The sequence below is a fragment of the Leucoraja erinacea genome, chromosome 3 (assembly GCF_028641065.1).
Source record: "Leucoraja erinacea ecotype New England chromosome 3, Leri_hhj_1, whole genome shotgun sequence".
NCBI classification, from domain to species: Eukaryota; Metazoa; Chordata; class Chondrichthyes; order Rajiformes; family Rajidae; genus Leucoraja; species Leucoraja erinaceus.
Window position 1 is genome coordinate 3,653,040 of NC_073379.1, and position 67,950 is coordinate 3,720,989.

The 67,950-nt window shown below is 44.0% G+C and overlaps 1 protein-coding gene across 1 annotated transcript; it reads right to left on the reverse strand.

Annotated features, from left to right (window-relative positions):
* Positions 1 to 45,509: 45,509 nt before the first annotated feature.
* On the reverse strand, positions 45,510 to 56,363 carry otpa (orthopedia homeobox a). Its single transcript, XM_055631543.1, is given in 4 exon segments — positions 45,510 to 48,208; positions 48,210 to 48,305; positions 55,429 to 55,841; positions 56,192 to 56,363. Coding segments are annotated over 4 exon segments (954 nt in total). The 5' UTR covers positions 56,229 to 56,363; the 3' UTR covers positions 45,510 to 47,800.
* Positions 56,364 to 67,950: the final 11,587 nt, after the last annotated feature.

Here is a 67,950-nt window from a genome sequence, read left to right on the forward strand (position 1 = left end):
ATTGTGCCAACCAGGTTATGAGATCAAACCATCCAGCACCACTAACAGTTTTCAAGGTTCAGAAAATGAAAATGCCTTCCCAACTGGGGGTGTGGCACGGTGGCGCAGAAGTAGAGTTGCTGCCTTAAGGGCCTGTCCCACGAGCATGCGACTCCATGCGGCAAGCGCAAACTAACGTGGTCACTTGAGGCGTAAGGCCTCGCGGAGCCGGTCCCACTTTGATCGCCGGAGCCGTATGGAGTTGTGCGGAGCTGGTCCCAACATCGCCCAGGGCTCCGAAAAACTGACCGTGTTCAAAAATTCCGTGTGGTAACAGCCTGCCGGCCCGCAGCCACCTCGACGCTGTACGCACCGCCTCGACCGGCATAAGCAGCGTCTCGACGCCGTACGTCACGCGCGAACTTCCCGCGGACTTCGCTCGAACTTCATGTCACTCACTCGACCTCCGCGCGGCCCCCGCTTCCGGTTTGGTCAGGCTCGCCGCATGCAGGCGCATGCTCGTGGGACAGGCCCTTAACAGCACCAGAGACCCAGGTTCGATCCTGACCACAGGTGCTGACTGTACGGAGTTTGGACGTCCTCCCTGCGACTGCATGAGTTTTCTCTGGTTCCCTCCTACATTCCAAAGACGTTCAGGTTTGTAGGTTAATTGGCTTCGGTAAAAAATGTTAATTGTCCCTAGTGTGCAAGATAGTGCGAGTGTATGAGAGGGATCGCCGGTCGGCACTGACTCAGTGGGCCGAAGGACCTGTTTCTGCGCTGTATCTCTAAACTAAACTAAACTAAAGTCTCTGGGTATTTTTTGTTGTACTTTGATATTTCTCACATAAATTGCAATTGTTCCTTTCCCTGAGAACAAACACCATTACCTAAGCCCTATGGCAACCAAATTGAATGCTTTAGAGCGAAACATGCAGAGATGTATGTTCCTGTAATTACTGCCTAATTATTTCAGTGCTTTCTTAGTCAGGGATAAAACTATATTTACTGCAACCTCCAATACAGCTGCTTTGTTTACAGGTTGAGGTTGCAGTTTGTGCAAGTGCGGTTAATAGACTATTCAGCTCATGTTTTAAGATCCAAACAGAATAGTTACTCATGCTATATTAAAAGGGTATACATATATTTTTAATTAATAATTAGTAATAAATGCAAAGGAAGACAGAGATATGTTAGTCGAGAGGCACAGCTCCATTTGGCTATACCACTGATCGACAAAGATACAGTGTAGGTGATTGCAATAGTGGTCACCAGCACCAGAGAGTATTCAAGAAGGAACTGCAGATGCTGGCTTAAACTGAAGATAGACACAAAAAGCTGGAGTAACTCAGCAGGACAGGAGGCAGCTCTGGAGAGAAGGAATGGGTGACGTTTCGGATCGAAACCCTTCTTCAGACTAGTTAGGGATAAGAGAAACGAGATATATAGATGGTGATGTGGAGAGATAAAGAACAATGAATGGAAGATATGCAAAAAAGTAACGATGATAAAGGAAACAGGAATTTTAAGCTGTTTGTAGGATGAAAATGAGACTTGGGTGGGGGAGGGATAGACAGAGAGGGAATGTCGAGTCTACCGGAAGTGAGAGAAATCAATATTCATACCACTGCCCAAGCGAAATATGAGATGCTGTTCCTGCAATTTGCATTTGGCCTCACTCTGACAATGGAGGAGACCAAGGACAGAAAGGTCTGTGTGGGAATGGGAAGGTGAATTAAAGTGTCCAGCAACCGGGAGATCAGGTTGGTTCACACGGGCTGAGCACACCATACTGTTCCAAGACCAGGTTTCCTCTGCACACCTCATTACATGAAAGGAAAGGTGAAGATTAACATCTTTACACGTACATCTTGTTTACACGTTCTCCCTGTGACCACGTGGATTTCCTCCAGGTGCCCCGGTTTCCTCCCACACCCCAAAGACGTGCGGATTTGTCTGAACGAGTGCAAAAGCGGAATAACGTGGAACTTGTGGTGAACTGGGTGGGCCGAATCTCTGAACTAAACTAAACGGTCTCAGTGGAATTTTAGAATTCTTTGCGTAAACTCTAACCGTAGAATCTGTTGATAACTTCTCTCAGTTTTATTAAAATGTTATGCTTAAAATGGAATGCTATGCTGTAGGAGGTAAGAAAAAATCTTGAGGCAATCTCAGTTAATTACTAAGTTCAAAATATTATGATTATTGGAGGGTCTTAGCAAGAGCAGAATTATATATATTTAATAACAGAGCATAACTACAAAGCAGCATAGAGGAAGCAAAAATCATTTTATTTAGTCTTATGATGAGAAAGTGATTATGCTTACATAATCAAGTCTGTAATTTATTTCATCAGATAAAGTATAAAAAGAAGTTTAATTTGACACCTAATTCACTTTCATATCTTCGGTATTAAAAGGTTATGGCCATTTTCATACTCGGAAATTTGCATCTTGTTCCCTATTGCTTTTCCATTGACTTAACTCAAAAGCTGTGATCGAGGACAGTCAAAAGCCCATAACATTCTTAAAAATTAAGAGAACTGAAAGACATTTTCAGTTATTATAGATTGAAGCATTCTGAAACAAATATGAAACAATCTTACTTAGGTGACTTGAAATTAAAGCATATAATTAGTTAGTTACCTAATTGTAGCTAATTACAAATTTAAATTACTAGATCTAAACATCTATCAATTTCTTACGAATAGATTAACATTATTAAAAAGTGTCCACATAACATTCACATAAGAATTCACAATATAACATAATTTTAAAATCATCTTGGTCGGCAATAATGAGTTGGGCTGAAGGGCCTGTTTTCATTCTGTATAACTCTATAACTCGGGTCACGGAATGATTGTCCTATAAGCAACATCATACTCTACTAAAGTTTCTTATTTTGCTCTTTGAAACTGTGTATTTTGTTGGAATTTGAGGCATTAACCAGGTTCTAGATTCATGACGAGTAGCATGAATTTATCCTCTTGAACTTGAGTCCAGCTCAAGGAGCAAAAGAAATGAACAAATTAGAACAAGATCTTAAGTAGAAAGCAAGCTAATTCAAACATGCAACTTTGTCAACTATGTACAGTCCGTGAATGAACTGTTATTTCAGCTCGGTAAACATTTCGACTCAGTGAGAATTGAGTCAATTTAGACACAAGACTTTCGGCATTAGAGGAACCGCGTGGAAATAGATCCCTCGGACCAGCGAGTCCACGAGTACACTAACACTGCCCGACACACCAAAGATAATTTTATAACGTATCAAAGCCAATTAACCTACAAGCCTGTATGTCTTTGGAGTGTGAGAGGAAACCGGGGCACCTGGAGAAAACCCATGAGGTCACAGGGAGAACGTGCAAACTCTGTGATCAGGGTCGAACCCGGCTCTCTGGCGCTGTGAGGCAGCAACTCTACCTGCCGTGCCACCGTGCTGCTCTTACCGTAACATAAGGAATTGCATTTATATATCACCATCCTGACCCATCCCAAAGTGTTTCGTGTCGGCTAAGTGCCTTTGACGAGCAATCGCTGCTGTAAAAAGAAAACATGAGAGTGGCTTTGTAGAAAGCAATCTGTCTCAAGCAGCATCTCGAAATTGGCCAGTTAATCAGCTCTTATAATGTTGACTGCAGAGACACCAACAATAGCCAATAGTTATCCCTCAATCAACGTAGGAAGGAAGGATTATCTGGCCAAATTACTGCCTGTAACCAAAGAACACCTCTGCTGCCATTCTGCTAGAATGTGCCATGCAGCCTTCTGCATTCGTTGATGAAACAGACAGGGTTTTAGTTGAACATTTCATTCAAAAGGCCAATGCTCAAACGGTGCGGCACCCTTCAATTACTGCATTGAAATGTCAGCCTTGAAGTGTGTTGGAGAGCTGGAGATATATTCAGGGAAAAGCAGCTCTCCAATGAACTACACCTCTGTCCCACTGTACAAGTTCATTCAAAGAGTTCTCCTGAGTTTGCCCTGATTCGAACTCGGAGATTTACGGTAACGGCCACTCGTCGGTACTCGGGGCTCTCGTGAACATTTTTCAACATGTCGAAAAATCTTCACGGGTCTTCCCGTGCTTACCTGCCATTAGCGAGTCTTCCCGAGTACCTGCCGTTAGCGTTACGAGCCGCTAAGAGACGTCCCCAAGCTCCGACGTACCCGCTACGCTCATTCTCCGTGCTTACAATGAGTTTGATTTTTTTTTAAACTCGTGAGAGCTCTTGAATGAATTTGAATCGTGGGACAGGGCCATTAATGGTTCAAATGTTCTTTATTATCACATGTACCGAGATACAGTGAAATTCCTTTTTTGCACAAAATTCAGTAAATTATCAGTGTACATAAGCATCATCCTAGATGATGCACAAGATGATGTACATCATCCTAGATGATGCACAAGGTGTATAGATATAGCCCACTGAGACCATGCACAAGAGTCGCCAGGTTTTGGTGCCATTTCAAAGTCTAAACTGCAGCTGGCCGTAAAGGCCCATTCTCCAGGGGGTGTAGCAGAGTTGGCCTGAACAAGCGGACTTGTTGTAGGCATTCACCACCGCTGCTCCACTGCTCGGCGCCGCTGCAGGTCGCGTCCAGTCCGCGCGATCGTTCTCCGAGAGCGGGCACCTGATCCAGGCGAGACCCAGGCTGCTGCGGCCTTCGCCTTGATCCAGGTTGCCCAGTAAACCATCGTCCCTATCCTCGCCCGGCCACCTTCAGCCTCTGTGCTATCTTCAGCCTCTATGCTTCTATGTTTCTAAGAATAAGGGGTAAGCCATTTAGAACGGAGACGAGGAAACACTTCTTCACACAGAGTGTTGTGAGTTTGTGGAATTCTCTGCCTCAGAGGGCGGTGGAGGCCGGTTCTCTGGATACTTTCAAGAGAGAGTTAAATAGGGCTCTTAAAGATCATGGAGTCAGGGGATATGGGGAGAAGGCAGGAACGGGGTACTGATTGGGAATGATCAGCCATGATCACATTGAATGGCGGTGCAGGCTTGAAGGGTCGAATGGCCTGCTCCTGCACCTATTGTCTATTGTCTATTGTCTATTGTGCTCCAGGGGACAGCTCCCACAGCTGACTTTGAGGATGGGGGAGGTGGAGGGGAAGGTAAGATGCCAGTTCTTCTAACCGGCCCCTTGTCCGTGCATCTGCCGCTGCCGACTCCCTCCACCTCCCTCTCTGGTTCTCCGGTCCCTGGGTAGGGGCAGGAGCAGGGGCCGGGCTCGGCAGCTTCCCTCGTCAGCGGGTTTCACGTTGTCCGTGGCGGGCGGGCCACGCCTGCTGCCGAGGGAGAGGCACAACGCCACGATATTCCGCTGCGCGACACGGTGATGGACGGGCTGCTTTCGGAATTTGCCGTTCATGCCTTGTACTTTGTTTACTCCTTACATGCATTAATGTTTGATTTCTCATTTCTGTAAACCCTTGATCCATTTGCCATGACTGTCTAACTAACACTTCCTCCATTATCAGTGGAGTTACCGGTTGCCATGGTGACGTAGCGGTATAGTTGCTGCCTCACAGCGCCAGAGACGGGGTTCGATCCTGACTACGGGTGCCGTCTGTACGGAGTTTTGTACATTCTCCACTCGACATGCATGGGTATTCTCTGAGATCTTCGGTTTCCCACACTCCAAAGACGTACAGGTTTGTAGGTAAATTGGCTTGGTATAAATGTAATATTGTCCCCAGTGTGTGTAGGACAGTGTAAATGGACAGGGATCGCTGGTCGGTGGGCAGAAGGGCCAGTATCCACGCTGTATCTCTGAACTAAACTAAAATAAGCATACAGGTAGCTGTGAAGTTGAGTGCAGCCTTCAATAGCACAGGGGAAAGGAGAAATGATCATGCCTTGGAAATGATATTACTGCATTTACATTCCATTTTTGGTAACAGGAAAAACATAAATCATGTTATGGCATCCGCCATGTCTAAATCAAAAATACAAATGCGGTAATGAAATCATTGCCTCACTGATTCTGAGAATGTAGCTGCCTACAATAACATTAACTCACAGCGCAATTGCCTTCAGTAGCCTCATATTTAGAAATAGATCTTTAATTTCTACCCACTGTTTTATTTTCAATATAATTTTCCAGTTGTTTAATAGCCTGGCAATGCCTTGTTTAGTTTAGTTTAGTTTAGTTTAGAGATACAGTGTGGAAACAGGCCCTTCGGCCCACCGGGTCCGCGCCAACCATTAACACTATCCTAGGGACAATTTTTACATTTACCAAGCCAATTAACATACAAACCTGTACGTCTTTGGAGCATGGAAGGAAACCAAAGATCTCGGAGAGAACCCAGGCAGGTCACGGGGAGAACGTACAAACTCTGTACAGACAGCACCAGTAGACTCCAGGATGGTATGTTGCCTCCCTGGTGCAAGGGTCAGGGATGTCACTGAACGGCTGCAGAACATTTTGGAGGGGGAGGGTGAACAGCCAGTTGTCGTGGTGCATATTGGCACCAACGATATAGGTAAGAAAAGGGATGAGGTCCTACAAGATGAATTTAGGGAGCTAGGAGATTAACTTAAAAGTAGGACCTCAAAGGTAATAATCTCTGGATTACTACCAGTACCACGGGCCAGTCAGAGTAGAAATAGGAGGATATTGCAGATGAATACGTGGCTTGAAAAATGGTGCAAGGGGGAGAGATTCAAATGTTTAGGGCATTGGAACCAGTTCTGGGGCAGGTGGGACCAGTACAAACAGAACGGTCTGCACCTGGGCTGGAATGGAACCAATGTCCTTGGGGGAGTGTTTGCTAGTGCTGTCGGGGAGGATTTAAACTAATGTGGCAGGGAGTGGGTACAAGAGCAGGGAGGCAGGGGGGTGTAAAATGAGGGTAGAAGCAATAGGTAGCAAGGTGAAAAATAAAAGTGGCAGGCAGACAAAACCAGGGCAAAAATCAAAAAGGGCCACTTTTCAACATAATTGTATAAGGGGTAAGAGCGTTGTAAAAACAAGCTTGAAGGCTTTGTGTCTCAATGCAAGGAGTATTCGTAATAAGGTGGATGAGTTGAACGTGCAGATAGCCATTAATGATTATGATATAGTTGGGATCACGGAGACATGGCTCCAGGGTGACCAAGGCTGGGAGCTGAACATCAAGGGACATTCAATATTCAGGAGCGATAGAGAGAAAGGAAAAGGAGGTGGGGTAGCGTTGCTGGTTAGAGAGGAGATTAATGCAATGGAAAGGAAGGACATTAGTTTGGAGGATGTGGAATCGGTATGGGTAGAGCTGTGAAACACTAAGGGGCAGAAAACGTTGGTGGGTGTTGTGTACAGGCCACCTAACACTACTAGTGAAGTTGGAGATGGTATCAAACAGGAAATTAGAAATGCGTGCGACAAAGGCAAAACATGTATAATGGGTGACTTCAATCTACATATAGATTGGGTGAATCAAATTGGCAGGGGTGCTGAGGAAGAGGATTTCTTGGAATGTATGCGGGATAGTTATCTAAATCAACATGTAGAGGAACCAACGAGAGAGCAGGCTATTTTAGACTGGGTATTGAATAATGAGGAAGGGTTAGTTAGCAGTCTTGTTGTACGTGCCCCCTTGGGCAAGAGTGACCATAATATGGTTGAGTTCTTCATTAGGATGGAGAGTGACATTGTTAATTCAGAAACAATGGTTCTGAACTTAAAGAAAGGTAACTTTGAGGGTATGAGACGTGAATTGGCCAAGATTGACTGGCAATTAATTCTAAAAGGGTTGACGGTGGATATGCAATGGAAGACATTTAAAGACTGCATGGATGAACTACAAAAATTGTTCATCCCAGTTTGGCAAAAGAATAAATCAGGGAAGGTAGTGCATCCGTGGATAACAAAGGAAATCAGGGATAGTATCAAAGCGAAGGATGAATGCGTACAAATTAGCCAGAAAAAGCAGCATACCAGAGGACTGGGAGAAATTCAGAGACCAGCAGAGGAGGACAAAGGGCTTAATTAGGAAAGGAAAAATAGATTATGAAAGAAAACTGGCAGGGAACATAAAAACTGACTGCAATAGTTTTTATAGATATGTGAAAAGAAAGAGATTAGTTAAAACAAATGTAGGTCCCTTGCAGTCAGAAACATGGGGAACAATGATATGGCGGACCAATTGAATAACTACTTTGGTTCCGTCTTGACTAAGGAAGACATAAATAATCTGCCGGAAATAGCAGGGGACCGCGGGTCAAAGGAGTTGGAGGAATTGAGTGAAATCCAGGTTAGTCGGGAAGTGGTGTTGGGTAAATTGAATGGATTAAAGGCCGATAAATCCCCAGGGCCAGATAGGCTGCATCCCAGAGTACTTAAGGAAGTAGCTCCAGAAATAGTGGATGCATTAGTAATAATCTTTCGAAATTCTTTAGATTCTGGAGTAGTTCCAGAGGATTGGCGGGTAGCAAACATAACCCCACTTTTTAAGAAGGGAGGGAGAGAGAAAACGGGGAATTACAGACCAGTTAGTCTAACATCGGTAGTGGGGAAACTGCTACAGTCAGTTATTAAAGATGGGATAGCAGCACATTTGGAAAGTGGTGAAATCATTGGACAAAGTCAGCATGGATTTACAAAAGGTAAATCATGTCTGACGAATCTTATAGAATTTTTCGAGGATGTAACTAGTAGCGTGGATAGGGGAGAACCAGTGGATGTGGTGTATCTGGACTTCCAGAAGGCTTTCGACAAGGTCCCACATAAGAGATTAGTATACAAACTTAAAGCACAAGGCTTTCTGGGTTCAGTATTGATGTGGATAGAGAACTGGCTGGCAAACAGGAAGCAAAGAGTAGGAGTAAACGGGTCCTTTTCACAATGGCGGGCAGTGACTAGTGGGGTACCGCAAGGCTCAGTGCTGGGACCCCAGCTATTTACAATTTATACTAATGATCTGGATGAGGGAATTGAAGGCAATATCTCCAAGTTTGCGGATGACACTAAGCTGGGGGGCAGTGTTAGCTGTGAGGAGGATGCTAGGAGACTGTAAGGTGACTTGGATAGGCTGGGTGAGTGGGCAAATGTTTGGCAGATGCAGTACAATGTGGATAAATGTGAGGTTATCCATTTTGGTGGCAAAAACAGGAAAGCAGATTATTATCTAAATGGTGGCCGATTAGGAAAAGGGGAGATGCAGCGATACCTGGGTCTCATGGTACACCAGTCATTGAAAGTAGGCATGCAGGTGCAGCAGGCAGTGAAGAAAGCGAATGGTATGTTAGCTTTCATAGCAAAAGGATTTGAGTATAGGAGCAGGGAGGTTCTACTGCAGTTGTACAGGGTCTTGGTGAGACCACACCTGGAGTATTGCGTACAGTTTTGGTCTCCAAATCTGAGGAAGGACATTATTGCCATAGAGGGAGTGCAGAGAAGGTTCACCACACTGATTCCTGGGATGTCAGGACTGTCTTATGAAGAAAGACTGGATAGACTTGGTTTATACTCTCTAGCATTTATGAGATTGAGAGGGGATCTTATAGAAACTTACAAAATTCTTAAGGGGTTGGACAGGCTAGATGCAGGAAGATTGTTCCCGATGTTGGGGAAGTCCAGGACAAGGGGTCACAGCTTAAGGATAAGGGGGAAATCCTTTAAAACCGAGAAGAGAAAAACTTTTTTCACACAGAGAGTGGTGAATCTCTGGAACTCTCTGCCACAGAGGGTAGTTGAGGCCAGTTCATTGGCTATATTTAACAGGGAGTTAGATGTGGCCCTTGTGGCTAAAGGGATCAGAGGGTATGGAGAGAAGGCAGGTACGGGATACTGAGTTGGATGATCAGCCATGATCATATTGAATGGCGGTGCAGGCTCGAAGGGCCGATGGCCTACTCCTGCACCTAATTTCTATGTTTCTATGTTTCTATGTAGTTGGGATCGAGCCTGGGTCTCCGGCACTGCATTCGCTGTAAGGCAGCAACTCTACCGCTGCGCCACCGTGACTGCCCTCATGAGTTTATAACGATGGACTGACGGTCAGAACCCTTTTCCCAGAAATAAAAAATCAAATGCAAGAGGACACAGCTTGAAGGCGAGAGAGACATAGTTTAAAAGAGGCGTGCAGGACAAGTTTTTTTTTTGCTCAAAGGGCAGTGAGTGCCTGGAACATGCTGCCGAGCTTGGTGATGGGGGTAGGTACAATAGTGGCATTTAAGAGATTCTTGGATAGGCACATGGATATGCAGGGAATGGAGGGATATGGATTATGAGCGGGTACATAAAAGTTGGTCTTTGCATTATGTACGGCACAGACATTGTGGGCCGAAGGGCCCTTTTCAGTACTGCATTCTAAGCTCTATGAGTTGCCATATTTGTTCAAAATACTTCTCTTCAATGGTATTTAAAATTAATGATGATGGGTTAATTTTTCCACTAATATTATTAAGCTTCAGCTGAGCATATAATAGGGTTCCATTGTAAAAGTTAGATCTGCAGAACGGCTAAAAGAAACTGTATTATTCCATGTCAAAAGTTAAAAGGAACCAAGGAAAGAGAATGCGTTTGCAAAGTGTGAATGGGGAAAAGACCGATAGGATACACCATTAAAATAACAATTTTTAATGTTTTGAAACTGATATGTACGACAGTATAATTGATTTAAAATAAATAAAGATCATAACAAAGCTCATGACCATCCTGGAGAAATCATAAGGTTCATGAGTAAAGGGCCTGTCCCACCAGCGTGCGATTGCGTGCGTCTAGCGCGACCAAACGTGGTGGCTTGAGGCGTACGGCCTCACGGGGCCGGTCCCACTTCCAACCGCGGTGGCGTCTGGAGTTGTGCGGTGCTGGTCCCGACGTCATACTCACCAATCAGCCGGGCAGGAGGCGGGCCGACTGAATTTGAACGCCGCACGGCATCGGGCGGTTACGTCATCATGCAACAGCGCATGGGCGGTGACGTCATTGCGCAATGCCACGCTTTAGGCGTACGGCATGAAGACGCTGCGTACGCCATCGAGACGCTGCGTACGCCCGTCGAGGCGCTGTGTACGGCCTCAATGCGGCTGCGGGCTGACAGGCCGTTGCCGGGCGGAATCTTTGGACAGTGTCAGTTTTTCAGAGCCCCGCTCGATGTCGGGACCAGTCCCGCACAACTCCATACGGCTCTGGCGATCGAAGTGGGACCGGCCCCGCGAGGCCGTACGGCTCAAGCGACCACTTTAGGTCGCGCTTGCCGCATGCAGTCGCATGCTGGTGGGACAGGCCCTTTAGGCGCAGAATTAGGCCATCCGGCCCATCAAGTCTACTGTGCCATTCAATCATGGTTGATCTATCCCTCCCTCCTAACTCTATTCTCCTGCCTTCTCCCCATAGCCATAACCTCTGACACCCATACTAATTAAGAATCTATCTATCTCTGCCTTAACTATATCCATTGACTTGGCCTCCACAGCCATCTGTGGCAATGAATTCCACAAATTCACCACCCTCCAATTAAAGAGATGTCACCTCATCTCCTTCCTAAAAGGACGTCCTTTATTTCTGAATGTATGACATCTAATCTTAGACTCTCCCACTAGTGGAAACATCTTCCCCACATCCACTCTTTCCAAGCCGTTCACTATTCTGTACGTTTCAATGAGATCCCCCTTCATTCCTCTAAACTCCGGCGAGTTCAAGCCCTGTGCCGTCAAACACTCATCATATGTTAACCTACTCATTCCTGGGTCCAAATCTCTAAAGACGTACAGGTTTGTATGTTAATTGGCTTTGTATAAGTGTAAATTGTCCCTAGTGTGTGCAGGCTAGTGGTAATGTGCGGGGGTCGCTGGTGGGTGCAGGCTCGATGGGCCGAAGGGCCTATTTCCGCACTGTATCTCTAAACTTAACAAAACTAAATCTGAAACCTATGACTCAGAACTAACTGATCAATGTGCTGACTGAAGATTCTTTCTATTTCCATTACTGGCATGTGACTTGCATCTACTGGGTCCCAAGATTAATTGCTCTGATGATTTTGAGAGGGATTATTAACTAAACCCATCTGGCTTAAAATGAAATAAGGTGCAACCTGGAATTGGCCATTTGAATCACCCAGCACTGGAGATGACCGCTGGTGAGTTTAAATTGCATGACTGAGCAGTCATCAAAGGCACAGATTAAAAGATGTTGCAATTCTACTTATCATGTCCATGTCAGATTCTGTAGAAAATCCATGGCAAAGATCCCAGGGGAAATTTCAGGCATGTTAAGAGCTACAGCCAAAGTTAAGAAGGTAAGGCAGAGAAATATGGCCCCCATGTCACTCTTCCATTTCTGATATTTCATTAGCTCGGCACCCACCCCTCCACCCTCACCACTTTCCAGTCAACAACAGCTTTCAAATAGCACATATGTATAGGACGCCATGAAGGTTGCGTGCTCTGTCCCTTGCTCTGATACCTGTACCACCATGCACTGTGTGGCCAAGCACTATGACAGCTCGGTATTTAAGGTTATCGATGATACCATCAAAGTTGGCCATAATCAATGGGTCAATGGTGCTTTATTGCAATGGTGCATCATTTGCCAAATATGGGGTGGCACGGTGGCCCAGCGGTAGAGTTGTAGCCTTACAGCACCAGGGACCCGAGTTCAACCCTGACTACGGGTGCTGTCTGTACGGAGTTGGTACGTTCTCCCCGTGACCTGCGTGCGATTTCTCCGAGAAATTCGGTTTCCTCCCGCTCTCCAAAGACGTACAGGTCTGTAGGTTAATTGGCTATGGTATAAATGTAAATTGTCCCTGGTGTGTGTAGGATAGTGCAAGTGTCGATGCGGACTCGGTGGGCCGAAGGGCCTATTTTCGCGTTGCATCTCGAAACTAAACTAAATAAACTGCACAGTGAGAATCTTTTTGCATATATTACACATGCGGGCACCGCCATTCTGTCGGCAACATTATTCAAAGTCCGGTCGGCCGGCGCTCTCGATGTACTGGAGCAGTTCCCGTGAACCAACATCCCTTTCCTCTTCTCTCCTCGCCCGGCCATCTTTGTGTCCTGGGGGCACCTCCTGCAGCCGACCTTGAAGGCGCCGGAGGCTTTACCCTGGTTCACGCTCCCACCAACCGTTACTTCCCGTGTCCGACGGCTCCAGCTCCCTCTGGTCCCACTGACTGACGAGCCTTCGGTGGGGGGGATTAACATCAATGATGAGATGAAGAGAAATTCCTCTGGAGTTAAATGATTTTTTTAATCTTTGTAAGAGATCTTTTCCAGATCCACTCCCATGGGAATAACCGCTTTAAAAACACGCTCAGCTTGAAGCCTTTCATGGGCATATTTTGAAAGAGTGGATGGGAAAGCATAGTTTGGATAGAAACAGCTCAGTTTCCCTTTTTGCATCCACCAACTGTTCCATTCATTCCTGCTTTGGAGGTGTGCACCTTGCACGGCACGGTGGCGCAGGGGTAGAATTGCTGCCTAACAGCGCCAGAGACCCGGGTTCAATTCTGAAAGGACCCGTTCATTCAGATTCAGATTCAATTTTAATTTTAATTAAAAGGAGGCTCACCAGCGTCTCTTCTTCCTGAGGAGACTGAAGAAGGTCCATCTGTCTCCTCAGATCCTGGTGAACTTCTACCGCTGCACCATCGAGAGCATCCTTACCAACTGCATCACAGTATGGTATGGCAACTGCTCTCTCCGACCGGAAGGCATTGCAGAGGGTGGTGAAAATTGCCCAACGCATCACCGGTTCCTCGCTCCCCTCCATTGAGTCTGTCCAAAGCAAGCGCTGTTTGCGGAGGGCGCTCAGCATCGCCAAGGACTGCTCTCACCCCAACCATGAACTGTTTACCCTCCTACCATCCGGGAGGCGCTACAGGTCTCTCCGTTGCCGAACCAGCAGGTCGAGGAACAGCTTCTTTCCAGCAGCTGTCACTCTACTCAACAGCGTACCTCGGTGACTGCCAATCACCACCCCAACCCCCCCCGGGGTACGTTGCTATGTCACTCTTCCAGGGAGATGCTAAATGCATTTCGTTGTCTCTGTACTGTACTGACAATGACAATTAAAATTGAATCTGAATCTGAATCTGAATCTGTACTTGTTACATCCTCAAAAAAGTCCAAAAGATTAATCAAGCATGATTTCCCCTTCATAAATGGAGGCATCATGAAAAGGAGAGGCAAAGCACAGGCAGCGGTAGAGTTGCTGCCTTATAGCGCCAGAGACCCAGGTTCAATCCTGACCACTGGTGCTTGTCTGTACGGAGTTTATACATTTATCCTGTGACCTGCATGGGTTTTCTCCCGGAGTACTGGTTTCCTCCCACACCCCAAAGACATACAGGATTTGTAGGTTAACTGGCTTGGTATTATTGTAAATTGTCCCTAATGTGTGTGTAGAATAGTGTTAGTGTGCGGGGATTGCGTTAGTGTGCGGGGATTGCGTTAGTGTGCGGGGATTGCGTTAGTGTGCGGGGATTGCGTTAGTGTGCGGGGATTACTGGTCGGTGTGGACTCAGTGGGCCAAAGGGCAAAATTTGTGCAGACAGCACCCGTAGTCAGGATCGAACTCCTGTATCTGACGCTGTAAGGCTGCAGCTCTACCGCTGCGCCACCGTGTCACATCCTTCAAGCGTGCTCTTACTACTATTTCATCTGCTTCAAATGGTAGTTCAGACAAAAAAGTAACTGCACCAAGTGCTGGAGTAATTTAGCAGGTCAGGCAGCATCTCTGGAGCACATGGATAGTTGACATTTCAAGTCAACACCCTTCTTCAGACCCCACAAAAGGACACATGCTGGAAGCAGCATCTCTGGGGGACCAAGCTGAAAAGTCATCTATCCATGTTCTCCAGAGATGCTGCCCGACCTGCCGAGTTACTCCAGCACTTTGTATCCTTTTGTGTAAACCAGCATCTGCAGTTTCTTGGAGAAACAAGAAACTGTAGAAACAAGAAACTGCAGAATGCTGGGTTACAAAGTCTGAAGAAGGGTCCGTTTTAAGGACGGCACAATGGTGTAGCGGTAGAGCTGCCACCTTACACCGCCAGAGACCTGGGTTCAATCCTGGCCACGGGTGCTGTCTGTAGGGAGTTTGCACATTCTCCCTGTGACCAAATGGGTTTCCTCCGGGTGCTCTGGTTGTAGGTTAATTGGCTTTGGTAAAATTGTAAATTGTCCCTAGCGTGTGTGGGGGTAAAGTCCAAATCACCCGTTGAGTCTGAAGAAGGGTCCCGACCTGAATCATCACCTATCCACGTCCTCCAGAGATGCTGCCTGACCCATTGCGTTACTCCAGCAATTTGTGTCTTCAGCAGGTAGCTCCAGCGGAGAGCATTCTGCTGCGACCTCAACAGTCTACACGCCCATTAATCAAAAAATATCAATGGGTTTCACATGACCAACCGAGTCTGGAAAAAAATGTCAATTGTTTAATCAAATTTAATAAACATCATAAATCCAGCGATTAGCTGAAAGAGTCTTTATTTCTCTAAGGGAAACTTAAGCAACCTTTTCATCTTTATTTGCAGTGGAATGCTGGATCTTTGGTATTCCGAGTGCTTTGCATGCGTGCCTATTAAGGTGATGAAAAGGAAAGCCATGTAACTGGATAGAGGTGTATTGGCTTCAATGGATTAGCCACAAAATCAGGTGCCCCGAGCTATTTCAATAATGGGCTCCATCTTTGAGCCATGTCACATTATTGTATTTAATTTATTTTTCTTTATCTGTCAACGGCTGTTTGGTAAAATGGTTGCAATGAGAATCAAACGGACACGATTTCGATAAAGATGTTAGTAATCGCATTTGTTTTTTATTTTCCAGCAGTGGTTATGCTGCCTTATGTTGCAGACACAGCATGTCAAATTGCCCCCAAAAAAACAAATTCTACAGCAGTGGAGAGGCATTCACACTTCACTGAGTATTGATTTATTTCATTTATTGACACAAGATGGGCTCGATGCAAGCACTTAGTTCCTCTCTTTCCACTATTCTCCAAGCAGAGGATCTAAGTAATCAGAGCAGTATTCCTAAACACACCAGGTCAAAATTTGCTATGGCTCCCTCATCATTGTGTGAAAAATTCCCTAATGAAGAGTAGGTTACACAGACTAAATTAATTGGTTGGGGCGAGACTGAAACTAATTGCTCGAGTTATATATAATGTAATCTTGCACCTGCAAACCAAGGTAGTCAGCTGTGTGAGCTATGAAGCCAATGGCTCAGACTTAACAGCAAGAATAACAATGTGCTTTATCAGCACACAATCCACCTCAGGAGTATATAGAAACATAGAAGATAGGTGCAGGAGTAGGCCATTCAGCCCTTCGAGCCTGCACCGCCATTTAAAGACAAGTCAAGTGAGTTTATTGTCATGTGTCCCAGATAGGACAATGAAATTCTTGCTTGCTGCAGCACAACAGAATATTTTAAGCATAAATGCAGATAAGATCAGATCACTGTGACCATATACCATAGAATATATATATGCACACATAAATACGCAGATAAAGAGCAATAAGCTGTTATAGTTCATAGGTTACACAAAAAAGCTGGAGAAACTCAGCGGGTGCAGCAGCATCTATGGAGCGAAGGAAATAGGCAACGTTTCGGGCCGAAACCCTTCTTCAGATGTTATAGTTCATAGTTTGTTTGAAGTTGTGTTTAATAGACTGATGGCTGTGGGGAAGGAGCTGTTCCTGAACCTGGATGTTGCAGATTTCAGGCTCCTGTACCTTCTACCTGAAGGCAGCGGTGAGATGAGTGTGTGGCCAGGATGGTGTGGGTTCTTGATGATACTGCCAGCCTTTTTGAGGCAGCGACTGCGATAGATCCCCTCGATGATAGGGAGGTCAGAGCCGATGGACTGGGCAGTGGTCACAACTTTTTGCAGCCTTTTGCACTCCTGGGCACTCAAGTTGCCGAACCAAGCCACGATGCAACCAGTCAGTATGCTCTCTACTGTGCACCTGTAGAAGTTAGAGAGAGTCCTCCTTGACATACCGACTCTCCGTAATCTTCTCAGGAAGTCGAGGCGCTGATGTGCTTTCTCTATGATTGCATCAGTGTTCTTGGACCAGGAGAGATCTTCGGAAATGTGCACGCCCAGGAATTTGAAGTTCTTGACCCTTTACACCTTTGACCCGTTGATATAAACGGGACTGTAGGTCCCCATTCTACCCCTTCCTAAGTCCGCAATCAGTTCCTTGGTTTTGGTTCCTTGGTTCACCAGACTGATTCCTGGGATGTCAGGACTGTCTTATGAAGAAAGACTGGATAGACTTGGTTTATACTCTCTAGAATTTAGGAGATTGAGAGGGGATCTTATAGAAACTTACAAAATTCTTAAGGGGTTGGACAGGCTAGATGCAGGAAGATTGTTCCCGATGTTAGGGAAGTCCAGGACAAGGGGTCACAGCTTAAGGATAAGGGGGAAATCCTTTAAAACTGAGATGAGAAGAACTTTTTTCACACAGAGAGTGGTGAATCTCTGGAACTCTCTGCCACAGAGGGTAGTTGAGGCCAGTTCATTGGCTTTATTTAAGAGGGAGTTAGATGTGGCCCTTGTGGCTAAGGGGATCAGGAGGTATGGATAGAAGGCAGGTACGGGATACTGAGTTGGATGATCAGCCATGATCATATTGAATGGCGGTGCAGGCTCGAAGGGCCGAATGGCCTACTCCTGCATCTAATTTCTATGTTTCTATGTTTGCTGGTGTTGAGAGCCAGGTTATTGTGCTGGCACCATTTGCTCAGTCGGTCGATCTCACTTCTATATTCTGACAGATGTGTACAGCAATTCATTATTCCCCCGCACAATTAAAGCATGGAATAGTCTTCACACTACAATAGTTATCCAACCAGATGCAACTAAATTTAAGGTAGCTCTTTCTTCCCAAAAACCCTTTCTGGCTTAAGTCCTCCCTCCACCACCTCCAGTTTAAATTCCATTTGGAATATTTTGGAGGACCAAGAAACCAAGACCCGTCCCCATCAGTGATACGCCCCACAACAGTGGTGTCGTCGGCGAACTTGATGATGGAGTTCGCACTATGTCCGGCTACGCAGTCATGAGTATAGAGTGAGTACAGCAGGGGGATGAGCTCGCAGCCTTGAGGTGCTCCAGTGCTGTTTGTTTTCGAGGATGACACATTTCCACCAATATGGACAGACTGTGGTCTGTGAATGAGGAAGTCGAGGATCCAATTGCAGAGGGATGCGCAGAGACCCAGTTCTGCGAGTTTGGTAACCAGCTTGGAGGGGATGATTGTGTTAAATGCCGAGCTGGAGTCAATGAATAACAGCCTGACATATGAGTTTTTGTTCTCCAAGTGGTCCAGTGCGGAGTGGAGGGCCAGCGAGATCACATACACAGTTGATCTGTTGTGGCGGTAAGCGAACTGCAGTGGGTCCAGGTTTTTGTCGAGGTAGGAGTTGATTTGCGCCATGATCACCTCTCAAACCACTTCATCACCACAGACGTTAGTGCCACTGGTCGATAGTCATTGAGGCATGTCACCTTGCTCTTCTTGGGCACCGGTATAATTGATGCCCTTTTAAAGCAGGTGGGGACCTCAGACCTCAGAAGTGAGAGGTTGAAAATGTCCGTAAAAACTCCAGCCAGTTGGTCCGCACAGGTTTTTAGAACACGACCGGGTATACCATCAGGACCAGGTGCTTTTCCGGGGTTCACCCCTCTGAAGGATCTTCTGACGTCGGCCTCTGTGACTGAGACTGAAATGCCATCACAGCGAATGGGGGCTCGGGAAGGCACATCAGTGTTCTCCCTATCAAAGCGTGCGTAAAACGCATTGAGCTCGTCAGGGAGTGATGTTTCGCCGACATTCGAGCTGCCTCCTGGTTTCGCCTTGTAGGAGGCGATTGCATTCAGGCCCCGCCACAGCTGCCGAACATCTGTCTCATCCTCCAGCTTGGAGCAGAAGTCCCTTTTGGCCTTTTTGATGGCTTTACCAAGGTCGTATCTGGACTTCTTGTAGTATAATATAATCATGGCTGATCATCCAAAACCAGTACCCCGTTCTGGCTTTTCCCCCATATCCCTTCATTCTCTTCGTCCTAAGAGCTAGATCTAATTCTCTCTTGAAAACATCCAGTGAATTGGCTTCCACTGCCTTCTGTGACAGAGAATTCCACAGATTCACAACTCTCTGGGTGAAAAGTATGTTTCCTCATCTCAGCCCCAAATGGCCTACCCGTTATTCTTAAACTGTGGCCCCTGGTTCTGGACTCCCCCAACACCGGGAACATTTTTCCTGCACCTACCCTGTCCAATCCTCGAAGAATTTTATATGTTTCTATAAGATAGCCTCTCATCCTTCTAAATTCCAGCGAATACAAGCCCAGTCGACCCATTCTTTAACCTGGTGAACTTATACGCTGCACTCCCTCAACAGCAATAATGTCCTTCCTCAAATTAGGAAACCAAAATTGCACACAATACTCCAGGTTCAGTCTCACCAGGGCCTTGTACAACTGCAGTAGGACCTCCTTGCTCCTAAACTCAAATCCTCTCGCAATGAAGTCCAACATACCATTAGCTTTCTTCACTGCCTGCTTTTCCTGCATGCTTTCTTTCAATGACTGATGTACAAGTACACCCAGGTCTCGCTGCACCTCCCCTTTTCTTAATCTGACACCATTCAGATAATAACCTGCCTTCCTGTTCTTGCCACCAAAGTGAATAACCTCACATTTATCCACATTGTACTGCATCTGCCATGCTTCTGCCCACTAACCAAACCTATCTAGCCTCATAGCATCCTCCTCGCAGCACACACTGCCACCCAGCTATGTGTCATCTGCAAACTTAGAGATGTTACATTCAATTCCCTCGCCTAAATCGCAAATATATATTGTAAAAATCTGGAGTCCCAGCACCGAGCCTTGCGGCACCCTACTAGTCACTGCCTGCCATTCTGAAAAGGACCCATTCATTCCTACTCTTTGTTTCTTGTCTGCCAACCAGTTCTCTATCCATATCAATACCCTACCCCCAATACCATATGCTCTAATTTTGCACACTAATCTTGTGTGGGACCTTGTCAAAGTCCAGATACACCACATCCACTGGCTCTCCCTTATCCATTCTACTTGTTACTTTCTCAAAAAAGTCCAAAAGATTAATCAAGCATGATTTCCCCTTCATAAATCCTTGCTGACTTTGACCAACCCCGTCAGTGCTTTCCAAATGCGCTGTTATAACATCTTCAATAATTGACTCAAGCATCTTCCCCACTACCGATGTAAGGCTAACCTGTCTATAATTCCCTGTTTTCTTTCTCCCTCCCTTCTTAAAAAGTGGAGTTGCATTGGCTACCCTCCAGTCCACAGGAACTGATCCAGAGTCGAGAGAACATTGGAAAATGATCACCAATGCATCCACGATTTCTAAGGTCACCTCCTTGAGTACTCTGGGATGCAGACCATCAGGCCCCGGGGATTTATCTGCCTTCAGTCCTAACAGTTTACCGAACACCATTTTCTGACTAATGTGGATTCTCTTCAGTTCCTCCCTCCCACTAGATCCTCGGTCGCCTAGTATTTCCAGGAGATTGTTTTTGTCTTTCTTAGTGAAGACAGAACCAAAGTACTTGTTTAACTGTTCTGTCATTTCCTTGTTTCACATTATAAATTCGCCCGTCTCTGACTGTAAGGGACCTACATTTGTCTTCACTAATCTTTTCCTTTTTACATATATAAAGAAACTTTTACAGTCAATTTTTATATTCCCCGCAAGCTTTCTTTCATGCTCTTTTTTCCCCCTCTTAATTCACCCCAGTCTTCCTCTGTTGAGTTCTAAATTTATTTCAGTCCTCTGGTTTGCCGCTTCTTCTGGCCAATTTATATGCCTCTTCCTTGGATTTAACACGATCCTTGACTTCCCTCATCAGCCACGGTTGAGACGCCTTCCCAGTTTTATTTTTTATGTTTTTGCCAGACAGGGATGAACAATTTCTGGGTCAAATAACAAATCTGGTAACTGCACAGACTCCGTTAGGTGTGTAACTAGGCTTTTATTTGGCTTCTTAGCCATAGAGTCATACAGCATGGAAACAGGCCCTTCGGCCCAACCTGCCCACACCAGTCAACATGTCCCATCTACACTAGTCCCACCTACCTGCATTTGTCCCATATCCCTCCAAACCTGTCCTATCCATGTACCTGTGTAAATGTTTCTTGAACGTTACAATAGTATCTGCCTCAAATAGCTCCTCCGGCAGCATGTTCCATATACTTACCACCCTTTGTATGAAAAAGTGATCCCTCAGGCTCCTATTAAATCTTTCCCCCCTCACCTTGAACCTATGTCCTCTGCTACTCAATTCCCCAACTCTGGGTCATTCCACTAATCTGGGCAAAACTTACTCCTTCACAAACTTCAATAGTACCTGACCCGCTGAGTTACAGGCATTTTATGTCTTTCTTTGATATATATCAGCATCTGCAATCACTTTCTACACATTTTGTCTGCTCCACTGCAAAATCTCCTCCAGGTGTGCCTACTTTGAAGAAGTTCTCCTCCTCTCCTTCAACTTTCAGCCTGAAGAAGGGTCCTGACCCGAAACATCACTTGCCCTTTCTCACCAGAGATGTTGCCTGACCTGCTGAATGACTCCAGCACTTTGTGTCTATCTTCAATACTCTGGTACCTTGTTCAAATACTGAGACCGCATTTGGAGTATTGTGAGCAGTTTTGGGGCCCATATCTGAGGAAGGATGCTCTGGCCTTGGAGAGGGTGCAGAGGAGGTTTACGAGAATGATCCTGGGGATGATTGGGTTACCGTATGACAAGCATTTGTCTGCACTGGGCCTGTACTTGCTGGAGGTTAAAAAGATGAGGGGGGGGACCTCATTGAAACGTGACAAATAGTGATACGCCTGGCTAGAGTGACGTGGAGGGAATGTTTCCACTAGTGGGAGAGTCAAGGACCAGACGGCACAGCCTCAGAATTAAAGGACATACCTTTAGAAAGGAGATGAGGAGCAATTTCTTTCGTCAGAGGGTGATGAATCTGTGGAATTCATTGCCACAGACAGCGGTGGAGGCTAAGTCAATAGATATTTTAAGGCCGAGATTGACAGATTCTTGATTAGTGTGGGTCTCAAAGGTTGCAGGGAGGGCAGGAGAATGGGGTTGAGAGGGAAAGATAAATCTGCCATGATTGAATGGCAGAGTAGACCTGATGGGCCGAATGGCCCAATTCTGCTCCTATCACTTATAATCTTATGATCTTAATAATAGATTTGTTAAGATCTTCAGTCTCTTACAATTCCAAGTATAATCTCAAGAAACTGCATCTCATCTTCCGACCAGGGAATATAATGGCATTCAGAACAGAATGATCTCCTGGACCTCTCTCCAATATCTCACCGTACCCCTGAAAAGTACCTACCTCAGTTCAAAGACGTACACAGGCTTCTCCTGTTTCCCCTCTTGGGTTTATGAGTGATTCTCATCTGGGCAAGTCTTGTGTGGAGATGGACAATGCATCTGCTGGTGGGCTGAGCAGAGTGTGGGCTATAAGATGTCTCCGTGGCCTAGCTCAAGTGTCATCATTCAGCTGTCTGTGCAGAAATGACACCAATCTGTTCTGTTTTCCTTGAAGGATATTATCTCTCAGCTTTGTCTGTGATCCTTGTAAATCTTATTTCGCTACATGGTTGTCAGCGCTCCTGCATTGTTTATATAATAGTGATGCTGTCACTGTGCAAAGTGCTTCACGTACATTAAAAAAACACTGATATAGATTCATAGAGACATACAGCATGAGAACCAGCCCTTCGGCCCAACTTGCCTATTCGCACCAAGATACCCCATCTACACTAGTCCCACCTGCCCTCGTTTGGCCCATCTCCTCTAAATGTTCCCTATCCATGTACCTGCCCAAATGTCTTTGAACTGTACCTGCCTCAATTACCTATTAAATTAATTATTTATGTTTAAGAAGGAACTGCAAATGCTGGAAAATCGAAAGTAGACAAAAATGCTGGAGAAACTCAGCGGGTGAGGCAGCATTTATGGAGCGAAGGAAATAGGCAACGTTTCGGGTCGAGGCCCTTCTTCACCTCTATAAGATCACTCCTCATCCTCCAGCGCTCCAAGGAATAGAGACCCAGCCTCTCCCAATAGCTCTGGCCCTCCAGTCCTGGCGACTTCCTCGTAGATTTTCTCTGCACCGATTCCAGCTTGACAACATCATTCCTATAACATGGTGTCCAGGACGGTACACAACACTAAATGCGGCCTCACCGAGGTTTAATTTAGTTTAGAGATATACCGCGCTGTAACAGGCCCTTTAGACCCACCAAGTCCGCGCCGACCAGCGATCCCCGCACGCTAACACCATCCTACACGCACTAGGAACAATTTACATTTAGCCTGCAAATCTGTACGTCTTTGAAATGTGGGAGGAAACCGGAGCTTCCCGGAGAAAACCCACACGGGGCACGGGGAGAACGTAAAAACAGCACCCGTAGTCAGGATCGCAGCCGGGTCCCTGGCGCTGTAAGGCATCAACTCTACCACTGCGCCACCAGGCCACCCGAACATCTTACATAACTGCAACATGACCTCCCAACCTCTATAGTCCTTTAGGACCAAGATGAGAAAATCATTTTTTACACAGAGAGTGGTGAATTCTCTGCCACAGAAGGTAGTTCAGGCCAGTTCATTGGCTATATTTAAGAGGGAGTTAGATGTGGCCCTTGTGGCTAAAGAGATCAGGGATCCTGAGTTGGATGATCAGCCATGATCATATTGAATGGCGGTGCAGGCTCGAAGGGCCGAATAGCCTACTCCTGCACCTATTTTCTATTGTTTCTATGTTTCTGTACTCACAATTAAATTTATTAAATGAAAATCAACAAAACTGCATACACTGTAAATCTGAAATAAAAACTGGATTTAAAATTGCCGGTCTAGTAACATCTGTGGAAAGAGGTGAGGTTAAGATTTCAGGTTTGGGTCCCTTTATCAGAACTGAGTTAAAGAGAAACAACTTGGAATTTGAATTATCATAGACATCCCACACTGTATTCAAGTTCATGATGGAAATGATAAGAAAACAAATGTATAATATTTCTCATTGACCCTGATATCGGTACATGTACCCCCTAGGCATCTATTTAATCTCGGTTTCTCTAAACATGATCCCCTCCTTTCTGTGTCTGGCTCGTCTAATTGTGCTTCCTTTTCTAAAGTCAAACGATTCTATTATATTTAATCTTTCTCCACCACTTAATTCCTGCCAGCAAGCTCGCTGTGATTCTGACCTCCTCTTCTCTCTCCCAGTTTTTACTTGATATTAAATTCGCCAGCTCGCCTCTTCGCAAGGTTCGTGTAAAAATCCTATTAATTTTTCGAGCGCGCACATGAGGGGAAACATGAGATGTTGTTCGAACACTTGTGATGCGACTGCACAGGGGGAAAAAAAACAAGGTTAAACATAGAGCATGCAACAATGCAGCATAAGAACCACCCTCCAGCCAACACTGATCATCAGGTTAGTTTAGATTAGTTACAGCAGAGAAACAGGCCCTTCAGCCCACTGAGTCTGCACTGACCAGTGATCCCCGCACACTAACACTATGCTACACACACTAGGGACAATTTACATTTATACCAAGTCAATTTACCTGTAAACCTGTACGTTTGTAGTTTGAGCGTGGGGGGGTCACAGGGAGAACGTACAAACTCCAAACAGACAGCACCCATAATCGGGATCAATCCCAGGTCTCTGATGCTGTAAGGCAGCAACTCTACCACTGCGCCACCGTGATGTGTTAAACTAATCTCCCCTGTCTGCAGCGATTCTGATAGAAACTTACAACATTCTTAAGGGGTTGGGCAGGCTAGATGCAGGAAGATTGTTCCCGATGTTGGGGAAGTCCAGAGCAAGGGGTCATAGTTTAAGGATAAAGGGGAAATCTTTTAGGAGATGACGAAAACATTTTTTACACAGAGAGTGGTGAATTTCTGGAATTCTCTGCCACAGAATGTAGTTGAGGCCAGTTCATTGGCTATATTTAAGAGGGAGTTAGATGTGGCCCTTGTGGTTAAAGGGATCAGGGGGTATGGAGAGAAGGCAGGTACAGGATACTGAGTTGGATGATCAGCCATGATCATATTGAATGGCGGTGCAGGCTCGAAGGGCCGAATGGCCTACTCCTGCACCTATTTTCTATGTTTCTATGTTTCTATGATTCATATCCTTTCATTCCTTGCATATTCATGTGCCAATCTAAAAGCCTCTTAAATGCCCCCATAGCATCCTCTGCCCCAACCATGACACCAGGCAGCATGATCCAGGCACCCACCACTCTCTGTGTAAAAATGTGCCCTGCACATCTCCTTTAAACTTTGCCCTTTTTACCTTAAGGCTACCCCCTCGTATCCTTCTCAATTCCATCCTGGGAGAAATATTCTGACTGTCTACCCTATGTATGACTTGGAGATACAGAGAGGAAACCGGCCCTTCAGCCCATCGAGTCCGTACACTAGCACTATCCTACACATCAGGCAGAATAGATAATTTTTTTACAGAAGCTATTTAACCTACATACCTGCACTATCCTACATACACCAGGGACACCGCATTTATACCGTCAATTAGACAACAAACCTGTACATCTTTGGAATGTGGGAGGAAACCGGAGCACCCGAAGAAAACCCACTCGGTCACAGGGGGGACATGGGCGGCACAGTGATGCAGCAGTAGAGTTGCTGCCTTACAGCGCTTGCAGTGCTGGAGACTGGGGTTCGATCCCGACTACGGGTGCTGTCTGTACAGAGTTTGCCCTTCGGCCACTGAGTTTTCTCCGAGATCTTCGGTTTCCTCCCACACTCCAAAGATGTACAGGTATGCAGGTTAATCCGTTTGGTGTGTGTAGGATAGTGTTAATGTGCGGGGATCAGTGGTCGGTGCGGACTCGGTGGGCCGAAGGGCCTGTTTCCATGCTGTATCTCTAAACTAAGCTAAACTAAACATAAAAACTCCGCAAAGACAGCACCCATAGTCAGGATCGAACCCGGGACTCTGGTGCTGTAAGGCAGCAATTCTACCACTGTGCCACTGTGCCACAGACCTGTTATAGGTTTATCGAATGGAGCAGCTGGGCTTGTACACTCTGGAATTTAAAAGGATGAGAGGGGATCTTATTGAAACATATAAGATTATTAAAAGTTTGGACATGCCAGAGGCAGGAAACATGTTCTCGATGTTGGGGAAGTCCAGAACCAGGGGCCACAGTTTAAGAATAAGAGGTAAGCAATTTAGAACGGAGATGAAGAAATACCTTTTCACGCAGAGAGTCGCGAGTCTGTGGAATTCTCTGCCTCAGAGCGCGGTGGAGGCCGGTTCTCTGGATGCTTTCAAGAGAGAGCTAGATAGGGCTCTTAAAGATAGCGGAGTCAAGGGATATGGGGAGAAGGCAGGAACGGGGTACTGATTGTGGATGAACAGCCATGGTCACATTGAATGGTGGTGCTGGCATGACAGGCCGAATGGCCTACTCCTGCACCTATTGTCTATTGTCTATTGTCAATGGATTTCATCCAGAGCGCTCAAGTATAGTCAGAAGGTTTCCATCCTCGAAAAGTGTGCATGGCCCGTACTGTGGATCTGAGGAAACCCAAAGGCAAGCGGTTATCCTTCCCAGGAAGATGAAGGTCGCATTTCTCCCTACAAGTGAAGGCTTGATGAAGCTTGCCACAGAAGGCTGTGGAGGCCTAGTCAGTGGATATTGTTAAGGCAGAGACAGATAGATTCTTGATTAGTACGGGTGTCAGAAGTTATGGGAAGAAGGCAGGAGAATGGGGTTATGAGGGAGAGACTGATCAGCCATGATTGATTGGCGGAGTAGACTTGATGGGCCGAATGGCCTAATTCTGTTCCTATTCCTTATGACCTTATGACAGTATCTCTTTTGCTTCAGCTTCCTACAGGTCTTGGACTCTCTCTTGCCGAGTGGCAGGATATTGATCTGATCACCAAGGTGCCTCTGTTCTGATTAATTTATTGATACTTTATTGTCACATGTGACATGTCACAGTGGGCTGCTTTGCTTTACACACCGTAGGCAAAGAGTCGCCACCTACAGGCCGGCGGCCAAACTACAAGGTGTTCAATGTCATCCCAAACAGTTCCTCTTTGTTATCTCAGCAGCACGCCATTGACTGACCTCTTTCACCCACCGTGGGCCCATCCTCAAACGCCCGCCCGTCCGCCGCCGGCTCCTCTCTTGGACTGTTCCGCAGCGCTTGCTGGGAGCTTCCGGAGGTCCTCCTCGCTCTCCAACAGCATTCCACCGGCATTCCTCACTCCTCGATGACCCACCTCACTGAATTCACTGGATGCTTTCAAGAAAGAGCTAGATTTAGCTCTCGGGGCTAATGGGATCAAGGGATATGTGGAGAAAGCAGGAACGGGGTACTGATTTAGGATGATCAGCCATAATTATATTGAAAGGCGGTGCTGGCTTGAAGGGCCAAATTTTTTTTTAATTTTTTTTAATTTCAAAATAGACTTTATTCAATTGATAAATATATGCAATTCCTGAACCATTCAAACAAACAAAATTCATCCGACATTTTCGGAGACTATCCAAATTTTTCCAGTACAACTTTTTACATTTGTCAAATTTCACCAAACAGTCCCCCACCCATGCCACTCTGTGGCCCCTGTCCAAGTAATAAATATATAAACACAGTGCGAAAATTCCATCTGACATTTTCGTCGGCTATAGAGATTGTTCAATACCGTTTATGTCTTTTAAGTTCCACAAAAATGTCCCCCACCCATGCCACTCATGTGGCCCCCTGGCATGGGATACCTTCCCTTAATTTAATTTGAGGGGCGTCTCCACCATACTGTGTCCCCTATGTCCAGCAGCCGAATGGTCCACTCCTGCACCTATTTTCTATGTTTCTACTGCTCGACGCCCACTTCACTCCTCAATAGCAGAGGAGCAAACACACACTTTAAGTACAGACAGGGGGAAGATTTGGATTGATGCCAATATAGTAAGGGGGGGGGGGGGGGGGGGGGGGGGGAGGGGTCTGCATCCCCTACCCATCACCTTGCAGTTCTTTACGGCATTACTGTTGCTGAAATCTCCCTGTATCAGTCATGTAAATGAATGCATCAGAGAAAGTTGGCTATTTGCCAAGCTAAAGGTGAATTGACACAGTATATATCAATCTTTATGTAGCACTACATTGCCAATGGCAGTGAGTATAATACCGCGCTCAATTTCTCCGCTACTGACTCATTTCACACTCATCTCGGAGACATCACAAGTGTCACTCAGTCTCTCAAATCCGACAATGGCACCAAGGTAACAATTTGGTTAAAAGAACACGTCCTCTTATCCAGGGGCTATAGGTTTCAAATGGAGCTCAGCTTCATGTAGCATTTCAGTGGATATATTGTGGGATCGTTAGCTCCTTGCGTAACATTTCTCATGCGCGGTGGTGCAGCGGTCGAGTTGCTGTCTTACAGCACCGGAGACCCGGGTTCGATCCCGACTACGGGTGCTGTCTGAACGGAGTTTGGACGTTCCCCTCGTGACCTGCGTGAGATTTCTCTGGGAACTCCAGTTTCCTCCCACACTCCAAAGACGTACAGGATTGTAGGTTGGGGTGGGAGATTGCAACCTTCACGTGGTCCGCCCTGTTTCGACGAATGCAATCAACCTGGCGTGCACAATCAAGTGAGATCAAAGCTTAAGGATAAGGGGGAAATCCTTTAAAACCGAGATGAGAAAAACATTTTTCACACAGAGAGTGGTGAATCTCTGGAACTCTCTGCCACAGAGGGTTTAGGCCAGTGTATATTTAAGAGGGAGTTAGATGTGGCCCTTGTGGCTAAAGGGATCAGAGGATATGGAGAGAAGGCAGGTACGGGATACTGAGTTGGATGATCAGCCATGATCATATTGAATGGCGGTGCAGGCTCGAAGGGCCCGAATGGCCTACTCCTGCACCTAATTTCTATGTTTCTATGCTAAATAGAACAAGTCATCCTACAACTTTAGGCTGTGCTCGCCATACGCCAGAAGAAGAAGAAGGTTAATTGGCTCAGTATGATTATAAATTGTCCCTAGTGTGAATAATAGTGCTAGTGTACAGGGATCATTGGTCAAAGTGGACGGTGGGACAAAGGGCCTGTTTCTGCACTGTATCTCTAAACTAAATTAAACTAAACAGTGAAGCAAGGAAAAGGGATTAGTTTTGCACATGTAGAGGTATGTTCTTATGAGGAAAGAACACCCTAGGCACTAACTCTTTGAATCACTTCCCTCTGGAAGGCGACTCCGGACTGTCAAAGCCGCCACAGCCAGACATAAAAACAGTTTTTTTTCCACGAGCAGTAGCTCTACTCAATAACCAAAAGTCTGTAGCCTCCTTTTGCTCTGGTATTTTATTTCATTCACATGTTTAAACTATAATGTTTTACTCTTAATGTTTTAATGTTTTATGGTGTATTCTTAATTGTTTACTGTATGTCGTGTTGTTAATTGCGAGCGGAGCAACAAGGCAAATTCCTTGTATGTGTACATACTTGGCCAACCAACTTATTCATTCATTCATATCTTGACTTTTTTCTTAACTTCTTTGGGATTTTAATGTTACAATATTGACTTCATTAAGTCCTTATATTAAAAGTCTAAACTGGAAACTATTTTTAGTGTCATCCTTTCAGAACAAGTCTGAAGAATGGTCTTGACCTTAAACATCATGTGTCCATTCTCTCCACAGATGCTACCTGACCCGCAGAGTTCCTCAAACACCTTATAGAGTCATAGTCAGAGTCACAGATTTGCAACTGTCCCTTCCCACTCTCTAATCCTGTTAGCTGCGCAGTTCTGCTGTGTATCCCTTGCCTCGCCAGTACCATGGAGTCCCTTGTCCCCAACCAACAGGGAGAAAATCAACTCGACATTGGAAGAGGGGAGCAACAATTTACATTTTAGAAGCCACTTAAGGAAACATTTGCAATTGAATTTCATACTAAACTTTTGAGCTTAATCACTTTTCTCCTTTATTGCTTCAGAGATTATTTGAATTTAATGAAAGGTTAGTTGAAATCTAGAGTCTGAAGAAGGCTCCCGACCTGAAACATTTCCTATCCACATCCTCCAAAAATGCTGCCTGACCTATTGAGTTACTCCAGCACTTTGAGCTTTTTTTTTGTAAACCAGCATCTGCAGTTCCCTTTGTCTATGCAATACACCAAGTGTGACCTGGCCATTCTTTTATAATGTTGTAACATGGTGTCCCAAAAGTAGTATTATACCAGACTAAGTGGGACCCGTTGGGTCCCAGCATCACACGGGAGGGCTGGTCCCCCAACGCAATATTCCACCTCTCCACCAATTTCAATATTGATGGCCAGTGGAGGGGGTGGGGTGGGCTTTATAGAGCGCTAGTATGTGTGTTGTGGGCTGAAGGGACTGGTTTCCAGAGGGCTAGTATGGACATTGTGGGCCGAATGGATTGTTGGGCTGGCAGCTCAGTCACTCAAGCCTATTGTGCTGGCAGCTCACTCACTCACGGCTGGTGGGCTAGCAGTTGACTCACGGCTATTCCTTGAAATACCATTTCAAGCAGGGTGCAAGGCCACCAAATTCAAGTGCAGTTTCTTACCACTTCAAGCAGGAAGGCCACCAAATACAAGTGCAGTTTCATACCATTTCAAGCAGGGTACAAAGCCACTAAAGACAGCGAGTCGTGACCTCTCCCCCCTCCATCTTGCAGAGACTGAGCCACGCCCACACTTCTGGGTTTTATAGAGACTCCCCCCTCCCACCAGAAGGGGTGTGGCCTTCATGGCGTGATTGACAGGAGAGAAAATCTCAACATTTTTTAAACACTAATAACTCTTTTATTTTTCATCAATGGGAAAAATCCTCAGCACCTGATGAGCAGAGGGGGACTCTGAGTACGATGGTCAAAAATCATAGCCGTACGTAGTAGCGTTTTTTCTAAAATCAATATAAAGCACAAACAGGAAGTGGTCAAGATTAGGCTTTTAATTAGATAGAAGGCAAGGCAACTTTAATTAGGCAAGGCAACTTTCATTTGCCAAGGCAAATTTAATTCAGCAAGGCAACTTTAATTAGGCAAGGCAACTTTAATTAGCCAACCCAGTTTTAGCATTTCCAAACCAAAGGCAACACAGCTTTAGCATTTTCAAAATATATTTTCAAACCGCATTAAGTGCACTGACAGATTCAGTAAAACCACTCACAGTTTAGTAGACATGTGATCAGTGTTATTCACAGCTCAGACTGAGAGACGTGACCCTCTCACTCCCCCATCTTGCAGAGACTGACTGAGGCACTCAACACTTCTGGGTTCTATAGTCCCTCCAGAAGGGGCGTGGCCTTCAGAAGAGAGAATCTCAACCTTTTTTAAATGCTAATAACTCTTTTATTTTTCATCGTTGGGAAAAATCCTCTTGTCCTGTGCAGCAGAGGATGACTCTGAGTAAGATGGCCACAATTCACAGCCGTAAATGGCAGCATTTGTTTCTAAAATCAACATACAGAACACCAGGAAGTGGTGAAGATCAGACTTTTAGTAATATAGATGTCACATCCAATGAAGACAACAGCCCATATGCCTTCTTCACAACCTTACCCACCTGTGCTGCTACCAGCAATGGACTTGTACATCAAGTCCCTCTGTTCATTGTCATTCTCTATCATTTACTGTGTTTGTCCTTCTGCTCTTTGTCAACTTTGCAATTGTCAGAATTAGGGGCGGCACGGTGGCGCAATTATCATTAATGTGCCATCTTACAGCTCCAGGGACTTGAGTTCAATCCAGACTATGGGTGCTGTCTGTACGGAGTTTGTACATTCTCCCTGGAACCATGTAGGTTTCCTCTGGCTGCTCAGATTTCTTCCCACAGCTGAAGCAAAGGTGGAGATAAAGAGATGGGAACAGGATGGTGACATGCCACTTGACCTGCTCTCTATGTGGGGGCTAACCACCAATACCACCGTACATATGTTCTAATTCAATGCATTTAAAAGTAGTCCATTGGTTATGATTAGGAAGGAACTGTAGATGTTAGTTTACACTGAAGATAGACACAAAATGCTGGAGAAACACAACAGGCCAGACAGCATCTGTGGAGAAAAGAATAGGTGACGCTTTGGGTCAAAACCCTTCTTCAGACGAGAGTCGGGGGGAGGGTAACTAGAGGTATGGAATGGCTCAGAACAAATCAGAGCCGGCACGGATGACCAAGAAAAGATGGAGCCCATTGGTGGCTGTGGAAGAGGTGATAATGAAGGGGGTGAATAGAAACATAGAAACATAGAAAATAGGTGCAGGAGGAGGCCATTCGGCCCTTCGAGCCAGCACCGCCATTCATTGTGATCATGGCTGATCATCCCCTATCAATAACCCATGCCTGCCTTCTCCCCGTATTCCCTGACTCCACTAGCCCCTAGAGCTCCATCTAACTCTCTCTTAAATCCATCCAGTGACTTGGCCTCCACTGCCCTCTGTGGCAGGGAATTCCATAAATTCACAACTCTCTGGGTGAAAAAGTTTTTTTCTCACCTCAGTCTTAAATGACCTCCCCTTTATTCTAAGACTGTGGCCCCTGGTTCTGGACTCGCCCAACACTGGGAACATTTTTCCTGCATCTATCTAGCTTGTCCAGTCCTTTTATAATTTTATATGTTTTTGTAAGATGCCCCCTCATCCTTCTAAACTCCAGTGAATACAAGCCTGGTCTTTTCAATCTTTCCTCATATGACAGTCCCGCCACCCCAGGGATCAATCTCGTGAACCTACGCTGCACTGCCTCAATCACAAGGATGTCCTTCCTCGAATTAAGGATGTTAGGATGCGAACAGTGGAACTGGCAGGATGATTAGGGTGGGGGAGGGGGTTGGGTGGAGAGAGAGGGAATGAGGTCGTGGTACTATTTGATCTGTAGCAAAGACATGAAGGCAACAAAAGATAATTACGTGGTAACCCCACACTGTTTGAGCAACTCATAGCAGTTAGTCAAGGACAACTTTTCCAGAAGGACATAAAATGTGGGAGTAACTCAGTGGGTCAGGCAGCCTCTCCGGAGAAGTGTGTAGGGAGGAATTGCAGATGCTGGTTTACATCGTAGATAGACACAAAATACTGGAGTCACTCAACGGGACAGGCAGCATCTCTGGAGAGAAGGAACGGATGGGAACCTCCTTCAGATTTTTCCCAATTTTCCCAGAGTAAGTTATGAACCTACTTCTCCCTTCAGGAAGGAGTGAAAGGGACACAGTAAGATGCAAGGTAAGGATAGAATGGAAAACATTCGAAAAATGTTGGCACGTCTGAAGAAGTGTCCCAACCCTAAACGCCACCCATCCTTTTTCTCCAGAGCTGCTGTCTGACCTGCTGAACTACTCCAGCAGTTTGTGTTTATCTTCACTAAATGTTGCCTCCAACTGCAACTCTTCATGTATGCATCCTGTGACTAAGCTCCATAAACTAATTACCCAGCTTGAGCTCTTGTGAACAAACCTGATGAATCCATTTGCATTCGAGAATGTACACATCTATAAATACAAAAGAACCCAAAGGGCGATTAATAACATCTTGAATATTAATGCTGATATTAATATTAATAACATTAATAACAGGGTAGAGTTGCTGCCCTACAGCGTTTGGGACCCGGGTTCGATCCCGACTACGGGTGCTGTCTGTACGGAGTACGTACGATCTCCCCGTGACCTGCGTGGGTTTTCTCCACACTCCAAAGACGTACAGGTTTGTAGGTTCATTGGCTTTGGTAAAATTGTGTCTAGTATGTAGGATAGTGCTAGTGTATGGGGTGATCGCTGGTCGACACACACTTGGTGGGCTGAAGGGACTGACTCCATGCTGTATCTCCAAAGTATAAAGTCTCGAGATTAAATTCCATCTGCCAATCTTTCCAATTGATCCATGTGATGCTATAATCTTAGACAAACTAACAGCTCCAATTTTCATTTCAGAAAAGCCAGAGACCCATGTTCGATCCTGACTACAGGTGCTGTCTGTACGGAGTTTGTACGTTCTCCCTGTGACCACGTGGGTTTTCTTCGGATGCTCCAGTTTCCTCCCACACTCAGCAAAGATATACAGGTTTGTAGGTTAATTGGCTTTGGTAAAATTGTCCCTAGTGTGTAGGTTCGTGCTAGTGTAAGGGGTAATCACTGGTTGGCACAGGCCTGGTGGGCTGAAGGGCCTGTATCCACACTGTATCTCTAAAGTCCAAGGTCAAAATCTAAATAATCAAAGATTAGTACAGATTAGCGCAGAAACAAGGCAAGGAAATCACGATCATCCATGATCTGATTCAGCAGCAGAGATGTGTTTATGTGTCCTTTCATCCTTTCAAAGCACAGCATTCTTCGAGGGGCCGAATGGCCTACTCCTGCACATATTGTCTATTATCTATTGCAACGGAACTGAACGAACGAGAGTGCAAAAGTGTTTTGGTTCATGGTGAGATTTTACACTATCAATCATCGATGCAGGATACCTTGCAGGTCATTCACTCCTATAGCTGCCTCAGAAATCTATATACATTGATCCACCTCTGGCATGTGAAACATTACCAGAGATAGCAAGTGAATACTAATTTATTCCGAATATGCTTCATCTTACTGAACAATAGTGTAGAACAATTGAACCTTAATATTAAGATAGATGCTTCGTTTAATTTAGTTTAGTTTAGTTTAGTTTGGAGATACGGCATGGAAACAGGCCATTCGGCCCACATGCTGGACCAGCAATCCCCGCACACTAATGCTATCCTACACACACACATGGGACAATTTACTTGGGATGATCTGAAGCCATCATAAACCGTAGCATATTCGCTACTTCACCCCCCCCCCCCCCCCCCCCCCCCCCCCCTACCTTCCCTTCCGTAAGAAAGATTTCTCCTGCTTTTTATATTCAGTCTCTTGAACCTTTAGTCTTCCTGCCATGATCCTTCCATCTCTGCTCTGTCTCTGGAACTGATGCGCTACAAACCTGAGAACAATATTTTGCATTCTGTATTGCTCTACCTATTGTATTTGAGTTTGACTGTATTTATATAATAGTATGTGCGACTTCTTGGGATAACATGCAAAACAAAGTTTGTCACTGTAGCTCGGTTCACATGACAACAATAAACTTAAGCCTATATCTCTCAACAGTCCAGAGGGTCGTTTCACTCCAGCACAGGCAGAGAGTGTTTTATTTTTAAGTTAGCTCCATACATACTGACAGACTTCTCTATACACTAGGTCAAGATTGTAGATAATGTTCCAATCCTTTATTATCCTTTTCAGATTAATATGCTGGAGTAACTCAGCAGCATCTCTGGAGAGAAGGTGTGGGTGAAGTTTCCAAGAAACATAGAAATTGGGTGCAGGCGTAGGCCATTTGGCCCTTCGAGCCAGCAGCGCCATTCAATATGATCGTGACTGATCATCCAAAATCAGTACCCCGTTCCTGCTTTTTCCCCATATCCCTTGATTCCATTAACCGCAAGAGCTAAATCTTACTCTCTCTTGACCTTACACAGGTGTAAAAATGCACTCCTCCAGACACCCCCAGCTGTTATCAAGCACCTGAACCATTGGAAATTCTAATGATTTAAACTATTTCCATGGCCTCATCCATTCATAACACCTGTAATTGTCATTATTTCAAAGAAAACAAACCAATGCTAACGTTTTTATGTTTGTATTATTAATGATATGCGCTATTGTAGTGAAATATTGTCATCGTTTTTTAATTACATCATTTTATACACAACAAAGCCCCAAAATAACAATTAGTTTTTGTTTAGCTTATTTTCATAATTATGCTCCTAGGTACAGTAAAAATCTTTTTATTTTGTGCTTTCCATTCAAAGAAACGACTATACATGATTACAATCAAGCCATCCTCAGTGTACAGATAGAGGAGAAAGGGTACAAACTTTAGTGCAAGATAAAGTCTGATGAAGTCCACTTCAAGATAGTTCAAATGCTTTCGATGAGGTAGATAGGAGGTCTAGTCCTGTAAAGTCTGATTGAAGATAGTCTTATGGTCTTCAATGAGGTAGTTGGTGGCTCAGGATTGCTCTCCAGCTGATAGGATGGTTCAGGTGCCTGATAACAGCTGGGAAGAAACTGAATCTGGAGGAGTGCATTTTTACACTTCTGTATTTCTTGCCTAATGGGAGATGGGAGACGAGGGAGCGGCCGGGGTGAGACTTATCCTTGATTATGCTGGTGGCCTTGCCGAGGCTTGAGGTATAAATGGAGTCAATGAAAGGGAGATTAGTTTGTGTGATGGTCTGGGCTGTATCCACCATTCTCTGCAATTTCGGCAATTTGATGTAGCAAATGTTGTTATACTTGTTTGTTCAGATTTAAGTATTACAAAAGGCCTGGCATTACTGAAGTTGCTTTTAGATTTTTGTGCTTTACTAATTGTGACCCTAGCTTAGTTTAGTATAGTTTAGTTTAGTTTAGTTTAGTTTAGTTTAGTTTAGTTTAGTTTAGTTTAGTTTAGTTTAGTTTAGTTTAGTTTAGTTTAGTTAAGTTTAGTTAAGTTTAGTTTAGAGATACAGCGCAGAAACAGGTCCTTCTGCCCACCGAGTCCGCACTGACTAGCGATCCCGGCACACAATAGTGACAATTTACAATTATACCAAGCCAATTAACCTACAGACCTGTACGTCTTTGGAGTGTGGGAGGAAACCGGAGCATTTGGGGGTAAACCCACGCAGGTGTACAACCACCGATAAACTCCATACAGACAGCTGCAATAGTCAGGATCAAACCTGAGTCTCTGCCATTGTAAAGCAGCAACTCTACCGCAGCACCACCGTGCCACACTATCGTTAAAGATTGCAACAATTTGTGACTGAAAATGGTTGAGTCTGGTAACAACTGGAAATCCACCCAGCAGAACACGCTCATGGTAGATCCTTCATGACAAGCAAATGAATGGCAATTTTTTGTGGTTTTATCTGCCCATTTTGATCAATTTTACTGTGAGTTTGGCTCAGTCTGCTGAGCAACACGTTAGAAATTATTGTGATACCAGAACTCTGACTGGTTTTCTACGAAGACAAGAATGCACTGGGGAAATGTGATTCCTCCGGCTGTTTCAGCAATCCCTTGATTAAGCATCGAAGCAATTCCTAAATGACAACAAGCTTCAGTTAAAATCCCATGTGCGTTCTAAATATTCAGCTTGTTAGATCCATCTGTTAATTAATAATGCATCTATTCATATTTTTCACACTGGAGCTGTGAGTATTGTGGCTGTGAACAGAACAAATGAACCCAGTATTGTCACAAGAAATGGGATACATTCTATACTAACGCGATACGATACCAAAGGATAGAACTTTTAAAAATCTTACTTTCCTGACTTTCCTGGAAATTGATCTGCCAACGGTCATAAAAACGCAAAAATACATGAAACATGAAATTAAAGTGAAAGCAGTGGAAAGGATTGGGGATGTGCAAAGATTGGGATGGGGGGGGGGGGGGGGGGGGGGGGGGGGGGGGGGGGGGGGGGAGTCAGTCTCAGTCAATGCTAATAGCCAAAGAAATGAAGCTATTCATATGTAATTCCCACTGTCTGTTTGAACTGTTTTGACTATTTTACTGTTCTTTTACAAACCATGTTAGAAACATAGAAACATAGAAATTAGGTGCAGAAGTAGGCCATTCGGCCCTAAATCTAAATTGCCATTCAGTATGATTTATGTTATGATCATCGGATCAGATCCTGCCTGACCAAAGGCTTGTACTGGCTTATGTGCAATGACTAAATAAATTATATTAGTATTATTATTATTATTATTATTATTATTAAGCTGCATTACCAAATCTTATTATTATTATGTGCAATGACAATTATTATTATTATTATTATTATTATTATTATTATTATTATTATTATATATTATTATTATTATTATTAAACCTCTCTTTACTCCTTTAAAAGATTCATTGAAACCTTTTCCCAGGGTGGAGATGTCAATGACACAGAGGGCATAGCTTTAAGGTGTGAGGGATGAAATTTAAAGGAGATGTGTGGGGCAAGTATTGTACACAGAGAGTGGTGCGTGCCTGGAACGTGCTGCCAGGGGCGGTGAAGGGGACAGATATTATAGTAGTGTTTAAGAGGCTTTTAGGTAGGCACATGGATATCAGGGAATGGAAGGATATAGATCATGCACAGGCAGAGTTTAACTTGACACCGTGTTCAGGACAGACATTATAGGCTGAAGGACCTGTTCCTGCACTGTACTGTTCTATGTTCTACTGTTCTTCCCAGGTTTAAAGTTATCCACCATACCACCGCCTTCAGTGGCTCTGTGCCAGACTTTGTTTAAAATGTGTCTGGGAAGTGGTTTTCGGTACTTTGCAGCATCAATATTTGTATGGATATTTTTAAGGCAGAGATTGACAGATTCATGATTAATACAGGTGTCAGGATTTATGGGGAGGAGGCAGGAGAATGGGGTTGTGAGGGAAAGATAGATCAGCCAAGATTGAATGACGGAGTAGACTTGATGGGCCAAGTGGCTTAATTCTGCTCCTATAACTTATAGCCCTATCAACTTAATGTGCTGTAGAGTCAAGGAATCATACAGCACACAAATTGCCCATTTGGCCCATCTTGTCCATGCCGAACAAAATGCCCCTTCTAAGCTTGCCCCATTTGCCTTAGTCCTGTATCCCTCTAAACTTTTTCTATCCATAAACCCATCCGTGTTTTTTAAATGCTCTCCAAGTATAATTATTACAGCTGGGCTATTATTAAATTGAAATCCAAAAGCCCAAATGCTTCCTTCTAGGTAGTGAAGGTCAATTCACAGCATAGCAATCATACAGGTTAGTCAATGTGATTTAGGTGTGTCTGAATGTGGAAAGAAATGATCACTTTGCAAGTCTTTAGAAGGAACTGCAGATGCAGGAAAATCGAAGGTAGACAAAAATGCTGGAGAAACTCAGCGGGTGAGGCAGCATCTATCGAGCGAAGGAAATAGGCAACGGTTCATGTCGAGACCCTTCTTCAGACTGAAGAAGAAAGGTCTCAACCCAAATCGTCACCTATTTCCTTCACTCTGTAGATGCTGCCTCACCCGCTGAGTTTCTCCAGCATTTTTGTCTACTATGTATTTCTTAGTTAGATCATAAGTTATCTATCTCCTCTGTTTCTCTGTTGTTCTTCTTATGGTCATAAGTGATAGGAGCAGAATTAGGCCATTCGGCCAATGGAGTCTACTCCACCATTCTATCATGGCTGGTCTATCTTTCCCTCCCAACCCCATTCTCAATAGACAATAGACAATAGACTATAGGTGCAGGAGTAGGCCCTTCAGCCCTTTGAGCCAGCACCGCCATTCAATGTGATCATGGCTGATCATCCCCAATCAATACCCTATTCCTGCCTTCTCTCCATATCCCCTGACTCTGCTATTTTTAAGAGCCCTATCTAACTCTCTCTTGAAACATCCAGAGAACCTGCCTCCATCGCCCTCTGAGGCAGAGAATTCCACAGACTCACCACTCTCTGTGTGAAAAAGTGTTTCCTTGTCTCTGTTCTAAATGGCTTACTCCTTATTCTTAAACTGTGGCCCCTGGTTCTGGACTCCCCCAACATCGGGAACATGTTTCCTGCCTCCAGCATGTCCAAACCCTAACAATCTAATATGTCTCAATGAGATCCCCTCTCATCCTTCTTAACTCCAGAGTGTACAAGTCCAGCTGCTCCATTCTCCCAGCATATGACAGTCCTGCCATCCCGGGAATTAATCTTGTAAATCTATGCTGCACTCCCTCAATAGCAAGAATGTCCTTCCTCAAATTAGGGGACCAAAACAGCGCACAATACTCCAGGTGTGGTCTCAATAGGGCTCTATACAACTGCTGAAGGACCTCTTTGCTCCTATATTCGATTCCTCTTGTTATAAAGGCCAACATGCCATTCACTTTCTTCACTGCCTGCTGTACCTGCATGCTTATTTTCATAGACTGATGTACAAGGACCCCCATATGCCGTTGTACTTCCCCTTTTACCAACTTGACACCATTTAGATAATAATCTACCATCCTGTTTTTGCTACCAAAGTGGATAACCTCACATTTATCCACATTAAACAGCATCTGCCATGCATCTGCCCACTCACCCAACCTGTCCAAGTCACACTGCATTCTCATAGCATCCTCCTCACCGTTCACACTGCCACCCAGCTTTGTGTCATCTGCAAATTTGCTAATGTATCCTGCCTTCTCTGTACCTGAGAGCTGGATAGATTCTTGCCAAAGCGAGAAGGAGTCGGTAATATCAGACGTGGGAAAGGCTGGTCAGATCTATGTCTTTTTGCAAAATGAAAGTTTGGAAGAAAAAAAACTTGCATTGGCTGGTGGGACATTATTTTTTCGAACTTGTACAGAGTTGGCATGTGCTTTATCATAAATAGTTGGCTGTTCTTTTAACGAATTAGTAGCAATATAATGATTTGAAATTAATTGCAAATATATATTGTACGCCTCCAATTAATGTATTTCCTACTCTGGTTATTACCCTCAAGGGCTTCTGAAAGCGGTTGCCGCCATCCGTTGTAGCTCAAGCTATTAATGATGCTATAATTCATCATTTTGAAATGAAACATGGAAACTATTCTTCCCTATTTTGATTTCAATTCCCTGTGTACGTTATAAACACAAACTAACAGCAAACGCGGTGAAGCAGGATTAAGTACTCCAAAGCAAAACTATTAATTATACTCCGGTTTTTTTTTTTTTGATGCCTCCAAAACTTGCTATTCCCCAATGCACTGCCGCAGCCATTCTGATAGACCTCGCAAAGTATTTCGAAGTAAACTATCATTTTATGTCTACTTAACTGCGATAAATATATTTCTCGTACAATTACATGGGAGAGTGCCAGAGGAGTTGGTGAATTGAGTGTGTTTGCTCCAACGGTTGTAAACCGTTTTACCAGCCAGGTAAAAGGCATAACAGTTGAAGGAGCGACACTCCAGGGGGATGTTCTCAGCGAAGGGAGCGATACAATAATAATACAGGCCCCATTACATGTAATTCTCAGCATCATCCCACTAAGTCTGAAACACCAGAGTCTGTTTGGTACAGAGCTTCATCAAACTAACTTTCAATAGGATAGACATAAAATGCTGGAGTAACTCAGCGGGTCAGGCAGCATCTCTGGAGAGAAGGAATAGGTGTTGTTACGGGTCGAACCATTCTTGGTCTTGTGGCATACGTGGTACTTTGACTCCTTCGTAAGCTCTTTAGGAACAACTCGCTTATTTTATATCCAAAATCATTCCTTCTCATAAAGACGTACTCCAAAGGCGTACAGGTTTGTAGGTTAATTGGTTAATTGAGAGTAGGGAAGATTCAAACAAGAGGACATGATTTGAGAATTAAGGGACAAAGGTTTAGGGGTAACATGAGAGGGAACTTCTTTACTCAGAGAGTGGTAGCTGTGTGGGATGAGCTTCCAGTGGAAGTGGTGGAGGCAGGTTCGATTTTATCATTTAAAAATAAATTGGATAGGTATATGGACGGGAAAGGAATGGAAGGATATGGTCTGAGTGCAGGTAGATGGGACTAGGGGAGAATAAGTGTTCGGCACGGACTTGTAGGGCCGAGATGGCCTGTTTCCGTGCTGTAATTGTTATATGGTTATATGGTAAAAATGTAAATTGTCCCTCTTGTGTGAGTTGGATAGTGCAAGTAAACGGGATCGTTGGTCAGTGCGGACTCGGTGGGCCGAAGGGCCTGTTTCCGCGCTATATCTCGAAACTAAACTAAACCAGCCCTACGTTGATTATGATTAAAATGATTACAAGCACACGGTCATAAATGTACTATTACTGTAATTACTATAATGTACTGTTTATGCAGTTTATGGTTACACAGGAACTGCAGATGCTGGAATCGTGAATAAAACACAAGGTGCTGGAGTAACTCAGCGGGTCAGGCAGCGTCTGTGGAGGGAATGAGATGCTGCAAGTCACCTGAGCCAAAAGGCGAGAGAAATTCGTTGGCAAATACCTGAATAAGAGTAACATCTCCTGTCGGAAGAAGGGTCTCGACCCGAAGCGTAACCTAGTCCCTTTCTCCGGAGATGCTGCCTGACCCGCAGAGTTACTCCAGCATTTTGTGTCTATCAGCTGCATATGTTATGTTACATTCAGTTAACTTTTAGCCGTTTAATAAAATGCACACTGACTTAAGTTTTTTTAAAGAGTGATTTTGTCGTGATTTTAATAATAAATGCTGCCTGGTTTTATTTGGCCTGCGTCAGTTTTGTAGGAACGTTGACTGCCGAGTGCTATCCTGTGAGATTATGTTTACAAAAATGTCTTCAGAGAACCTCATCCAAATGTAAAATAACTTGAATTTAATACTGGGCTGCATCGTTCTGATGGGAATTACGTTCGATATTTCAGTCACTGGGTTGGCAAAATCGTTCTGCTGAAGGATTAAACATTCAGTGGATATTTTTAGACAATAGATAATAGACAATAGGTGCAGGAGTAGGCCATTCAGCCCTTCGAGCCAGCACAGCCATTCAATTAGATCATGGCTGATCATCCCCAATCAGTACCCCGTTCCTGCCTTCTCCCCACATCCCCTGACTCCGCTATTTTTAAGAGCCCTATCTAGCTCTCTCTTGAAAGCATCCAGAGAACCTGCCTCCACCACCCTCTGAGGCAGAGAATTCCACGGACTCACCACTCTCTGTGAGAAAAAGTGTTTCCTCGTCTCCGTTCTAAATGGCTTACTCCTTATTATTAAACTGTGGCCCCTGGTTCTGGGATCCCCCAACATCTGGAACATGTTTCCTGCCTCTAGCGTGTCCAAGCCCTTAACAATCCTACATGTTTCAATAAGATACCCTCTCATCCTTCTAAACACCAGAGTGTACAAGCCCAGCTGCTCCATTCTCTCAGCAGAGATAGGTAGAGGTAGATTAGTACGGGTGTCAGAGGTTATGGGGCGAAGGCAGGAGAATGGGGTTAGGTGGGAGAGATAGATCAGCCACGATTGAAGGGCGGAATAGACTTGATGGGCCGAACGGCCTGATTCTATTCCTATTCCTTGTGACCTTGTGACCTTATGACCTTAAACATGTGTCTTGCCTTGCTCGTTCGCGCACCTCGTTCACTGTTGTGTTGTGTTGTGCATGCGTGTGGGTGGGGAAGGCAGGACAGGAGAAGTCTGAAGAAGGGTCTCGACCCGAAACGTCACCCATTCCTTCTCTCCAGAGATGCTCCTTGTCCCGCTGAGTTACCCCAGCATTTTGTGTCTATCTTCGGTGTAAACCAGCAACTGCAGTCTCTTCCTGCACAGAACAGAGGAGGCCTGTGGCACGTTTAGCCACAGCGCACACCTCCCTATTCTGTCTCGTCTCGTTCACTCTTCAAGTCCAGAGGGGTAACTCTGCATCTTAATAATGCCTTTTCGAACAACCCCTTTACTTTAAATTCAAAATAATTTGAATGGCTATCTATGTTATTCTGTTGGGAAACGTGTTCGATATTCCAGTTACCTGGTTGTGAAACAGGTCAGTTAAAGGTTTAACTATGTCTTGCGTTGCTTGTTCCTGTTTCCTGTGCATCTCATTCCCCGATCTGCTGCCTCTTTTTAACATTATTTCGAGATACCCCCCCCCCCCCTACACACACACATTTCCCCATTCCATCCTTCTTTCCCCACTCCAAAAATCACGAGTAAATACTCCAGAAATCGTTTGCTTTGTCGCTCTTCAAGGGAGATGCTAAATGCATTTCGTTGTCTCTGTACTGTACACTGACAATGACAATTAAATTGAATCTGAATCTGAATCTGAATCTGAACTCATTTCTTATCATGGCTATCGTATCTTGGTTTGAAGAAGGGTCTCGACCCGAAACATCACCTATTCACGTTCTCCAGCGATGCTGCCGGACCCGCTGGGTTACTCCAGCACTTTTTGTGTCCATCTTTGGTATAAACCAGCATCTGCAGTTCTCTGTTTCTACATTTGGAGTTACTCCAGCACTTTGTGTTCTTTTCTGTGTGTTAATCAGCATCTGCAGTTGGTTGTTTCTACTTCTTATAATTGGTCCCTTACTTCGCGGTTCGATAATTCCTAATATTTACTCTGGAATAAGAAACGCCAGATCATCTTCGCGCACTGCACCCTTGGACAGTGCAGCTGCGGTGAGATGCCTTTGCATCTGAAATGCAGATTTAAAAACCAATTAACCACCGTGCAAGCAGCCCAATGGCGCTGTAAGTTAAACAAAAATCTAACACCGGAGGTAACTGGAAAGAAATCGAATCCGTTATACACCACAAAGGTCAGTTGGTGTGTGTATTAATGGACATAGAACTTGACACATCAGCATTCAGAACTTAGTTGAAGATGGAAGATAGACACAAAAACCTGGAGTAACATCCTTTCGGTTCGTTAGTTGAAAATGATCAGTGCAAAGTATTTAGAAGGCTGCAGATATGCATACGACTATATCGAAAACTAAAAGTGCTAATCAACTAATAGATAGGAAGGAACTGCAGGTGCTGGTTTACACCGAAGATAGACACAAAATGCTGGAGTAACTCAGCTGGACAGGCAGCAGCTCTGGAGAAAAGGAATAGGCAGCGTTTCTGGTCGAGACCCTTCTTCAGACTTTTAATAGACACAACACAGCATCATAAGTTCCAGGAGCAGCATTAGGCCATTCGGCCCATCAAGTCTACTCCGTAATTCAATCATGGCTCTCCCTCTCAACCCCATTCTCCTGCCGTCACCCCATAACCCCTGACGTGTACTAATCAAGTATCACGCAATCACCACCTTAAAAATATCCATTGACTTGGCCTCCATATAGAAAGCAGCGAATACAAAGAGCACGGTAGCTCCTATGTACCACCTAGTTCACCTACTGTGGCAGGTACACAAAAATGCTGGAGAAACTCAGCGGGTGCAGCAGCATCTATGGAGCGAAGGAGATAGGCAACGTTTCGGGCCAAAACCCTTCTTTAGATAGGCCCGAAACGTTGCCTATTTCCCTCGCTCCATAGATGCTGCTGCACCCGCTGAGTTTCTCCAGCATTTTTGTCTACCTTCGATTTTCCAGCATCTGCAGTTCCTTCTTAAACACCTACTGTGGCACTAATTTTCACACACTGTTTCGGTTCCCCATTATTAATGGAATTCACGGATTCACGAAATCCACATGCTATCTATGATCTGGAGAATTACTGAACTTTCTCTCCAGGGGGAAAAAAAAAACTCCGTCTGACAAGGGTCTCGACCCGAAACGTCGCCCATCTCTTCTCTCAAGAGACGCTCCCTGTCCCGCTGAGTTACTCCAGCTTTGTATATCATCTATCTTTGGAACAAAAACTTCTTCAGCAAAAGAAGCGAGGTAAACAAAAATGCTTCTGTTCCTAGTTGTATTCTTGTCAACTGTTGGTGAAACGCACGTGAAACGATTGTGTAAAAAGTCAAAACGTTGTACTGTAGTACATTGTAATTGTTTTTATTCAATTCATGTGCTGAATTTCAACAGATCGAATTTTACTTATTTTTTTAACCGCTTCCGACATTTCTAAATACAAATAACTGTACATTAAATAATAAAGCTTTTTCTTATAAATTCCGTTACAGGTTTTAATACACATTGTGTATTAAAAAAATTGGTAAATGATAAATCACTTTAATTGCTAGATTGGGCAGTGATTAACATAAAAGATTTTTTTTTAATATATATTTCTGTGCCTCTTTAACTGTTCGAGTTTCCAATCTCACGTTGAAATCTTTGACAACACGACGAATTTCTAACAGTAATGAATCGCTATGAGTCTGTGAGCGTTTGCAATAAACATCATTCTGCGATAGTTTTGCTAATCCTAACACCTAATCTAGACAGACGGTACACAAAAATGCTGGAGAAACTCAGCGGGTGCAGCAGCATCTTTGGAGCGAAGGAAATCGCGTAGGTGCAGCAGCATCTATGGAGCGAAGGAAATAGGCAACGTTTCGGGCCGAAACCCAAGGGTTTCGGCCCGAAACGTTGCCTATTTCCTTCGCTCCATAGATGCTGCTGCACCCCACTGAGTTTCTCCACCATTTTTGTGTACCTTCGATTTTCCAGCATCTGCATTTCCTTCTTAAACACCTAATCTAGACTGTTTCGTTGCTTTATGGATTGGGAATTGCAGGCGAACAGTTAGAAAGGCACAGAAGGCATAGCGTGTTCCCAGAGCGGGATTATTAAATCAAGAACAAACACTCCGAAAATGTGAAGATATTGTATATATTACATATTCGAAAAGCAGGGCTTATTTTATTTTTTTTTGTCTTACCATGAATAATTTTAACTCAGCGCAAAATAAAAATTATATTATCCAATAACAGATCAAACATTTATTAGGAAATCTATGTTCGATAAATAAGCACAGACAATAATTTAAAAACATAGCACAAATTGACCAATGTATAACCAGAGTGGTTATTCTACACAGAAAACATCCTATATCACAGCTTTGACCGCTCTGTGAATTTCACTGTAGCTTGCGCCAGGTGGTTGGTTCTGACCAGTTCATGCAGATGAGAGTTTAGGGTTCATGGGTTGGTTATGTCGTTTCAGGGCTTGAAATACTCACGTGCACATCGCATGCTGGAAACCTCCCCCCCATCGACATGCTGTGCAGATGGCAGTTTTGACTGAAGTATTTCTTTATATTTAACCAAAAACAAACAAAACAAAAAAGAGAGAGAAAATCGCCCAAAATCGTGAGCTGCGACCAAGGGGAAGGAAACAAGCCTCCGAAAGGCGTGGACACAGTGCAGTGACAAAATACCGCGAGCCAGCCGGTGTTCTTGCGTTTATCCGCTCGGGGTCCGGTGTCACTCGAGTGCAAGAACAAAGTATGTTTCGCCGTGGCGGAGTTTGAACCCCGCTGTATTGAAGCGTAAAACTGGATCCGTTGAGCCAAGGGCGAAAGGTGTAGAGAGAGGCCAATATCACAAACATATTTGGCATTGACTCTTGCGTGATCAAGGAAAGTGGGTCCGAGACAATATTTATGATTTGTTACAAGAGTTATGGAACCTCGGCGGGTACATGGGGTGGAGAGAAAGATCTCCATGAGTCTATTGGACAGGATCGTGGCGTATTCTATTTTATTCTTGGGCGAGATGAACAGGGAAATAGTGGCTTTTAGATAGACACGTGGATATGCAGGGATTGGAGGGGTATTGATCATTTGCAGGCAGGTGAGTTCAGTTAATCATGGCGTGGTGTTCGGCACAGACATTGTGGGCCGAAGGGCCTGTTCCTGTGCTGTACTTTTCTATGTTCTACGAAATCAAAAGAGAGCACATGTGCCAACTCCGCGAAGTGCATGGAAATGTAACAAGGCGGGGTTTGTGAAGGCTGTCCATGTTAATATTATGTGTATATGAAGAATCAAAATGTGTGGAAATCCAACGGAAATATAAGAGACCCCTCAAGTTGGTCATAGCTCCCTGTATCTTTGTGTGATCTAATATGTTATTGCAATAGGCCATCTTATGATCTGGAAATGATTCGGAAAAGGTGAGGCAGCGAGAGAACCCAGATCACCACCATTGGTCAGAGTTCTTGAAGTTTGAATCCATTGATAACGAGTATTTTTCTCGCCGTCATATTTTAAGAGTTTGACCAATCTCCCTCCCTCCCTCCCTCTCCCTCCCACCTCCCCTTTGCGTGTGGGTTACTGAAGGACGTGTTTCATATCCTGAGTCGGCTCCCTGGTTTTCTGGACGCTGGAGAGAAGGGGGAACGGCTGCATTAGGTGAAACTCATGGACACTGTGTGCTCGAGTGCTTTGCGGCGCAGGGAGGCGATGCTGGTCCCCCGCCACACGTCGCTGTCCGGGGAACTGCAGAGCTGCGGCGAGCCGCCGGTAACGTTGCCGGGGCCGGCCAGCGAGGCGGGCACCATGCCTGGGAAAGTGGGCTGGTACAGATGGGACTGGAGGCCGCCGCCGTTCGCGCCGGCCAGGCTATTGGAGAGGCTCATTGTGTTAGACGGCCCGCCGAGGCTGCATTGGGACAGAGACTGAGCCATGGCCTGTTGCCGGCCCAGGGCCGGGGGCAGCTGCAACTGTGAGACCCCCATGCCCGCCGTGGCCCAACGGGTGTCGTTGGCATGAAAGGAGCACAGGGTGTCGCCCATGCCGGAGCCTGGGAACTGGGGGCAGTCCTGGCGTGGGCAGCAGTGTACCAGGGGCACGGAATACATTGGTCGTCTTCTTCCGCTTCTTCCACTTGGCGCGGCGGTTCTGAAACCAAACCTGGAAGCAGACGAAGAAGGAAACTCAGTCAGCAAGGACATAATCCTATCAATATCAATGCAGGAAGAAGGGACTGCAGATGCTGCTTTAGATAGACACGAAATGCTGGAGTAACTCAGCGGGTCGGGCAGCATCTCTGGAGGGAAGGAATAGGTGACGTTTCGGGTTGGTTGGTGAAAGAAAGGCTGCAGGATTTTGTTTACACGACCCGCAATGTCACCTAACCATGTTTTTCATACCTCTAGTTTCCCTCTCCGCTGACTCTCAGTCTGAAGAAGTGTCTCGACCCGAAACGTTACCTATTCCCCCTTTCCAGAGGCGCTGCCTGGCCAGCTGAGTTACTCCAGCACTTTGTGTCCCTTTGTGTAAACCAGCTCCTGCAGTTCCTTGTTTTTGGTCCCTGGTTTAGGGTTAATATTGTCGCACGCAACGAGGTACAGTGAAAAGCTTTGTTTTGCACGCTACCTGCTCAGATCAGACATACCATAAAATGATAGAATCAGGTCAACATCAAATACAATAGTGTTTAAGAAGGAACTGCAGATGCTGGAGAATCGAAGGTACACAAAAAAGCTGGAGAAACTCAGCGGGTGCAGCAACATCTATGGAGCGAAGGAATTAGGCAACGTTTCGAGCCTAAACCCTCAGGTTTCGGCCCGAAACGTTGCCTATTTCCTTCGCTCCATAGATGCTGCTGCACCCGCTGAGTTTCTCCAGCTTTTTTGTGTACCATCAAATACAATAGGTCGAGTAGAGGCGAACATACAGAGTGCAGAATATAGTTCTCAGTGTAGTAGGGCATCAGTGCCATGGACAAAACCCAATGTGGGGTAGAGGTTAATCGGATAGTTAGTGCCCTCGCTTTACAGAAGGGAGGGCCGTTCAGAAGCCTCCACAGATGCTGCCTGACCCGCCGAGTCACTCCAGCATTTTGTGTCTATCTACCTCTGTCATTGATCCGCAGTCTCCCATCCAAGTGCTGACCAGGCCAAAGCTTGCTTAGCTTGGGATATCCAAATGTCTGATCCAATGCGCCAGTCCCGAAAGTGGGGCTTGTTAGAGATTGGCCATTAGTTTCATGGCGGGTCACGAGGAAAGGGCGGGATGGAGGGGGTGATAGGATATATTTATTTTTCTGAAAGAGTTAACAAAATGTTGCTCTCTACACACTGAAGGCCTGTAAAGACGGGCGGCACCGTGGCGCAGGCAGTAGAGATGCTGCCTCGCAACGCCAGAGACCCGGGTTCGATCCTGACCACAGGCGCTGTGTCTCTGTGTGGAGTTCCCTGTGACCGCGTGGGTTTCGTCCGGGTGCTCAGGTTTCCTCCCACATCCCAAAGACCTACGGGTTTGTGGATTTTAATTGGCCTCTGTAAAATAAAAAATGCCCCTTGGCGTGTTGGTGGTAGAAGAGAAAATAGAATGACATAGAACTAGTGTGAATGGGTGATTGGCGGTCGGCGTGGATTCGGTAGGCCTGTGGACCTGTATCTTTCGGTAGGCTGTATCTTTCATTCAAACGATGCCCTAACTATGAAACAGTACACGATGGAAAGGGGGGAGGGGGGGGGGGGGGCTACCGCGTTCCCATCTACAGAAAGCAAACTCGCACTTTAAAAATATCTGAAGTGGGGTAATCGGTGTGGGAGGGGGAGGGGAGGGGGAAGGGGGCTCCTTGTGTCATTGAGGAGGGGGGGGGGGGGGGGGGGGGCCTCCTTGTGTCATCGGGGTGAAGTTTTCAAGGAAGAGGGAAATCAACATCCTGAATAAACCCTAAGTGTGTTATCATTCTAGATAAGCATTGAATCAGGTACATTGAATTTGAAAATTATAAGATTGTTAAGGGCTTGGACACACTAGAGGCGGGAAACGTGTTCCCGATGTTGGGGGAGTCCAGGACCAGGGGCCACAGTTTAAGAATAAGGAGTAAGCCATTTAGAACGGAGACGAGGAAACACTTTTCCTCACAGAGAGTGGTGAGTCTGTGGAATTCTCTGCCTGGTGGAGGCCGGTTCTCGGGATGCTTTCAAGAGAGAGCTGGATAGGACTCTTAAAGATAGCGGAGTCAGGGGATATGGGGAGAAGGCAGGAGCCGGGTACTGATTGGGGATGATCAGCCATGATCACATTGAATGACGGTGCTGGCTCGAAGGGCCGAATGGCCTACTCCTGCACCTATTGTCTATTGTCTATTGAATAGGGAAACAAGAATTGTAATATTATATGTACGAGTCTGTTTAGGCCTTCATACACTTAAAGTAGATGGTATTAATTGAACCACGTGTACAAAAACGTTGTACTGGGGAAGTACTGTATCAGTTAATGGGGAGGACTTGAAGTATTGAAACACTTTAAAGAGCAGGTTGAATTGAATCAAGAGCACTTCACAATCTATTGCCTACACTTTTAGAACTTCCACAGGTTGTTTTATAATTAACTGTTTTTCCGTTAGTCCGCGGAGTTCCACTTCAGTGCACACCGATATCAAACTAACTCAAGGTGCTGTAAATTAATATTATCTTCAATGGCTTTGCATTGGAATCCTGTGGTTCTACAGACTGCGATCGCCACCCGCAAAGAGTCCACAGGGTGTTTAAAGACACATATATATTCCGCGATCCGTTGTGTGCTCGCGGTGAAGGCTATATGCAAGGGACAGCAACAACATCAGAAGGAGTAGAGTTTAAAGGAGATATGCGGGGCAAGTTTTTTTTTCCCACAGATAGTGGTGAGTCCCTGAAAGGCGCTATCAGTGTTGGTGGTGAAGTGGGATTCAAGAGGCTTTTAGCTAGGCACCTGGATATGCAGGCAGGTTGCTCTTGGCATCATGTGCGGCACAAACATTGTGGGCAGAAGGGCCTGTTCCTTTGCTGTCCCCGCTCTACGTTATATGTCGTTCTAGCTTCAATTGCAACAAATTCAAGGAAAGCGTACTCGAATAAATGGTGATTAAATCTGCATTTTCTAAACGAAGGGACGTCTTAAATCATTGCTTTGTTAATCCTCGGGCAATTCCGACCGTCCATTGCACAGACCCCGAGGGTTTACGATTAAAATATGAGCTTTTTACACCTTTGCTTGGAAAGTAAGAATTATTTCAACCAACGATAGAAGTAAGACAAAAATATCCATACTCTTTACACTGGGCTAATTTGTGATCATTTTGCAACAGTTGTGAAACTGATTGGAAGCAAATGTTGAACAAACAATGATAATCATAATAATGTCAACGTTGTTGAGAGAAAGGCCGACAGACTTTAACCAAAATTAAACGGGGAAATAAAATTCAGAGTAAATAAAATATTATTATAGGAAAGAAAAAATGGACATTAAAATAGCATCTTCCAGATGAAGTAAATCGATATGGACCGGAAAATGATTGAAAATAATACGTTTCCGTTCTGCCTAGGATTTTATTTTTTAAAGGAAGCCATTCTATATTGTTATTTTATTGTGCTTTCCTACAATCTTGAGAATGTAAGTCGGCTATTTTTTTAACGGATGCGGTCATTTTTTATAAAATGTAGCATTTAGCATGTTAAATTTTGCGGGAAACTGTGGGTTTATGAAGACCTCATTGTAATATCCGCGGTGATTAATGTGGGGATTTTGTGTGAAATCTCCAGCGCTGGATGTGCTCGGAGCACAGATTCATTCTGACCAGCCAGCCGTGAAATCCCAGCGAAATTCATTACACTTTAATAGTGTTAGAGAAAATGCAATCTCTCATTCCATTAGAAAAGTGGAAAATACTTCCAACTTGTCGCCTATTAAGATGTGGCAGGTGACGAACCATTGCAGATCCACTATGCAGAGCGGCAGGTTAGAGGCAGAATTAAAACATGTAATTAGGAAGAAAAGATGAATTCTCAAGGATCACTGTGCAGCGGTTATTCCACTGATATGGGTTTTATGTAAATAAAGTATTGGAAGCTAATTAATACATGCTGGAGACTAATGATTATGCTGATTATATTGTATTTTATTGCACGATTTGCATTATTTTCACATTGTCATTTAATAAACTATTTCAGCCTGGAGATGATTCAGAAACGGGCTACTTGTAATTGTTCAAATGAAAATTTTAAGTGAATAAATAAATGTCGATATTGGTGAGGCTGGAATGTAAGATTGTAATAAAGCTCTCTTCTTAATGTGCTGTTGGAAATGGAGAGAAGTTAGACAAGTGTGTGTTTTCTTGTCTGTTTGTGTGTGTGTGTGTGTGTGTGAAAGGGAGGGGGGGGACTCGGAGCTATTGTTCAGCGGGTCCCTGGAACGAAAAGTGATTTATGTTGTAATGTGTTGTCGGTGGAAATTGAATAAGCGTTAGATAATGTCTCCTTTTGTGTGAGATGACAGGAACCAACTGCAAGACAAACGTTAAACGGTGGCGAAAAACAACAATACCCCTGGAGATTGAACTAAAATAAAGCTCGTTTGTATAAAAGATAGACACAAAATGCTGGAGTAACTCAGCGGGCCAGTATATAAAACGTAGGATTTGTAAAAAAAAAACACAAACAAAAAAACGTGTACAATAATCCCGTCAAACGAAATGATCTGCTTTTGGGAAAAAAATCACGAAAACATCTTGATTATTTAAAAATATGTTTATATTTTATGTAAATTTGATCAAAAGATTAGAAACTCCGTAAATAAATGAATACGTTCGTCACTGTCAGATAGCGAGTACCCAAATTCTAAAATTACAATAATTTTAAATCTCGCTGTAAATATTATCCCAAATTAGTGTGATCGGTGATAGACATATCTTCACCTCAAGTTTAAATCTAATTACGGATTTAGTGATAATGACATATTTTTAATTCTTCAGACAAATTCTTATAATTAATTTTAAACTGAACATTGAATAATGCAATCACCGCCGTCCTGATTTCTTTCTACAAGATATGGGCTACGGTTTCACTGATTTTATTTTGAACGGACTCTTCATGTGTTATTGAAAACTTTCAATTGTGAAAGCGTGCGGATTTTCCAAGCTATTTATGGATACTCTATAGTATTTCAAAACGTCGTTCCAACCATAAAATATCAAAGTTAGCGAAAATAGCCAGTCCCTGCAGACCCAACACGTCTAGGACAATAAAATACATCAAATGCGCTGTGATTCTACTTACTTCTGTCTTGTTTGAACTTCATTCAAATCCTTAATTTTTTTAATTCCAGACCCAAACATAAACGTGCTCCAATAATATACCATTCATGCATAGCCGACCCCGCTCTATGTATGTTGTTCGAAACGTTGATTGTTTTAATTTCTGACTCTGCCTCCGAATGTTTGGATTATTAAACTCTTCCCCTCTCTCTCTCTCTCTCTGAGCAGTAAACACTCGGATTAAAAGAATGGAATCTTGTTCAAATTTCATATCCAAGTCTTTCTTTCGCCAAACGAGAGTCTATTGAAGTTTAGAGGCATGTTTATCATATATCAATTTAAAAAAAGGATTTGGTACTTTTTTAGGTGTGTTCTCCATGCAAACGTCTAAAGTGTAATTCTTTGCTCGTTCCATTATCTGCTTTATCATCGGATTAGAATTGCTCTCATGTTAAATCATTGGGCAGCCGATGTAATGTCCAGTGTCAGCAGTAATTACAGATAGCCGCTTCGGGTGATTTACTGATTATACCGTTCGTCAAAATCCGGAAACCTCACAAATCTCCACGTCTTTAAGAGAAGAAAAAAAACAGAGTTTCCTTCTACTCCCACTGTTCCCAACGCAAGGAGATTAGTTTCACTGGCCTGTGTTAATTTAGCAACCGCAGTGGTTTGACCGTATCTGTGATTCTTAACATCGCGGCCATCAATCTTAAAATTAAACCAGGTGCCGACTGCATTACAACTTCAGAAAATGCTGAATTTCGTTTACGAACTCGAATTTGAACTCTGTGTCTGATTTCCCTTTTTTTGTATGACAATTATCCGGCACTTTAATCAAAACTTTCCTACAATCAACATCATTACCGTTTTCCAAATTCTTTAAAATACATTTTCACAAGAGAATTACATCGTTAGAATTTAAACTTCAATTTTATTCTACGCCAGTCGTTAGTTTTGCTTCATGTTTTTATGTTACTCCCGCTCTACGTAAAACTTCGCTTCTAATCCCTCGTTTCATCTTCGAATATTTATCAAAGTTTTAAAATAATTAAAACATGAATTCCTGGCGATGGTATTATAAACGTAACATGCAGTAGAACCGATTTACATAGGCGAACTCACAAAGACTCAAGTAAACCGGATAAAAAACGGATAATGTAACAATCATACCTTAAAATTACTTGTGGTTTATCATTGTTTTTAGTATTACTGATGTACTGATCAGCCTTATATCTCACCTATATTTCACACATTATATTTCATATCTCATATTTCACGGTTATATAAATATATATATTGAGAGTGCATTAAATAGGTGCCTGTTAGATGAGTTTATTGAGGGTGGCGTGTCTAGCTGTAAACTGAATGAAAGATTCCCCAAAACCTGATGCCGTGTTTGTTCCACCTTTCAACTTCTATCCAGACTTGATGACGGGTTGTTAATAACCCGAAACCTTGTCATATTCTCATGTCATCTCTTCTGTTCTGCGCTTTTCAGAATCGCACGGGCCGCTTCTTATTTTTACTCGTTTTTAGTTTTCACCGCTTCAGGTTTGCAGGATGCATTCAAGACCCGCGCGTTCAAGACCTTTCGCTGTCTGATGATCTAATTGTCCTGCCAAATATTGAACATTTCCTCAAAGTCTCGATATGTATCCACTCAATGGAGAATTAACAACCGAAGGATTCATTTCTTCGCTAACCAGAGTCTATGAAGAAAGCGAAGGAAAATCTAACACCTTAGATTTTTTTTAATCGAATCCAGTTTAAAACTGAAGCCCCCTTCATTCACCCTTTGAGCTTGCTTGCTTGCATGCAACATTTGAGACAGTCAAACAAAAAATGATACTTTCGAAGTTATTGATATTTAATACTAACTTTCAGAATTTGTTAGAAATATCCAAAATCTGTTGAGTAATGTTCAAGATTAACTTTAAGGGAACCGCTTTGAATTGAGTCCGTTCCCCACAAGGGCCGCTTGTCTTTTGTCGCCGTGTTTCTTACCTGTACTCTGGACTCGGTGAGACCGATTCGCAGAGCCAATTCCTCCCTCATGAAGATGTCCGGATAGTGTGTCTTGGCGAAGCTGCGCTCCAATTCGTTGAGCTGGGCTGGGGTGAAGCGAGTCCGGTGCCTCTTCTGCTTCTGGCTCTGCTGCTGCTGCTGTTGTTGTTGTTGCTGCTGCTGCTTGTCCGTGTCTTTGCCGCTGCCCGAGCCCCCGCCGCCGCCGCCGCCGCCGCCTCCCGTGTTCGATCCGGCCGAGGCGATGCTTTCTCCCGGTAGCAGGGTCGCGCCTTCCACCGTGTCAGAGCCCGGTGGGCAATCGCCTGGGTGGCCCGAATCGGAGCCACCGGGTCCCATCCGACACTTCACCGCCTCCCGGTGCCCGAGCAATTCAGCCGCGGCATCCTTCATCCCTAGTAACCAAAACATAGCAAAACAAACACAAATCAGGCAGAAATCAAAAATAAAAGAAATAGACAGACGTGGGGAGGAAAAAAAAACTTTCTATCCGTTGTTAACATCAGTGATAGATTTCCCCAACTCAAATGGCAAATGCGATTCTCATAGATTGATTCTAAATCAAATTATTGCAGTAATTTGAAACTAAAATAATTAATTTTAGATAGAATTAACTAATTTTCGCTGCATTAAAGCAGAGTAACGAGGAGTCTGTGAACGAAAGCTGTTATCTTGCAGCCCCGGGGTGACACGTTCTTGGAGAGAGGTTTTTTTGAGGAGAGCGGAGTTTAGCTCGAATACTCACCCAGCCGAGCGTCCAGGAGGTCGGCGTGTGAGAGCATAGCGCACCGCTCCAGGGTGAGATTCCCCCTAAAAACCGGAGAGGTATTTTAAAAAATACTTTAAAAAAAACTACAAATTTCTGTTTGTTGTAAAAGGGGGTCTGTTGCATTATAATCTCCTTTAGAGGGACGGGGTGGTGCTTAACAGCTGAATGAGCCCATGAGCAGCTCCAAATCATGGCCAATCAAAACTCAACGCTGCAAATGTCAGTGCAAAGTGAGACTCCATTACGCATGCCTTAAGGCAGTCCCTCCTCAAACACTCAGAAGCCACTCAGAGCATTTACAATTCTATTTCTGCTTTCTAAATCTGATTTATTAGCTTTCAACGTCAAATATTATGCCTTTAAATGACCTGTTCTAATTTGGATAATAGATACAAACCAAACATAATAAAGGCAATATTACAGGAATTATATTTATCCAACTATACCTTATCTGCTCACTTCTGGTCCCCATCCGCTAATGTGCTCTATTATAATTCGGGGTTAAATATTGATGTTTTCGCAATTTTATGGTAGATCGTACAATAGGATAATACAATAAAGTCTGAGCGTTTCCCCACAAAGTTAATGCGTTTAAACTAAATTTTTGTATAAGACAATCTAGTGGCCGGGCTTAACTTTTTTCAAGTTTGATGTGACTGCTACCGTTTCAGTGTTGTACGTTTCATTTGTAACATGGGTCCGATTATAGTACACTGTAGCAATTCAGTGTGTGTGTGTGTGTGTGATTATACTATTGTAACGACACGTTTGCTATTAAACTGGTCACAAATATTCGACCCGCGGCATATTTTCCTCGCAAACTTACGCAATAAGAACCAACTCGGCCCCCGGAATTCGAGGAAAATCGGGAAAGTTATCATTGGTATAGATTGTAACAACTTAATATTCGCACGAACAGTTTACAGAACTGTAAAAAAAAACACGTGAAGCCATCCGTTTCTAATATTCTGATTTCCAAAATCAGCCAACAACAAAGTTTCTGTTAGTAATATATTTCAAACCAGAGTAATTTTCAAGATCATTAGGCATTTATCTAATTAGTGCCAAATCTATAAGCTTTTATTACGATTATTAAAATAAAATCATTATAAATGTGTACTAATTTACTACTGGTTTAGCCTTGGCTGTCAACCGGAAGAATCTGCTGTTGTGAATGAGATCAGTAGAAGCAGCGAACAGATTATGTTGGAGATGTATGGGTGCAGGACCAGTCTATTTAAATGGCATTTGTATCACAGATTGTATCTCCTTTTAAGATTTTTTTTAAACTTCACACAAGATAATATGAGCAAGATACAATTTGGGGCTGATTATACTTCATTGATACAATTCATCTCGATTTTGAGTGAGTTTTAAACAAAATAGATACTATTAAGAGTATTTATTAAGTGGCGATAAAAGTACAGAACGGGTGTTCTGTAAAGTTGGTGAGAATAAAGGCACAAATGACTCATTTGGAGCAGGTTAATAAACCCTACATGACAATTGAAAAGCCTTAGAGCAGATGCAAGGGTGCGATTTTTAAAAAGCTCTTTACAAGCCGGGCAGACAAAGGAAGCGGCGAGGCGTAGATTGTACATTTTTGTTCTTTTCTCAGCACTTTGACTAGATTTATTCAATCCCGCTTTTGGGCACGTGAGTCCTCGGGATGAATGTGCTGGCGACATGATCCACAACAGAGCGCTTCGATCCTGATCTCGGCCGGACCTCGACCCTTCTAGTCGGTGGCTCCAGATCTGACGCGCTGGTTACCTGCTAAAATGTGAGTACTCCCGGCCTGAAACCGAAGCTCTTCGTGTGTCTGTGCGCGTCAATAACACTGGGAAACGAAGGTGGACTGAAAAATGGGAAAGGAGAGGGTCTTCTGCTAATAAAAGTGTCATCATCACGACACAAAAAAACACAAAACCGCAAAGAAAAACATCACCGGGCTCAGTTCTGCAAAGTCGGCAGCTGCATCTTCGTTGGACAGAGAGGGACTCAGGTGTTGAGCAGACAGACCCGTTTCAATGTTTCCATTGAGTTGCATTTTTAAAAAGCGTTTTGTTAAAATTATCGTTAATGGAACAGAATGTTAGAACGTGTATTTTAGTTTTGTAAAAGCACTTGATTAGTATCTGTTTGGTTACTGTTCACGGGCGAGTTTAAATTGAGATGTTATACAGGCATTAAAATGTATCGACTTATCGCTACCGCTAAGTATGTTTTGTGTTATAGAGAGATCATTGGTTTTATTATTCGCTGTTTACTGCGGACTGGTAATGGCAGTCAGATGATTGATAACCCGCGGCATTTATGACTTCTTACCCCGCCATGGGTTTAGATACGATCAGACGCACTGATATTTCTATAGGTTTGTATACTCTGGACAGAAAATCCAAAGAGGGCAGGGGGGAGAAGGGTGGATTGGGATGGAGGGGAACTTTGATCCATCTGCGCCGGCAAGCAGTTGGGATTCAAAATGGTTAATAAAAAGTTTAAACCAAGAACCAAACAGCAGTTTATTCAGAAGTGCAAGTGTATTCAGAAAGCAGACATATTTAAAAAATGAATATCCAATAAAACAGTTTAGTTCTACTTCATCCATTTCAGTTATGTAACATTTTCTGCTGATGGTTATTTCATATGAACTGAATACAAGGCACATACATGATCATGAGCAAATATTAGTTTCTAATTTCACGAGTGTTTTGCACCCTCTCACGTTAACAAGCGAGAGGCAGCGGCTGTTATAGTGTGTTGATGGCCAGGGATATCAGCAAAATTGTACTCAGTGCGGCAGAGTTTCCGAGCAGACATTGAACCAGGGGATAACAAAACACTAAAAACAAAACGAACACCTTACCGATTGCCACATATTGCGGGTACGTCTTCAGGGTAGATTGCTCCATAATCGCCGGCAAAGAATGGCCAACATTTTTCACTCTGTATAATCTGTCTTGTAACAATCTTTCTCTCAGGCGCAGCGGGGAGGAGGAAAAAAAAAGAAGTAAAAAATTTGTTTTCAGAATAAGAATCTAAACAAGCGGTGTAAAGACAGGCTTTGTTTATGGAACGGATCACTACATTTTAAAAGAGGTTTCAGATTGTCGCCAGGACCAAAAGGAAGAGCGGAGTTGCGGCCTGAAAACATATTGGTTGTTGGTAATATAATTTATTTATTGAGTTTGTCTGTTACAGAACAAAAAGATTCAATTGTATAGGAGCACAACGTAGCGAGGAAATAAAGACCCAAGAGGAGAGCAGGCATTAACTCGCGTTGTTATTATATTAAACGGACGAAACTGGACATTTGTCATATATATTATTATATTTATATATATTTATCTGTTTCCGTTCAGTTACATATTCATAAATATATGTATATATATATATATACATTACATTATATATAATGTAATAATGCAGTAAATCATATAATATACATTTATCAAGATTTAAACAATATATATATCTATACTCGTGTCCCTATCTGTGATATAAAATATATATGTTGCATAAAATAATTAAAAGATGTAACTTGCAATGTAAGTAAGTTATTCCAGTTATTTGAGGTCATTTTCTATAATACATCGATAACAGTCAAAAACCCCAATGATTGAAAAATTCCAACACAACATAATTGTATGAAATCTGCACAGGAGCAGCGCGTGTAATTATTTGGACATATCAGACTTTAAGTAAAAACATAAACATGCCGCAAACCTGCAAACAGGGAACCACATATTCAGGAAACGAATAGTTTTGAAATGTTATTGGCCAAATGTAATGTAAAAACATCATGCAATTAAAGCGACCAGTGTAAATATATTGACCGTTTGTGATATCCGCGTTGTGTGTAATATATGTATTCTCTGATTAAATAAGTGCATTGTCTATGTCTTACTGATAAATGTCCTGCAAATAATTCATACTGATACACGGATTATAAACTGTTGTGAGAGTATCAGAAATTGTCGATGTATCCAGTCAGCTATTTCTTCATCTACTTTGCCCATTCGCCTAGTTTGATTCCGGTTTGTGTGTGTGTTTTTTTATGCTTATTCCGACCCCTGGCGTCTGAAATGAAGAGCCCACTGCAATAATTAACGATCGCACATTTTCTTATTTTCTTGCCTGACGAGAAGAATCAATTTTAATTCGCTGGCAAATTAGAGCAATGCTTTTCTGTGTCATTCAGTTATATAAAACAAGCCGGTGATTGGGGGGGGCTTTTTATTTGTTTTTATACAAAGACAGGAAAATAAGGAACCGCTAAGAAGCAAATAAAACAAATGTTTAAAAAATATATATTTTAAAGAAAATTAAAAACTTTAATTGGGCAAAGTGTCGGTTACATCTTTCTCCCTCCATTTATTTCTTAACAAGGTACTGATAATAACAACACATCAATCTTTCCCGCAAATAAATAAAAATAGACAAACAAACAAATTCGCCTCGAACAAGTTAATGCGGTGTATCTGGGTGGAAAGTAGATATTTTCACGCACTCTGGAGATGAGGATAGACTTTTAATAATATCACAAGAAAACAAATGTAATTCCAGCAATTCTCAGCTCGGCTAGTTAGTATTCTGACGCCGTGCTCCGCTCCGCTTTTTAAAACCCAGTTAGTTCCAGAATATGACTGTCATTCAATCAGGGACCTTTCGATCCGCGTGCGTTTATTACTTGGCTATTCCAGAGGTAATATGGGTTATTTTACAAGGATGATTTTTGTTGACTTTTTCCCAACCAAGCTAATTCGGGCGTCTATATTCACTCAATTAGAGATTTCTAAAGAGAAAATCGATCTTCCATCTATAGAAATGCCAGGTTAACAAATTAGATTCTTGTTTCGTGCAGGTGATTTTGTGAGAGCGTAGACAGTTCATGAATTAGAAGTAATAAGTTGTTTGTGTCGATGTTTTTTTTTTTCCTTCTTGCCGAGGAAGCGAGAGAATGGAGCGGAGCTGTAGGGGCCTCGTTTTACCGGGTCACACACTCCAAGCCGTTGCTCTGCCCCCCTCCCCTCCCTCCCCTCCCCCAGTCGCACCGCCGCGAAATCTTTGCAGACGCAAACCTGCCTTCAATTAAGGGGCGCGCTGCCCTCAAACGCGTGCTCTATTAAATCGTGATTCAGCCAAAAGAAATATAATTATGGCACCAAATAAAATAATCAGCATTGAAGAGCGATTTCGTTAATGAGATGGAGCGGCCGCATGTCACGAAGTAAAGGGGTCTCATTAAATGCTGGTAATGAGGCTGAGTTTGTAGATGAAGCAGAACAGGAGGTTTTTTTTTTTTTAAATCTGCCTTTTTAATCCAACGTTTAGTGCGTGAGAGAAAGAGATTCGGGTAAAGGAATATTGACACCATACTAATTTCAGAAACACACTGGAATTGATGTTATACACTCTTTTAAGGAGGGTTCAAATAATGAAAAGAAACTAGTTACATTTTCCAAGCTGGTGAAATTCTGACGCCTGTTCCTCCTGTCTGCATCTGCAGGTTTTGGTGCGATCTGACTCGGCCCGCCCGGTGTTTGGCGTCCGTCCATCCATCCCCACATTGAATGTTGCAACTCTGCACATGTTACCTTCAAGGTTTGCGCTGCCAATGATTTACCGACTGACCCAATTTACCAGTGTTTGGCCAAGTGGCTCACTTGCTGGTACTGCCTTCAGGCAATGTAGTCATTAGAGTCATGCAGCGTAGAAACGGGTCCTTCGGCCCAACTTACCCACACCGGTCAACATGTCCCATCTACACTACTCCCACCTGTCCGCGTTTGGCCCATATCCCTCCAAACCTGTCCTATCCATGTACCTGCCAAACTGTTTTGAAACGTTTCCTCAACTATGTCCTCGTGCAGGTTTCAAGGTAGTTAGATTTAGCAATTAGCGCTAAAGAAACCAAGAGATAAGGGGAAAACGTAGGAACATGGTACTGATTTTGGACGATCAGCCATAATCATATTGAATGGCGTTGCTGTCTCGAAGGGCCGAATGGCCTACTCCTACACCTATGTTCTATGTTTCTATGTTTTCTATGTCCCATACACCTACCACCCTTTGTGTGAAAACGTTTTGAAATCTTTTCCCCATCACCTTAACCCTATGGCCTCCGGTTCTCAATTCACCTCACCCTGGGCAAGAAACTCTGTGCATTTACCTAATCTATTCATCTCGTGATTCTATACACAATGTACTTGTGTGAGTCTGAGGAAGGGCCCCGACCCGAAGCCTCATCTATTCCATTTCCTCCAGCGATGCTGCCTGACCCGCTGAGTTACTCAATTGCTTCTATTTCTGTGTGGGAGGGAACTGCAGATGCTGGTTTACAGCGAAGATAGGCAACAAAATGCTGGAATAACTCAGCGGGGCGTTTCGGGTCGAGACCCTGCTTCAGACTGAGAGTCAGAGGAGAGGGAAACTGGAGGTATGAACATGTACAGAACAAATCAGAGCCAGCAGCGATGAGCAACGAGCCCACAATGATCCATTGATGGCCGTGGATGAGGTGATTACGATGGGGATACGAACAGTAAAACTAGCAGGACAACTAGGGTGGGAGAGAGACGGAGAGTGAGGGGGAGCAAGGGTACTGTACAATATTCATACCGCTGGGTTGTAAGTTGGCCAAGCGGAATATGGGGTGCTGTTCCTCCAATTTGCGGTCCCTCCAATTTGAGACAGTGGAGGAGGCCCAGGACAGAAAGACCAGTGTGGGAATTGGAGTTACAATGTTTATTATCACGTGTACCCAGGTATGGTGAATATATCACGTACCAGGTATAGAGAAAAAACTTTTTTTTTACAGACAACTATGCCAGACTATCCCATACATGAGCACAATCCTCCAGTTAGAACTCAATGTCTAGAACAACCTACTGAGTCTGTGTGCAAGAGGCCCCGGTATAGAGTCCCGGCTGCAGCTGGCCACACCAGCACTTTGTATCGAACTGCAGATGCTGGTTTAAACCGAAGAATGGCACAAAAAAGTTGGAGTAACTCAGTGGGTGAGGCAGCATCATGGAGATATATGCTGCCTGCCCTGACCCGATGGGTTACGACAGCAACAGAGTTCTTAGTTTCTACTACATAAACATGCTGTGCTGTAACGCATCTATATGTGGTCAGAGTTTGCAGCCCAGCGATTTGAGCAGAAAATCCTTCCAGTGTCCACTGAAGACGTCCTGTGCTGTCAAAGGCATCGCCTTTTGTATGAGGCTTTGATTAAACGCTTGGAAGATCCTGCGGGAAAACAGGCCCTTCGGCCCACCGAGTTCATGCCGGCCACTGATCTCCCGTTCACACTAGTTCTATGTTATCCCACTTTCGCATTAATTCCTTTACACGCCAGGGGCATTTTACAGAGGCTAATTAACCTCCAAACCGACCATGTCTTTGGGATGTGAGGGAGACCGGAGCACCCGGAGGAAACCCACGCGGTCACAGGGAGAACGTGTAAACTCCAAGGAAAAACACAAAGTGAATCGGCGGGTCAGGCAGCATCCATGAAAAACGTGGGTAGCACGAGTTTCAGGTCGAGATGCTTCTTCTCTCTACTTATCACGGTAGGAACATGACCTATCCATGTTCTCCAGAGATGTAGCCGGACCTACTGAGTTACTCTAGCATTTTGTGTCTTTCCTTGATAAACCAACATTTGCAGTTCGTTGCTTTTACATGGAAACTCCACGCAGGCAGCAGCCAAGGTCAAGATCGAACCCGTATATCCGGCACTGAGAGGCAGCAGCTCCACTGTGCCACACCAAATTGAGTCCTGCATTCAATGTTGCTGAGAACATCATGAGAGGCCTGTTGTTGGGTGTTTACGTCGGGAATAATTGGCTGTCTTTCCTGGCACGTCTAAACATCTTAAAGGTTTGGGATGAGTTGAAAGTGTCCATTTAATGGCACGGGTCAGCCCCTTTAAATATATTTACTATCAGAGAACTGGCATAGTCAGGTGATCCACCAGGACAGATGGTCAAAAAGCAGGCTTCAGCGAAAAATAAATTAAAATATTATAGGGCCATAGAGTGATACAATGTGGAAACAGGTCTTTCGGTCCAACTTGTCCACACCGGCCAACATGTCCCAGCTACACTAGTCCCACCTGCCCACGCTTGGCCCATATCCCTTCAAACCTGTCCTACACATGTACCTGCTAACTGCTTCTTAAACGTTGGGACAGTCCCAGCCTTAACTACCTTCTTTGGCAGCTTGTTCCATACACCCACCGCCCTTTGTGTGGAAAAAGTCACCCCTCAGATTCCTATTCAATCTTATCCCCTTCACCTTAAACCTGTGTCCTCTGGTCCTCGATTGGGCTACTCTGGGTAAGAGACTCTGTACATCTATTGAAAGGTGGACAATTCTCAGAGACCCAACATAGACATAAAGTGCTGGAGTAATTCAGCGGATCAGGCAGCATCTCTGGAAAAAAAAGGATGGGATACGTTTCGGGTCGGGACCATTCTTTAGACTGAAAGTAGAGGAGAGAAAACTGAAGGCTAGAACAAAGCAGAGACCCGAATGTGGGGGGAAGGATGGGGGGGGGGGGGGGGGGGGGGGGGACGGCAATGAGGTGGGGGTTGAACACACGGATGGACATTTCACAATCGATGCGTTCGAGCACCCGGTGACAATTCATTCGGAAACATTCATATGCTGTCATATGGTGAGAGAATGGAGCGGCTGGGCAATGGAGTTTAGAAGGATGAGAGGCAATCTTATTGAAACATATAAGATTATTAAGGGATCTGACACGCTAGAGGCAGGAAACATGTTACCGATGTTGGGAGAGTCCAGGCCCAGGGGCCACCGTTTAAGAATAAGGAGTAAGCCATTTAGAACGCAGATGAAACACTTTATCACACAGAGGGTCGTGAGTCTGTGGAATTCTCTGCCTCTGGTGGAGGTCGGTTCTCTGGATACTTTCAAGAGAGAGCTAGACAGGGCTCTTAAAGATAGCGGAGTCATGCGGATATGGAGAGAAGGCAGGAACGGGGTACCGATTGGGGATGATCAGCCATGATCACATTGAATGGCGGTGCTGGCTCGAAGGGCCGAATGGCCTACTCCTGCACCTATTGTCTATTGTCGTGATGGATGAAAGGAACTTTCTGCGAGTCAGGGTGGGTGGACAAGAGTTTAGAAATAATGCTCTGTCACTGGGTCACCGCTTTCCATTGGTTAATTTTACGACTTTATTTTTAAATGGAATTTCTCATTGAATGTGGGCAGCAACAATGTATCTTCAATATAATTTGAGTACTGTCCATTAACTGCCCGACTACACAGTGAGGGCGTTCTGAAAGTCGACGTGTTGCAAATCGGCCTTTCGCCCAGCGCTTGTGTGGGATTAATTTGGAGATTATGATCAGAATAACGTGCAGGCAAGAAGTTAACGCGCTCTGGTATTAAAGTAAACAATCAAATGTATATCGTTTCCCATACGAATCACATTCAATCTTGAAAAGATATTCGGAAGTGTTTTGTTTGTACATATGTGGAGTGTTTGTTTAGTTGTCTGACTTCCCGTCTAATTACAAGTTATGGAGCTTCCGAGATGGTCCTTGTCACTTCATGTCATGACAATACTAAAAACCAATGGCACCATCAAAAATATTCCTTGGGTCCTTAATTAGACAACACGCAAACACAAATCCTTGTAAGACATAATCTTGAAAACTCGAGGCAGAAGCGGAAATTGGCAGAGAAAACGTCACCAAAACAAAAGTTAAAATGTTCAAATTTACTCAATTTAGGTGGTTGAGTTTCCAAAATAAAAGGTCAGATATCCACAGAGTTCGGCAAGCACCTCAACTTTAAGCCGTCCATGTTGCCTCATGGGTTATATGGCACATTTACACTACGCCTACACCAGCAGGGAATAATTTCATTGTCAGAATCTCTGTTCAGTTGTTATAATTCTTCTCTCTTCCACCAGGTAGAGTTGTTGGTGGGTCGGACATACTGAGGAAGAATCTGTTCTCTCTAGATATTTTTTTAAAAAAGGGACTCCACTTGCATAGTGCACAACCCTGGTAAATACGGAGTACGTATCCAGGGTAGATCGCTTTGGTTTCCCGGTCAGTCCCAAGGGGCTCGCTCTATCATCAGCACCAGCATGAAGTCGAAGTCATCTCCCCCAGACCGAAAATGTAACGCCCTACTCCCACGTTTGCCCTTTAGGATAATTACTTACAGTTCCCCATGACATTTACTAAGCAAGTTCCAAACATTTTAATTAGTTATATTCAGAACAAATATGTCTAAAGTAATTATAATTAGATTTGGATTTTGTGTCCTAGTTACCGAAAATGTTTACTTATGTTGGAAGAGGGCTATTTAGTTATGCCATCCTTAAAACACCCATACTTAAAAAACATGTCATTAGATTTGCATTTTATGTCCCAGTTACACAAAATATTTACTCATGTTGGAAGAGGGTCATTAGGTCATGTGTGATAGGAGCAGAATTGGGCCATTCGGCCCATCAAGTCTACTCTGCCATTCAATCATGGCTGATCCATCTCACCATTCTCCTGCCCATAACCCTGACACCTGTACTAATCAAGAATCGAGGGCCATTTAGTTATGCCATCCTCACAAAACACTCAATTCTAAAGTAATTGTAATTAGATTTGTACTTTATGTCCCAGTTACACAAAATATGTACTCATGTGGCAATAAGGTTCTGCAGTTATGCTCTCCTCACAAAACACTATTGCTTACTCAGAAAGTGTTCATTTCTCGTATCAGTTTTATTAAAGCGACCAACAAACATCCTAAAGAAAACAATAATTATTCCAAAACATTAACAAAAATGTTATTAAAAGCTCTCCACTGAGGTACAGATATCACTGATTTGAACCAGATATTAGTGGCCATTTTATAATTCTGAGATATGAAGTTCGGAGGATGCAAACAATGCCTTTAGCTACGCTGTACTTTGTGACATAGGTTGGCAGTAGTCAATGAGTTCCTGCTTTAACTATGTAGAATCAAACTCTAGAAAATGATCAGATTAAATAGATTTACAGCACGAGTCGACCGATGCTGATACAGGTAGTAAAAATAGAATTAATCTGAAACCTAGCTGAGCTTTATATATAGATGGGATTTCATGTCTAAAATAGTTACTGCAAGGTGCATACTTTGCTATGATATTTAAATTGTTTCCTACATGTTACCTAGATTTGTCTGGTCCATTATTAAATGTAATAAACAAAAAAAGTATTATGGGATGTATACAGGGATGTAATGTTGAGGCATATAAGGTGCTGGTATGGCCACATTTGGAATATTGTGAGCAATTTTGGGCACCATATCTGAGGAAGGATGTGCTGGCTCTGGAGAGGGTCCAGAGGATGTTTACAAGAATGATCCCAGGAATGAGTAGGTTAAACTATGATGAGCGTTTGTCGGCACTGGGCCTGTACTCGCTGGAGTATAGAACAACTGGGGGGGGGCTCATTAAACCTCAGTGAAACATACAGTATAGTGGAGAGAGTGGATGTAGAGAGGATGTATCCACTAGTGGGAGAGTCAAGGACTAGAGGTCATAGCTCAGAATTAAAGGACGTTATTTTAGAAAGGAGATGAGGAGACATTTCTTTAGTCAGAGGGTGGTGAATCTGTGGAATTCTTTGCCACAGAAGACTGTGGAGGCCAAGTCAGTGGATATTTTTAAGGCAGAGAGATAGATAGATTCTTGATTAGTA